The 72089-nt window shown below is 38.7% G+C and overlaps 3 protein-coding genes across 4 annotated transcripts in view; all 3 read left to right on the top strand.

Moving 5' to 3' along the window:
* The window catches only part of LOC100892870 (DNA damage-regulated autophagy modulator protein 1), an 81467-nt gene extending 67962 nt beyond the window's left edge, over positions 1-13505 (top strand). For both annotated transcript variants that reach the window (XM_011672191.2, XM_003725305.3), the window contains 2 exons: positions 8125-8452; positions 9936-13505. In XM_011672191.2, the coding sequence (XP_011670493.1) occupies positions 8125-8406 (282 nt within the window). In that variant the 3' untranslated portion in view covers positions 8407-8452; positions 9936-13505. The remainder of the gene's footprint in view (positions 1-8124; positions 8453-9935) is intronic.
* A 22492-nt stretch (positions 13506-35997) lies between these two features.
* Positions 35998-42158, top strand: LOC100892941 (insulin-like growth factor-binding protein complex acid labile subunit). The gene is made up of 4 exons (XM_030989516.1): positions 35998-36240; positions 36845-38718; positions 39551-39687; positions 40883-42158. The coding sequence occupies exons 2-4, from the start codon at positions 36859-36861 to the stop codon at positions 41664-41666; spliced, it is 2781 nt and encodes a 926-aa protein (XP_030845376.1). The 5' UTR covers positions 35998-36240; positions 36845-36858; the 3' UTR covers positions 41667-42158.
* Positions 42159-47118: 4960 nt separating this feature from the next.
* On the top strand, positions 47119-71767 carry LOC582648. The gene is made up of 10 exons (XM_030989515.1): positions 47119-47440; positions 50826-51058; positions 52421-52486; positions 56473-56631; positions 56968-57085; positions 63299-63573; positions 64047-64206; positions 64951-65086; positions 66026-66148; positions 68931-71767. The coding sequence occupies exons 1-10, from the start codon at positions 47281-47283 to the stop codon at positions 69415-69417; spliced, it is 1917 nt and encodes a 638-aa protein (XP_030845375.1). The 5' UTR covers positions 47119-47280; the 3' UTR covers positions 69418-71767.
* Positions 71768-72089: the final 322 nt, after the last annotated feature.

The following is a 72089-nucleotide window of genomic DNA, read 5'->3' as shown; positions in this document are numbered from 1 at the left end:
TGTATGTATATGGAATTGTATGTGGTCTAAATGGGGGCGATTGAAAATGAGAGAAGTAATAAACACCGGACGATCGTTTCCTGGATATCTCCGAGGGCTTTGAAATCGTGGAGTCAAGCAGCTGTTCCCCAGAGGATATGTATCATATCATTGATAATCGTTCGGGGTGGTCGCAGCCACTGGTTATCCCCCCTTAATTAATTCAATTTTCTCAAATTGTCCAGCTCGCTCACTGCGAGATCTCCGTGGTTGAAGGGATGGGTTTTAGGGGTGAACTTGGATTAAGACCTTTCTCCTTTCAGGGGGGGGGGGGGGGGGCAGACTTTTCATTTGGAAGATAGATATCATTTCTAGGGGGGGGGTGTTATTTTTACCCTTTTTTGGGGGGGGGGTGGGGGTTGTAGATCTAATTGGGTCTTTAGTTTTAAATATGCAGTCTCATGTATGCAAATTTGAGTTTTGCCTTTTCAAGGAATATGATTTTCAAGCAATTTGTGTTAGTTTGTCAATAGCTTTATTTTTCTTTAATCAGTCCTGCTGATGCTACCTCTTTCTCTATCATTATTTTAAGATTCTTATTTTCTGGTAATTTTGTCCATGTCTATTTCTTGTATCTCTCTCTCTCTCTCTCTCTCTCTCTTCTTCTTCTTCTTTTTCTCCCTCCCTCCCTCTTTCTCTCTCTCTCTCTTTATCTCTATCTCTCTCTTTCTCTCTCTCTTTTTTCTCTTTCTCTTACTCACCCATGCTACCTTCTCTCATCCTCACCTTCATACACTCTCTCCCCTTCTCTTTCTCTCCGCACTTTTCAGCCTCTTTCTACCTTTCTTCTATTTACAAAATCATTGTACCCTTTCTTATCTCTCATTTACTCTATTTTCTCTATTCTTTTAGATGACAGGATGTTTCTTCTATAAGTCTCTCTTTCTCTTTCATCTCTCCCTTCTCTATTTTCTATCTTTCATCTTTCTCCTCTTTCTCTCTCTCTTTCTCTCATATCTTATCTCTTCCCTCTCTCCCCCTGTCCACACACAACATTTTCCGTGATTAGCTATACCGTTTCGCGATAGTGATACCGTTTCGCGATAGTTTTACGATGAAATTGTATGTGTGGACGCTCACTAACGATACGTCATATAACGAAACTAGTCTAACGAAACGCAGGTTTGGGCATCGTTTCGAACTGAAACTCAATAAAGAATCACGCCTAATCACGAATGTGTTGTGTGTGGACAGGGGGAGTGTAACTAGTGTAACTAACTGGGCGGGGCTTAACATGACCTGGAGCGAAAGGAGACCAGACTGTAGAGTTTCAGGATTACTTTCTTCTGTTTATGGACATCCTTGAATTTATACGATGATTATTTATATGACGTTTCTTGTGTGTGGACACTTTGAAATGTATACTATGATTCTTTGTACGACGTTTCGTTATAGAGTTTCGGGATAAATTGTTTTGTGTGTGGACACGCTGTCTGTCATCTCTTTTATATCTCTTCTCTCTCCGTCTTGCTTTCTCTCTGTACTTATCTCTCTATGGCTCCTTGCACTCTCAGTTTCCCTTTCAGAGTTTGTTCTTTCTCTCCCCCACCCATCCAAAAAGTACCTCATCTTCCTAGCGCCATTTTTTAAGATCTAAGGATGTTCCTCAAGTGTTCCTTCCTCCTATTATCTCAAAAAGCTCATCATGTGTCCATGTGAATTTCATGTTCTCCTTATACCAGCTGTCACAGTGTTATTGCCAAATCATGTAAAAACAAAGCAAATTCAATTTTACACTTCAAAATTATCTAGGTACCAAATTGTTACATCCCAGAGATTTTTTGAGGATACTTCCCATACCTTGTATTCTCTGTCGGTGCTAAGTTGATATGCAGTGGCAGGAAATTCTTAAATTGACCTTTTTGAAAGAAAGGCGCTTATGATTTGGGAACAAAACCGATAATAGCTCGGCCGAGGAAATTGGGAACAAGTGGAGGAAGTTGAGAATGGAAATCTGTGTTGATATGCTGCGAAGTTCCAGGGCTTTTGGAAGGTAATTGATTTAGAAGTGGCTATCTTTAAATGAAGCCATAATTAGGGTAATGAAGTCATTGTTCAATTCACTTATGAGTGTTATGATTATCATGGTTATGTTGAGTTGGGGAGGGATAATTTTGTTTAGTTTGGCATCCGTTCTTAATCTGTATGCTTTTGTTCTGAGAGGGAAATTAATTTAGATTTGCCCGTAAAGTTATGATAACATTTTCTTGGCTCTGTTCATGATATGATTGTGACAATATGATTTATTCTTGACAGATAAAACTTATATCTTCTCGGAACATTATTATTCAATTAAGATTGATCAACGAAGTTTGATGGACCTTGTGGTAGATTAGCCTTGTGCTATTTTGTGATACAAGTTATCAAACAAAGACTACTGCTGATGTTGCTACTACTTCTAAGAAGATAAAAACTTCATTTATCAAGAATAAATCAAATTGTTACAATCATCTCTTGGAAAGAGTTCAGAAAAATTGATTACAACTTGCTGGGCAATAGTGCACATTGTATGAAGAAAGAGTGTTATTATAAAGGCATCAGTTTGAGGAAACATTAAAAACCATCCTTATGAATTACTGGTTTAAGATTAATGACTTTACATGTCAGTTTTGAAGGAGACAAGAGTTTCATGGTAAACTCGTTTGGTGTTCCTTCTAGATATATGTGCACTAAAACACATCCAAAATAATGGACTGAACATAAAATGTCTAGCATATGTTCTGAGACAAAAGCGAAACATTGTGAGATCATGTGGAATATTAAGTTTCATTTCAGTTTCCCTTTTTGCTTCCTGAACTAAAGCTTATCTGTAAGCAGTGAAACAGGGTTTTGTTGAAAAAAGTGTGTGTGTTTACAAGCCATTGTGAAAGTACGTACAGCAGGAAAACAAAGGATAGAACAACAGAAAGATGGCCTCTAAGGAATTTTGCTTCTCTACCAGTCCTTTCCATATTCCATACTGCATTTATATGTTTAAATGGTTATGATTAAATAATGAAATCTTGAATAACTTGAATTTTAACAGTTATCCCATGCATGCCAGATCATTAATTACACCCCCGCTTTCTGAAAAGGACTTTGTGGTCAGTGCCGCAATTAATAATTAGCCAGATTAGACCGACTCTGCGGCTCTGCCATAAAACAAGTATCTATGATAGGCCGCCATGCCCTTGGAATTCAATACCTTTAATTATTAAATCTACCTGTAGATCTAGCTAAAGACGAGGTACTTACGATAAGTGGACCAGCGTGTTGGGCGTAACTAAATACCATACACCTACCCAGATAGGCATTTATTATCTTTGTTGGTTATTGTAAAAATCTACTGAACCAAAAATGTAATTTTTAATTACTTGTGCCTGTCTTTACCCATTGTTTCAAGGGATCAATTATTCCAACTGAGTATAGCTAGCTCAAAATACAATAAGACCAATCTGAGCATAGTAACTAAAATATGTATGGGGGAGAGGGAGCACAAGTACATTGCCCTATACTTGTATATCTTTACCGGTAGTAATTAAATCTCAAAATTCTCATAGTTTTGTTCTCAATTTGCTATAGGGCATATACATGTTAATAAGTACCGGTATAGCTACATTATGGTAAGGAAATATACATGCACAGATCTCCCCCCCCCCCCCCCCCCCACCCCAGTCAAAATTTGTATCTGAATTTCCATTTTTTTAAAGGTTTTAAAAACACAAACAGAAGATTTTAGGCCAGTTTCCTTCCTTGAAAATTCAGCTAATGCATGATCTTCTGTTTGACGTTAGTCGGCGCCCTCTATGTCCCAAAAACTGAAAAGCTGCTGAGCTTGAATTGAGTCATGTAATTTTGTCACCTGTTATTCTTTGACAGAAGCATGAATATTAATTCAATCAATTGGATACAATAGACAGAAGGGATGGGATGCTGGACTGCAGTAGGACTCCGTCCCAGTTATATGATACACATCTTAGCCATGGTGTGTTTAGACTTCAGTAACATCGCGAAGTTTATGCTTCTTGAAGTTTCCTGTCAAGAAGTTTAAATAATTTTGTTTATATCTAAACCCGTTTACTCATATTACAGACATAGGCACTCAATTTATATGATATATCTTAGTCATGGTGTGTTTAGACTTCAGGAACATCCAGAAGTTTATGCTACTTGAAGTTTCCTGTCAAGAAGTTTAAATAATTTTGTTTATATCCTAAACCCGTTTACTCATATTACAGTCATTGGCACTCAATTTATACGATATATCTTAGCCCTGGTGTGTTAAGACTTTAGTAACATCGGGAGTTTATGCTTTGTGAAGTTTCCTTTTTTTAAGTTTCTTTTTGTTGAGTTTCTTTTTGTTGAGATGTTTCCCAACAAGAAGTTTAAAACATTCAAATAACCAGTCTGCTCAAATTATAGACATGTAGGCACTTCATTTGGAGTGGAATTTGGGTCATCTGGTTTATGTTTTTAACGATGATTTTTACACTGAAAATACTTTCTATGTTGTAATATGATTAAGCCTACATATTTAAAGATGGAAACTGGGTCATGTGACTAGTCTTCAAATAAAACAAATATATCATCTCTTACCAATGACTTTGATTAATTTTTTAAATAGTAGAGAATCCAATCAGAATTTTATTTAAAGATCTAATTAGACAAATATTTGTATAATGTATGAAATTTAAAATAAAATAAATGAAAGCTAGCATCATTATTGAGGTAAAACCTTGTAAATTTGCAACTTGATGAGTTGATTTTATTGCATGGTATTATTTATCACTTTTGCTTTTAAGAATCAAAAGCAAAATGGGCACAAGCTAGCGTGATGAGGGGTTCTTAAAATATATCAGGTCCAAAAGTAGATACAGTCTTCCTACATAGGTATATCAACTTCCAGTATGTTGGTACTTCAAAAAGTAGGGGGATAATAATGAAGTCTCAAAGAAACAAATTTGGAATTGCTTTCAGAAATGGCAAAAAATCTGGTCAATTTCATTCTTAAAAAGTTTGGCAGTAGGATGCCATCTTTAATACTGCATTCAGGAAAACTTGGCATGTGGAGACAATTGTTTGTTGGTTTTTTTTCTGATGTGGAAATGTGCCATATGTCTTCAAGGAAAAGGATGAGGGATGATGATTTGTGCTTAGTTCTGACACTTTTATGACGATTGATAAAGTCTGATCTTATCACTGTTGACATGTTGGTCTGTGTGTGGCTTCGTTTAACTTCCATTTTCTTCAAAATCATTGTTTTCAGTTGGCAATCTTTTTTTCCTCCCATTCACAAGAAACTATATTTTATTATTAGTTTCTTTTTCTTTTTAAATGGACGTTGTAATATTTTTCTCTGTCGATACTGGATGTATCTTTTTTGTCCTTGTTTTCCCTTCGTCTTTTTCCCCCTCATGATATTACTCATTGACCTCCTTTCCTTTCCTTGTTCCACTGACTTTTTCAATGTTTTAAAATACTCCCCCCCCCCCTCCCTTTTTTTTCTGTTGCGCACTGTCATTGTCTTCTTTTCTTATTCCTATTTTGTTTTTGTTTTTTCTTCTGTTTTTATAAATATTTGTCCTCTTCTTTTCTACAATTCCTCTGTCCTCTCCATTATATGCCTCTGCCTAACAAAGATGGTGCCAGAGGCATTATTCCTCTATATCTTTCTTTCATAATTTGTGTGAATCTTCATGTTCTTTTATTATTCTATCGATCCTCCTTGTTCCATCTTTTTCACCTTGTTTATTTCTCCTTTCAAACTTTTTCTTCTTTTTGTATACCTACATGCATCCAATGGATAACACATGAAACCATGTCACACTGCTAAATTGCCATCCTGGACCCCGTTTCACAAAACTTGTATAATCAGAGACAAATGACAGTTTTTGTTATAAGCTAGCGAAATCCTTGCTTTTGATTGGTTATCAGCACATTTGTCACTGCTTTTTGTCATTTGTCATTGAAAAAACGCTTTTTTGAAATGGGTCCCTGAACAATTCTTGCTAAGCAGGAGTAGCCAGTACAAGTTCATGTGAACTTGATGTTGTTTACTAGATCATGGACGCGTGAATTGCCTCGATAAACTAGGCGAAGGCCACATCCCATGTACAGTCAGGCAGGTGTCTGGCGTTTGTCCATAGTAACCTTGGATGAACACATTTTCTCTGACCTAGTGCCAAATAGAATGATCTAATAATACCTTAGTCACTCCATCAAACCGACATTAGACCGACCCCAAACCGACCAATTTTTGGCCATAGATGTACTCTCTAAAAACAATTGAGTGATCACGGACGTCACTCTTCTGGAGAGTGAAAATGTAGTGAAAATAGAGTGAACATTCACTCTTTTCTTCTTAGAGAGCACTCTAAAATCAATCGATATTCACTCCTGAACAAGTGATCACGGACGTACACTCCCAACACAATGAAAATAGAGTGAAATTCACTCTTTTTTTAGAGAGAGAGTAATGTAATCAGAGCCATCTATACACAGAGTTTGGCCAACTTGGTTTCATTGGGTCACAACATGGCGTATATTCTTTTGTTTTGTGCTTGCCCAACAAAGCAGTATTCACCATATTGTGTCCAACTCGAACCGGGTTGGCCAAACTCTCTGTATAGATGGCTCTGAATGTAATGATACAAGTACCCCCTCAATGGCCGGACCCATGGCTACGCCACTGGCATCATTGGTCTGTCACAAGTTATTCATTTGTTACATCCATGAGACCAAATAAAAAGCAGACGCTAGAGGCTGCCTTGTTATATTCAGCCTTTACAACCTCTTTCTGTGAGTTGTTAAAAAGGAAAGATTAAGAACAGAAGGATGAAGGTGAGAAAGAAAGGAGGACAGGGGAAGGAAACATAAAAGGAAGACGATACAACCCTCCCCCCCCCCCTTCCCTTATCCTCTTCTCACTAGATAACTTCGTTCTCGCATTTCATCCAATAAAAACAACTGCCCCCTCCCTTTCATAACCCCAGTGGCCCCTCGATAACTTGACCCATGGCTACGCCACTACTTAATCGGTCCGTCAAACGCTATCCCTTGATTATATCCACGAGACTTGGGTTGCATTTATCGACCAGATTTTTGGCTAGAATCAGGTTTCTCAAACGTCTTTCAGGCAAATTTAGAAGGTGATAAACGCAAAGCCTTTTGTAAAGGGCTTTAGATATGGGCATATCTAAAGACGCAAAAAGGTGTGTTTTGAATGTGACATACAGCCAGAATCACGTTTCTGAGAGATCGATAAACGCAAAGCTGTTTTGAACCTCACATACGAATAGGACCCCCCAGGTGTTGTGTACAAGCATGTGTGTGTGAAGTTGACCTCCGAGAAACTGTCTGCTTCCCGGGTCAAAACAGCTGGGCAGACACAAGGCCTTTATTTTGAATCGTGAAGGGACGATCAACGCGACATCCTGCAAATCACGATCGTATATAGTGGGGTATGATTGTGGGGTTTGATAGTGGGGTTCAATAGTGGGGTATGATATGTACATATCTAGTGGCAAGCACCGATAAACGCGCCCTAAATAGAACCTGACACTAGAGGCTGCCCTCTAACATTCAACTGTTCACCTTCAGACAAACCACCAGTCCAACAACACACAACAGATGCTTCTCTCTCTGCTCCAGCGTCAAAATTAATCTCATTTTCATATTTGTTCGACCGCCGACAGCTATCCAAATCAGGAGCTGTCGTGTGATGACATCTTAGATAATGCTGAATATTTTTTGCCAATTCATTGATTTTTGTTCACCTTTTGAGTCACAGAGGTGGCGCGATGGCTCAGTGGTAGAGCAGTGGTCTCGTAACCGGGAGGTCCCGAGTTCGAAACCAAGTCGATGCTCTATATAGTGCCCTTTGTTAAGGCATTCATCCTCATTACCAAGTCCCTGTGAGAGGACTTACAGCCGTTAGTCCCCTGGTTGCATATTAGTAAGCATATATATACACATGCTTTCTTAGAAACGTAGTATTAAGCACTGTACAAATGTGACTACTATTGTAATGTCATGAGCAATTTGTTTATTTCAATCTCTCTTTTTTTCCTCTTTCTCATTCTCTCTCTCTCCCTCTCCCACCCACAGGTATTACACTTTAGGCGGATCAGTGCAGCTTTTGAATGGATGCTCGTCGTCAAACTCAACGTGTACTTCATGACCTTCTCGCATGAGTTCCGTCACATCAAGCTCTTCACGCAGCTCCAGCACTGGCGAGGGAACCAGTGGGAGTCTATAGAGGGCAGCATAGGCACGGCCACGCCCGCCACGGAGTCGGTGAACGAGGACGACGTGGAGGTGAAGATCCAGTGCCTGGATAGAAAGAGCACGCAGCCCGGCACGAGATACGAAAAGCATACCTTGATTTGATGCATGTTGTAAAACGAATGCTGCATCGTGATTCAAATAGTATTATGTTAGTATTGGAAAATTTTCATCGTACAGTGTTGTAGTATTATAATGATTATCTTACTAGTTTGATCTGGTGATGATAAAAGCAGATTACAGCCTCGTTCACATATGCATCGGTAAACGATACTGTGTTCATATGATGAAGTAAAGCGTAGTACACTTCAAATGTCTGTATCTTGAATATAGCAAAGAGCTGAGTGAATAAGTGAAAAGCATAGGCCTTTTCTGCATGCAGTTGCCATCTTGTACACATAAAATAAACAGGCAGTTTTTCCGTATCATACGAAGCTCTAGGGTGGGCACATACAACCTGTGTTTCCTCTTTAAACCCCATTTAGAATACCTCAAATACACTAAAGAAACATGTTTCGTTTGATTGATATTTTTGCCCAAAATCTGAAGACACTTTTTAATTTATTTCATCATTTATTTTCTGCCGTTTGTTTGATTTTGTTTGTATTTTTGCTTGTCAGAATTATGGCAGTATTGAGCTCCCCGCCCCCCCCCCCCTCCCTCCCAAACCCCCGCCCCCACCCCCTGCTTTCAAAAATCCTGGACCCACCCTGGTCATGCTGATCTAATAATGATTATGTAATAATGGAATTATAACACGCTTTTTGTCTTGACCAAAATCTTTTAAACATATTTTTAATTTCACACTGCCTTCAAACAAAGAAATGCACAGTAGCCAACTTGTCATTCCCTTATCTGGGGTCAAGCTAACTCGAGCAGACAAGCACCAAAAATAGTAATTTTTACATCAATGCATGCCAGCTACAACTCTTTAGGTACTGTATGCGCAAGACTTCTGTTAGACTAGACAAAATTCTTTGCCCCCCCCCCCCCAAAAAAACAAAAAAACAAAATTAAAACAAAATATATATATATATGTATTTACAGTTCAGAGCCTGTGCAAGTATTAGTGTAAGCCCAGACCCTGCATTTTGAAAGAATAGTGTTTGTGCCCTCAAATTAAAGCATGAGGCATGAAAAACCAGCAATTTGTTTGTATTGTAGATGGTAGTTGATTGTATCGTGAGAAAAAACTGGTACTAGTAATTTTTTTTGTAAAATTATTTTGAAGAAGAAGACTTTAAAAATAGAACCGTTAAATAATTTGGTAAGCAAGAATTTACGATTCATTTCTTTAATAATAATGGTCTCATAACATTTGAGCAAAATGTGTTGAATCGGTGGGATTTTATCTGTAAAATTTTCCCTTTTTGTCCACAATAATGTCAATAAAAATGATGTTATGATTGAAAAAATAATTTTATTTAGAGTTGATTTTTTTCATCCCAATGACTGTAAGCAATGGGTTAAAAAAATTACCTTGCACATTTGTGATTTAGTGACCAAAGTTGTGTACTTTTCGCGCATACTTCTGTGTTTTTGGTATCATACAGATATTTACTCTTTTTTCCAGGAAAATGTAATTAAAACCCCCATTTTAATCAAAGTGTTTTTTCTTCTTCTCCATTCCTCAGGCAATACAGGTAAAAGGTAACATTATGATAAAAATCCCAGAGGACTGGGACAGAGGCTACTACTACACGGCCAGTAACAGAAACAGCTGGTCGTCGATGACCACCAAAGATCCCCCGTACATCATCGACAACCTCGACAATCTGGCCATGAAGAACGCCCTGTACAGCTCAATCATTTCATCGTCCTTCGCCAACATGGTGGTCGCCGATCTCTTCGAGCCGGGCTTGCCCGCGTCGCCGTACGACGAGGAATACAAGATATCCTTCTCCCACCCGGTCAGCTTCTCCGACTTCGAGGACAGCGGGTTTGTGGGTAATCGGCGGCACTCAGTACTGGATTCTACGCAGTTTCACAACGAGAAGAATGCGAGCGAGTTTACGCACTGGGCAACCTAGTGCACCAATCGATGTTGAATGGACCTTGTTCCTTTGCTCTGTTGAGAGCTACATGTAGTAGGCATTATTAAGCTCATATACAATGTAGTTTGACAGAGTTAAAGCTCTTCTGAAGCTCAGCCAAATTTCTCCTTGCTGTGTAGAGATACGACATGAATTTGATAGTGTGTTTTCTTTGATGTTTTAAACATGGTTAGGCTAAGATATATTCTGCAGTTGGGGAAAACCTCCCACCGGGCAGAAATACCATGAATTGTGTGTTTCCAGTACATGGTTAGGTTAAAAATTGCATGTGTAATCTGCAAAAAGAATTGCAAAAAAATCTTCAGTATAGACAAAAGTGCCATGAAGGAGATAACTGGCTCTCCGATGGGATTAAGGGAGTCCAAATTCACTTTGGGCTCTATACAGATGATATAATCATGAGCAAAGAGAGTAACAGATTTGATCTGTTCCTAGTATCAATGTTGGGTAGTCCCATTGCCAAGGTCTTGATGCTGAGACTTTAATTGTATTTTGTTTGCTTTTTAGGGTGTCGTTTTAAATGATATACAGGCAGATGTATAGTAGCACCAATATCCCTTTTTAAAGGCCAGTTTACTATTCCATATAAATTTGTGGATAATGTGAGTTATGAATTTCTTCCTAAAGCTCTCGGTGACCCCCAAACTTAACTCACTCTGGATACATTACTTGTTGCTATATCAGGCAAGCAATTTACAGCATTCAGGTCAAGAGCAACTTTGTATGTATTGGGTTCGCAACCTCTCAGGTCTTAAAGAGGAATAGCTGTTGCTATATCGGGCAAGTTTCCAGCAAGCTAACAGGTCATTGAGAGCAACTGCGATTTCAGAAGTATTCACAAATTCAAATACACAAGCAAACAGTTGTATTCTGAGTCATTATATTCCATGGCATTATACAAATATACACAGATTTACAAAACTCAATTAAGAGTGACAACAGTATTTTTATCGGTCAGTTCTTGACCCATTGTCTTTGTATGGGAACTGGAAGTGCCTTTGCCAAATAAACCTATGGCATGTGCTGCCCTCTATGGTCAATTACTGTAGTGGATGTAGCGAGAATTGAGTGTGACAACAAGATTTTGATGTTTTTAAGTTTTCCTCTACCTCATGCCCTAAAACAGTCTTCATTTTACAGAGAGTAGAGCATGATTTTTGCTTTGATTTTTATACAGTTCCCTTTTAAATCAGATCAGAAATGTATGATGTTCCGGGTACATTGTTTTTTTAATTCATAGGTATCGCAAGGATTATTTTATTACCACTGCCGTAGTTTAAGGTTAGAAGAACATTCAGTGTAAGGTAGCTTGGCCAAATGTGTCACAAAAAGAGACGTCTATAGATCCTCTAAGACAAGTGCATTATTGTAAAAAGTCGTAATTTTTGGCAAAGAGGGAGCATTGTATCATTGCGATATAGATCTGGTGAAGTTTATGAACCTCTATAACCTTCATTAGGCTAAATTATATTAAATTGTGTCCTTCACCACACGAATCATTTCTGTCTAACTTACCAGACTTTCTATTGGTCAACTAGCCTACTCAACGAGTTATTTTACTGTTTACTGAGAGATTAAACTTAAAAACTTAAAAATTTAAACTCCAATATCTCTTTGTAGAAGTAATATTTGGTGCTCATATTTTAGACATGGAACCCCTTACATCACAAGAAAAACATTTTTTAGTGATTGGTACACTTAAACTTATCCTTCAGATTTAGATTTATAAAAATTACAACTTTAGTTCACCGATTTTCACCAGCAGTTATGCCTTTTGCATTCCAGATGCATCTAATCACGCTGCATTTTGCTAAGCCATGTAACAAATTAACATCCCATGATCTAGGCCAGTTTAAGAAGTTGGCAATAATAAAAATGAAAATATTTCTTTTACATGGAAGTCATATACTCTGGGAACTAGAGGGATTTTAACATGAATGTTGCAATATGAATAATTAAGAATTTCTTAATTACCCAATTGAAATATATTGAGCTATTTACTTGAAATAATGAATTATGTCTGTGTCAAATTCTGAAATTTGGGATACTGGGGGTTAGTGAGACCAAAATATCTATTAGTTAAGTTGATGGGGTTTTATTTGGTGTGTTTATGCTTTCTTTGTTTTCCTTCTTTATCTTTCCTTGTTTCTCTTTAACTATTTTTTTGTCAGGTTAAATTTCTATTTGAGGTGAAGTTTTGAGGTGTTGCTGATTAGTTATCATTTTTTAACTCGATATGATACTTTGATTCAGCTGTACTAATGAAGCTCGACTAACTTCAGTCCCGTATACTTGCAGTTGTGTTTGCTGTTGTAAAAAAGTACAACAAACATTAAAACAAAATGTTGATTAATGTGTGAATGTACAAAATTGGTTCATGATCTGCTCCGAGCTAGAGGGCTATTAACTGCTCATTTACCACAAGGTTAAAGCTCTATTGGCTCTACACCAGATACATGATATTACGAATGATCTTAATTGCAGTACATCGACTGTTCTAAGTTTGTGGTACATTGATATGCAGGCAAAGGAAGTGAGGAATGTTTAATATTAGAAATACTATCACTTGGTGCCTTCTTACTCTAACTCAACTTTTATCTATGCCTGAAGTGTGATATACCACATGTGACTATCTCTCGCTCAAAGGGTCTTATCTCATTTGATGGTGATAAAGGTAACAAGGTGAAAAGCCTATACTATTTGTATGTATATATGTGCGTAGCTATAGAGATATATATTTATATCCACTATTTAATTGTATTTTAAACCAGAAATCAATGATCTATTTTCTTATATATCTTTTGTCTTCTTGTGGTATAACTCAATACCCTATAACACTATTCACTCTTGTATTTCTAGGAATATAGATGTTTTGCCTTATGTAATGTAAAATAGCAGATTATATGAATATATTGGAATCATGTTGAAAGAGGAATATATAGAGAGGGGTGAGTTTTATGGTGCAGATTTTTTTTCTGTATATAATGACGGTTAATGAAGGGAGAGAGCCCTGTTTGCATGGGGAAGGGAGGGGTGTCTTTTCAAACTAGGTGTACACCAATATATTTTTAAAGCCTCTCTGTACTAGTTTGGCCAGGAGGGATTAGACCTCCCACCATAGTCACTGACAGGTGGATATCTCATCAAATCAGCTCACAATCAACATAAGAAAAGGGGATCATGGGGGACCAATGGTCACCGATTAGGCATTGTTTGCTATATAGAGGGCGCAAGTAGCTATAAGGAGTGCAGTGGGGCTTTAAGTGATTGATTTTTTTTCCTTCCTATTCTAAAGGATCACTATTTCTTCTTCCTATTCTTCCCAATACACTTTTTTTAAATTAATCATCCTTTTTCATTGCAGCTTTTATTTTATTGATACGTATATAGTCGTTGCCAAAAGGAGGGAAAAAATGCTGTTTTTACATTTCTCAGATATTAATTGATGCTGTTTGCTTACTCGTAGACAAAATTAAATGTCTGAAGAAATTATATTGATGATCGCCCCCATGAGTGTCCTTATGCTTGTAAAATCTATGTGTGCTAGTTAATGAAGGCAAATGCCATTAATAGGATCATTTTGATGATTATGAATATTGATTATTCCATTATTGATCCTATCTGCAACTCTTCAATTGCAAGAGTGATTACCCATCTTTTGTTTTAACTCATTGTATCTATGTTTTATGATTGTTGAAGTGAAATGCTCATGTGCTGCAAAATCACACATATTGTTTTGCAAAATGGTTTTAGATGATTGAATGTAATTGCCACATTCTCTGTTTATTTGATGCTTTCGAAAATCATGTTAGATCAAGAGTTTTCTTCTTTAAAGGAAGTTTAAATGAGGTCCTTTGAATTTTTCACATTAAGCATGAAGCATGATGGCTCAGTGGTAGAGCAGTGTTCTTGTAACCGGGAGGTCCCGGGTAAGAAACCAAGTGGATGCACTAGTATTTATATGTAGCAGCAAGATGAGTCTGTGAAATTATGTGCACAATTTCAGATCAAAAGACTGGTTTTCTCTCTATAAGTGAAAATTAGAGCCCTCATTTTGTACACAACAAAAGGGATGAATGAAAAACTGCAAGTTGCAAAGTTCAAATTTGAAGACAAAAAAAATGAATGTGATTTTGCTAATAATTAGTATTTTGCCATCATACTTTTATGAAAGATTTCAATTACGATTTTTGACAACATCTTGGTCCTATTATAAGTTGTGAGATTTTCACTGTGCTAATCCCTGTGACGCCCTGGAAGTATATCAAGAAAATACTTACGAGAATCTAGCAATATCATTTTGAGTTCTCTAGGTGTCGTGCCCTCTTCCGTTTAGCCATTATCAGTTTTGTTCTGGTTTTATGTTGTGTTTGCTTTTTTTTAAAGGTGCATAAGATGGAAGAAATATTCATATGCATTATTTATCTTGTGCTAGACCAAAACTATATCATCTCATCGCATTATGTCTCCAGCTATACATTCCATGCCATATAAGCATTATTTTAACTATGTCTCTTATAATAGGACCATTTTTCTGTTTTGTGTAAAAGGTTTCTTTCGCTTGTTATCTTTGTTATCATACTTTTTATGATTATGTTCCTTGGTTTGTCTGCATTTATTTATAACCATGGCCATATTTGTATCATAATACATTTTCCCTAATATTTTCTTGTAAAAGGCATATATTCCAAGTTGCCTTATTTTGGATATATATATGCGCTCCTGTCATTTTACATTGTAGAACCATAATATCTTTCTAGTCTGTAGAGAAAATGTCTTGGAGGTGTGTCTTTAGGCTCTTTGAGTTTGGGAAGACTTATTTTACTGTATTTATCTTTACAGTAGGTTGTTGAATTGTTCTCTGTGGTTCTACAAAAAAAAACTATTAAAAAAAACAGAGAGCCAAGAAGAGCCAAAATTAGTTGAAAAGAGTGGAGAAATTGGAGAAGAAGCCCTTAATTGATCTACTAAAAGTTTATTTTTAAAGAGCTGCTTTTTATCCTGTCCTGTGTCTTTTTAGTTGAGCATAACATATGGCTCCTTGCTGTTTTACTACTTTTAGGTCCCTAAATAATTTCTCATTAAAAGAGCATTAAAAATATGAAAGGAGCCTCTTGAATTGTTTCTTGGCCCCCTTTTGTTTGTTGCATGACAGCTCTTGGCTTTTGGGAGTTTTTTTTTTTTTGGTTTCTGTTGTTTTTCTTTTTTTTAACTCTATTTTGAGGGGGAGGGGGGAGAGGCACTTTTGGCTCTTTTTGATTCTTTTTGGGGCTCTTTTCAAATGATATTGGCTCATGACTATTGTTAGGACTGTTCCTCTATAGTATTACATGTAGTTGGTGTTTCAGCTCTTATGGGTTCTTTCCATTTTCCACAACTCTAATTAGTAGGACTTGCCTTCTATTGATAGTTGATGTTTGAGCAGTAGAATTGATACTGATTACTCTGTTCTGTATAGTATAGTATAGGTTTATGAGTAAGCCTGATTCTGAAAGTGTCTAGTGTGTAATATATTGATGAGTATGTTCTCATGATGTGATTTGGTTGTAATTTTTTGAATAAATTGTAACCATATTTTTAGAACTTGGTCTTACATTATGTTCTTTTTCTATCGTTTGTGTGAAAATAATGGAATATGTTAAGAAACTATCATTGATGAAGAGAAGCAATGCTTGTGACAGATGAGATTAAGGGGAAAGAGTTTTGATTGCAATTTTGTTGGTAATGATGGTACTGCTACTACTGCAGAGGAGGAGGATGAAAAGGAAGAAGGTGGTAGTGATGATGTTGAAGATGAAGATGATGATGATGATGATGGTGATGCTGTTAATGATGATGGTCATGGTGATAATAATGATGGTAAAGATAATAATGATAATGCTGTTGATGATGGTGATGTTGATTATGATGATGATTATATTTATGGTGGTGATGTCGATGAAGTTGATTGTGATGATGAAAATGAAGTTAATGCTGCTGCTTATAATGATGATGCGACGGTGACGATGATGATCCCAGTGTGTTCGAGATTTTTATACGGAAAAAGAGCAATCAATGGATTCTGTCTAAAGTTGTCTAGCGCCACCTACTGCCTGGTTCAAACATAGTTTGCTAGTGATAATTCTCGATTGGATATTTTCAAGCGAACGTACATGTATGTAAATGTTTCAATTTTGCATAAAACAATGTAACACCAAAGTCTGAAAATCATGTTTCAGTTTCTTCCTAAGAGATTTCCTCTTCTACATTTTCTTCCTCTTCTTCTTCTTCTTCTTCTCCTTCTTCTGTTTTTTTCTTCTTCTTCTTTTCCCTGTCTTCCATTCTGTTGTTTCATATCAACTAAAGATCTTGCTCTACCTGGGCGTATGTCCCTCTTCAGAAGTAAAATGTGGGCAAATTTACGGTTAAACCAGACAGGATACAAAGTTACTCCAAACATTTTGGAGGCATGAACCCCCCCCCCCAAAAAAAAAAAAAAAAAATGGGGGCTATTTAGGGCCATTTTTTTTTGGTGTTTTTTTTTGTTTGGGGGGGGGGGTCATCGGATGACTTTGCCGCAGGGGAAGGTACCCCTTGCCACCCCTCCTCCCCCTTCCCCGATCCCCAGTCCACCACTCGCTCTCAAAATTCTCTTGTACCGCCACTGGCTCGAGTCAGTACAAGTAGCTCCATGCATGGTGTTAACAAGGGTTTATGCCCGAAGGAGCGGTATGAAAGACACTCTTGTTCTCTCGCCCGAACCCCCGGGTACAAACATGCGTGCTCCCCGCTCAACCAGCTCAAGCCATAAAACTCCTCTGGGTTCGTCACACCCTTTGGATTAGTCTTTGACTTTAGACCCGAAGTATTTTCATTTTTTGTTTAAAGACGACATGATTAGATATTAATGTCCTGAGATAAGTATAATCTCCGTGAAGTTAAAAACGGCTTTAAAGCATGATTATTTTGAATTCACCCCAACAGATATAAGACCTATATTTTGATATAGTTTTCATACTTTGTTTTTTTAACCCTCATCTTTTCATACATGCGTCTTTTTGGGAAGGATAATTTCCACTATGAGGTGAACTTACAAATTGGAATCTCCACCTAATAATTTAGGTTACCTAAGGCCTCTCCAATCTGAATTGGTTTACTAACCAGGGGTCGAACCGTTCAACTTTTTAATTTACCTGTCATGAACTTACCACATATACATAAGTATAAAGATTTACGAGTAGATTTTATAGACAAAAATAGTAATCTGGGAGAAAATTTTAGTAATTTGGATAGTCAAGAAAAATTCATATTTATAATGAGATTAGACAATGAAGTTGTAAAAGATAGTTTTTCTTTGTTCACCAAAAACATAATTGCAAGGAGGGGTAATTTTTAGATACTATGTAATAACAAAGTAGAAATGTACAATCTTATGCTTTGGGTTTGTGCAGTAGGTCGCAGTTATGTATAAGAACTATTACGTCATTTATTTTAGGCATTCCATGAACCTCATTTATCTACTTTGTATTGCATGAGTTATAATTTATTTAGAAAAGTGCTGTATTATATTTTATATATCTAAATCTTCGGGTGTTAATTATGGTACATTATATTACTATATGCATTATGTCATGTTCTTACTAAAAGAAATAAGAGTGTTTCTGCTGGATATAATTTTCCTTCTGTTTTGCTATAAACACTGCATTGTAAATTGATTTATACGGTATATAATATTATGTTTACAGAATATTGATATGTTACATTACATTGTAAATTGATTATATGTTTATAAACAGAATATTGATGTACATCAATGAAGTTTAATAAATACAATACAATACAATACAAGAATAAACTTTACATAATTATAATCAACGTTGCTATGCATGCTAGGCTTGTTTTTCGCAATATTTCGATTAACCTTCGTAAAAAAAGTATTCATTAATTTGATCACTTTTGTGGTGTGGTCGCTTAGTTACCTCACGGTCGTGTCGGTACTTTCATTTTAGTAGGGTTTTCTGAGAGAAATACTTGAGTGCAATGCTACGTTTGGCAAGTCTTGCGTGAAGCCTTTGAGGTTGCAAAGCGCACTAATTTGCATTTTGCAAATTGAAATACACTGATAAGGAGAAGACCTGATGTTGGAAGTAAATCATACGATAAAGGGTTTCGTCATTTAGACTAACCGAGATGTCTTTCCGCACTTCGGCTCCCAGTCGAATCGTCCAAGCTCGCACCACCCTCATCCTTATCCATCCCTCCCTCCACAGTCACTCCACGACTGACAGAGCACTGCACCATCATCTTCAAAATCACCCCAATGTTTGTAGAGATTTCGGCAAGCAATTTGCCAATCACAATATTTGCTCGGCAAGTTCGCAAGTATCTTTAAGTGATACCGTTGGCGGGGTCGTCACACACCTGAGCTGAGCTGAGTTGGATGTTATGATGTTGAAAGGATCCATTTTCATGAAACTCTTCGTTAGAAGCTATTCACTTGGCGGATTCCGCAGACATTTCGCTTTTCGCGCGCTTTGGACGGCATCAACGCTAACAAATTTACGTAATCGATAATCCCGATCAATTGATTGATCAGTTGCTTGTCCTCGTCTGCGCTGTGCCGTTTTTTTCGGATATTGAAAATTCCGGATGAAAATTGATTAGATCGGATGATTTCAACTTCGAACTTCTTTTTTCAGCAATATTTATTGCTTTACTGATTGGAGTGGAGACGATTTTCTTATGAATATCTTGAAGCTGGTCATTTCTAAATAGACTAAACGGAAGCTGGATCGCAAAGAAGAGATTATTTTCTGAAGTTCTCCGGAGAATCGTTCTTTTCTTAGAGGATATAGCACCAAAGGCAAGTCACAATTTAATTATTTCAGGCAATAGGCATGTTCATGGTTCTCTTTACCACTGCCACTACGTCAGTGTAAGATCATGGTGATACACTATCGCCATTCGTCAACACGATCTCTGCATCACTGCACATCTCCAAGCTGGAGGAAGTCAACGAAGAAGAAAAAGAAGAAGAAGAAGAAGAGGCAGTAGTAGTAATAATAATAGTAGTAGTAGTAGTAGTAGTAGTAGTAGTAGTAGTAGAAGTAGTAGTACTAGTAGTAGAAGTAAACAAATAATAGAAGTAGCAGTACTAGTACATGTAGTAGTAAAAGAAGAAGAACTGAAAAAGAAAAAAGAAGGGAAGAAAAAGAAGAAGAAGGAGAAGATGGCTTCTTTCATGACAAATTGTTTAGACGATCAAACTAAATTTACGACGACCCTGCTCTCTTTAACGACGTCCGCCATAACGGTACGTGACATTCGTTGTATGTTTGTACAATGTAACTCTGTGTTATTTTATGTATTCGGGGGGTGGGGGGTATGTGACCACACAATGCTGTTTTGCTTTTCTAATTCGCGTTTATTAACATTTTGTACTCTTCTGTTTGTATATCTTTGTCTTACCCAACTGCTTAAAGAAACCATTTCGTTGTACTTGCTGTATATCCATCAACAAAAGAACATATTTTGTATCAGATAACGCAATTATTACTTGAGTTTATAGAATCAACTTGAGCTTGATATTTTGCAAGACTTCGAAACATCAAAAGCGACGTTGAAGTGAACTTATTTTTAGAGTGCCAAAATATAAGTGATTGGAGATACGGAATACTTGATACTAATTAAATACCTCTCATTGCTCAGCGTAGCCATATTGTGTTGAACAGGCCTATACTATAGAAAAGAAGGCCGCTCCCTACCTCCCCGACAAAGCTGATGAACTTTCTAAATACTGAAGAAGGTTGCATCTAAATTTTAGCCCGCTCCCCCACCCCACCCCACACACAAACTCTCTCTCCCCCCCCCCCTCTCTCTCTCTCTCTCTCTCTCTCTCTCATTTGGGTACACTTTCCTCATATTCATTATTTCGTTCTCTTCCATCCAAGAGGTTTTTATCAAGAGGGAGGGGGGTAATTTGTCTTTATATTTCATAGATAAAAGAGGTCAACGATTATAATCATAAGCTTTTCTGGGACTGAGGCCATACCCCAACAATTTCAAAACAATCACGTATATAGAAGAACCAGGGATATGTGATATCCCTGGAAGAACATGCAATAAATGGTTTCACTGGTAGACTATTATGGTTAGACCAGTGATAAATTGCCGATTTCTAACCACTTTTCCCCGGAACAGTAAAAAAATGTGGCATTTGGGGGTCAGTGCCCCCCCCCCCCCCCCCCCCCCGGTGAAGGTCCGAAGAAGACGAAAGAGAAGGAGAAGAAGAAGAAATAATTACTATTTGCATTCCGTCTATACGCTATTCGGGGCTATACATATTTTAGGCCCCTTCCTTTGTCCAGGGAGGCCGCCCCCCCCCCTTGGTTTTTTGGCATTGTCTGGAAACGCCAATGGTAGGCCGACGACCGTCTATCCCGGCCGTCTATCATGATCTTTAATGTCGGAGAACAAAGATTTTAGTCATAAAATGATGATCCTTGCTAATCGATCACATATGTGACCTACATATACCAAGTGTCAGCAACCTAGAGAGGGAGAGAGAGAGTAACAGAGGGAAATAAAAAGACACCGGAGAAAGAGGGGAAGAGAGAGAGAAACAGAAAGACAGAGGGAGAGACGAAGAAAAAAAGAAAATGACACCGGAGAAAGAGGGGAGAGACAGAGACAGAAAGACAGACAGACGGAGAGAGGGGGAGGGGAGGGGAAGGGAGTAAAAGAGAAGGAAATAAAAACAGATAGAGAGCGAAAGAGAGGGAAAACAATAATAATGGAGAAAGCATTAAAACTATTTATGATGCTTATCCGAATCCCAAGTGCTCTCAAGTAATAATATCGATCATTCTCTTCAAGTTAGTGTTTTATTTAAGCCGCAGTTGAAATTCATCGCGAGTTTTCGAGCATATAGAATAAACATTGCCTATGGCTGAAATTCTCAGGATTTAGTCTAAATCGTTGAACTTTGAGAGCTGATTTGACGAAAGGCAGAAACGGTGCATTAGTCATATTCGGTAAAGTTCAGTAGTTAATGTATTTGATTCAGATTTTCATCTACTTCTTCATTTTGTTTTTACACTCTTTTTTTTTTGGGGGGGGGGGGGGGACTCCCATATCATGTTCATATTGAGGAAGGGGTCGTATCATTTCCTTTCCGTGATGCCTTTCCCTTTCCTATATCATTCCCTCTTCTCTCTTTCTCTCTCTCTCTCTCTCTATTTCTCTCTATTTTTCTCCGTCACGTTTTCCTTCTTTTTGATAACAAAAGTTTAAAAAACTATACACAACATGAAAAACATTCTTCTCGTCTACATCTCAAAATGTCGGGGGGAGGGGGGGGGGGGGGTCACAATTTCGACATTTTCTGAGAAAAGGGAAGTAATAATGATAAATAATACAAACTAAATGAAAAACATTTTTAAAAACAAATGGTTATCAGATTTTTTAAGTGCCATCTTGTGGTCGATTATTCGAAGGGACACCAGAACACAGTTATCTTTAATGTAAAAACGGTTGTCACGTTTTTTTTTTTACCGAGTTTACTTTGTTTTACCTTAAATGGGTTAGGGGTAGGCCCCCATTAAATCAGGCAGTCATCATTACAATCATCACCATGCCCATTCAATCCGCTCAACCGGTTAATTCATATAAACCGTTTAAGGATGGTCGCCCCTCCGGTCCTCATTAAGCGGTTCATTGCGGCATTCGTAACTTGTGATTATTTCAAATATCTCGAGGTAATCCAAATTATTGGCGATTGTAATTTAACCTCCCCAAGCGAGGAAGGAAATGAATTATTTATGAGGTGGACTCAAGGAGAATGGTGTGAAATTGGCCTCGAGAGTCAGAGCGCTGAAGTCAGAAGTTCAAAATTCGGAATCTTTTGAAATCGAGAGACTTGCGATAATCCAGCTTCATTTGCATTCCTTGTTGCAACGGAGAAACTTGTATACAGAAGTGCATTGTTATCTGCAATATGTATGATAGGCTAGTGTAAATAAAAATAAATCATAACTTGAAAAAATGACGAGTCTTTATTTTTATTGATGATCAGAACAATAGTTATAAGTTGATAGTTTATTTGTGTTTAGGACATACTCTTGGCAATTTGTATGTGCATCGCGTCATTGATCGCATACTTGGTGGATGGGATCACCATTTGAGATGTGTACAAATCTTGCACGCAGCGAAACTCGTGGCCCACCTGAAACTTGTTTCGAGAGTAGGCCTACTGTATGGAAAGCGTTCAGTCGGTGGTAAGTTCCACTCTCGGTGACTATGGTAACTGATTACACCCATTATTGCGATAGTAGCCGAATGAGAATCAAAGATTATATGTTTCTTTAACATTATCATTTCCTGGAGTTGTGTGAACACTGTATCTGGAAAGTACAACATTTAATTCATTAACCGTGATGATGGAAAATTGGTATGTTAATGTAACTATCATAATTAAAAGAAATTGTCAGAGCATTGGTGACACATAAGCACACATTCTACTAAAGTTTAAACCCGACTATGTCGACACTGGGCTTAAACTTTGTCCAAAATCAAGTTTGACAATGGAAGTTGGTCTAAGATTTCCTGTGTTAAATACGATCTTAGACCCAGGGTCGGGTTTAACTGAATTAGCAGAATACGAATCACGGTGCTTAAAGATTGATTTATTGAAGGAACAATAATTTATGATGACCATATTTAGTCTATTCGTAGTGGATCAGTGAGAAAGTGGGTCTATTACAAGATAAGCGATGCCAACTCGGTATTATGTTCAGGATTTCTCTTGTACTTCGTGAAATATCTTTGTTGCGATGTCCCATATCCCTCCATTTCTTTTTCTTTCTTTTGAGGAAGTGCGATAGCTCAGTGGTAGAGCAGTGGTCTTGTAACCGGGAGGTCCAGGGTTCCAAACCAAGTCAATGTGCTCGTGCTCATTACTAAGTCCCTCAGAGAGGATAAAGCCGTCGATCCCTTAGCTGCTTACTTACAAGCAGACACATACATTTGTTGTTGTTGTTGTGTGTTTTTTCTTTTCTTTTTTTTTTAAGTGGGAAGGTAATGCAAAGGAATCGAATAAGATTTAGAACAGAGATGCGCCTGTGTTCTATGGAACACCTACTTCCTCAGAAAAGGAAAGAAAATGATAATATTTACCTTTAATTGCGGTTGGTATGGAAAGAACGTTCGCTCTGTTATGATCCTGTAAGCTTTACTGTACAAACACACCTGCCATAGGTAGATCATCAGGCATTTCAGTGAGAAGATTCCTGAGACTGGTGAGTGACCACGGTCAGGGGCGTCGCTGTAGAGAGTGGGGGTGGGGTATGGGAGAGTGACCACTCCCCCCAAAACACACACCCACCGAAATACCCCCACAGACACATTACAAAAAGTTTCTGCTGCATTAACTTTTAGAGCTTTGTTGGCAATTGTATTTTTATGTTGTTATTGTTGTTGTTTACATGTCCTTGTTGGAATTTTCGAGATAACTTTTAAATACCCCACCCCCTCCCCACCCCTCCCTCGTTCAAACTGGTCAAGTGACGCCCCTTGACAGGTTTAATCTGACCATCTGCACACCACTGGTGGGATATCGTCCGTCATCGGATAAGTACAGGCGCCATTTTGGGCTTAGTGCATCCCCCTTTTCAGCCCTCGCTTCACAATCTTTGCCCCAACACCACCCCTTTTCTCGAATTCTCTTTCTTGTTCTTGTTCTCTCTATCTCCCTCTTTCATTTTTTTTTATCTCTCTCTCTCTATTTCTCTCTCTCTCTCTCTCTCTCTGTCTGTCTGTCTGTCTATATCTCTCTCTTTTTCTATATTCTCTCTGTCTATACGTCGCTGTTTTCACGAAGTGACGGTAGTGAAAAAAATTGCATTCACTTTGCGTGACGATTTTCCTCACTACCGTCACTTCGTGAAAACAAGGATTGTCTCTCTTTTCCGCTCTGTTTCTTTCTCTCTCTCTCTCTCTCTCTCTCTCACACACACACACGCACACACACTTCCTATTTTCTCTTCTATCTTTCTCTCTCTCTTATGCCTAGGTCACATATAAACCGGGCCCCGTACGATTTTCCCTACCCGGCGGCTTGCCGTGGATTTAGAGACCGTACGGGAACCGTCCGATTTTCATTTCTACGGCATGTGTAGTCACATATTCTGCGGCGCCCGGGAGGTGCCCGGAGAAAATTGGTCGAGTGAAATGCAAGGCGCCCGTAAGGGTGCCGGCAGGGTGCTGGCCGAGTGCCGGCCGGTAACCTTACGGGCTCCGTCCGATGAGCACGTGTACCGATGGCTCCCGGAAAGTGCCCTGCCGGGGCCCGGCCGGGGTCCTCAAGGCGCCCGGCCGGGTGCCGTGCGGTGCACTGAACTACAGAGTGAGTCAGAAAAAATGTCCCACTTTTTAAAAGTTGTCTTGTTTGAAGTATGAATATTTAATCATGGGTTTCATGATATATCTTGATAGAGTTATCCTCCCAGTACATTTAGGTACCATTTTCATTTGAATATCTGCATGCATCACTGAATATCAGTCAATCTTTACAAGACTGCCAGATCTCACTTGCGCCAAGTTACTGGGTGAGGAATAAAACAGTGCATTGAACATTGAACATTGAACATTCAAATTAAAATGGTACCTAAATGTACCCGGAGGATAACTCTATCAAGACATATCATGAAACTCATGATCAAATATTCATACTTCAAACAATACAACTTTTAAAAAGTGGGACATTTTTCTGACTCACTCTGTTTGTGTCCTCTGGTATCCGCACCTCCTGTATTAAAAACTGCGTTGTACATTTCAAGATGCCGCCGTGAGGGACCCGCACGGGCAATATTCATTTTAAATGGGCCCCGGACGGCAGACGACTGTTGTTGTGCAAATCACCCGGGGCTCTTGAGGGGCCCGTGAGGGCGCCGTAGGGTACACGTACGGAACCCTTGAGCACCGCAAGGCGCCCGTAAAGATTTTTCATGAGAATTGATCACCAAAATCGTGAGGGGCCCGGCCGGGCACCGTCCGGAGCCCGCATGGGACCCGTAAGGTGCCCTACGGGCCCTTTACGGGCTTTCTACGGCATTACGGTCAGATAAAAACGCCGGGAGAATTGGGAGCAGCCAACTCAGCACCACGGCGCCCGTACGGCTTAAAAAACTGTCCCGGCGCCCGTAGGAACTTTACGGCAACCGGCCGGACACCGGCCGAAAATTCCCAAAATGTCTGTTTTTACTCGCCGTACGGGCCCCGGAGTGTATATGTGAAAGCCCCATTACCGATTCTCCCTCCAATTTATTGTGTGGGTTGATCAATCTATTCCGCCATTTTGTTTCATTGTACGGATATTTAGCACCCCTCGCCGATTTATGTCAAAATGATGATGATATAAAACATAGATATAGAGATATCAAGAAAGAGCAAACGAGAGAGAAAGAGTGAGAGAGAGAGAGAGAGAGAGAGAGGGGGGAGCGGGGAGGTGGAGGAGAAAGGGAACAGGGAGGCAGGGAGTGGAGAGAAGGAAATATGGTTAGAGATAGAATTAAAGGTAGCTAAAGACAGATAAGAAATTAAAATGAGATAGCATGGGAAAGCAGGAGGGGGGGGGGGGGGGGGGGGGGGGGGGGGGGGGGGGGGGGGAGGGCGGAGAAATTTGAAAAAATAAGACGAAGGAAAGCGACGAGGTGCCGAAAACTCAAGGCATCAACTGTTTAAAATAATTTCTCCTTGAAGACAGATGCTAACATCCTATAGAACAAGAGACCCCTTCATCCTCACACCCATCAATATGATATTCCTGAACATCATTTGTCAGTTTATGAGGACATCATAACTGTTTATATAGCTAGACCCCACATCCATCACGGGGGTGTCGATGGAGGGGGAGCCTGGGCAGGGACTCCCTCCCTTTCAAAATCGCTTTTCTTTCAGCAACTTAAAACAAAATGTAGGCTAGCTACAGCGGTCGGTATAAACCACAAAACCTACTGACGCTTTTGTTTCTCTCTTCAAGTTTGTTTGCTGGAAATGTCCTCTCTTGTTGGAAAAATGTGTCTTATACCCCCCCCCCCCGCCTTAATGAAAATGGTCTTAGAATGCCACTGCATCCCGTGACATATATAGGTAGTCCTTTAATGTATAAAATGAGGTTGATGAATCTGATGTAAATAGCTTCGACATGTTTAAAGACTTTCGGATTTGTTAAGCATCTTCGTGTGTGTAAGGTCGAGGTGTAAGAATGAATGGGGGGGGCAGAGAAGGGGGTGGGGCAGAGAAGGGATGGGAGTGAACGTCTTGATGGCTCGAGAGTCATGAAATACATTGTAATAAGCGCTATAGAAATACAATGTATTATTTATTATATTTATGTAATTTTGTCCTAGTAATAACCATCAATCACAATTCATCCTTCTTTATGCATCATTTTAATTATCACTTACACCTCAATGAAACTGAATTTGGCGACAAATTGCTACATTGCGGCACAATGACTCACCGAATGATGTTAAATGGCATAATACATATATTCGAGAACTAGAAGTTTCCTTTGGCAATTCTGAATGGGGATGGGGCTGTCGGATAAAAAATGCTCTGGATTGTCTTTGGTCAATGTACCCAGAACGATAGAGAATAATTTGCGGACAGAAAAAAAGTACGAGGAGTGCCACCCCCATTTAGCGATGCCTCGGAACACCCATACGTTGTCTTGTCTTGTTCCTTAAACGTGCTTAAACTGCCCAAACTTTGTTTACTAGGTCATAAACACAGTTTATTCCTGGCTGTGTCCTCTGCTTGGATGTTTCCTGGGGCTCCAAAAGGGTGACTCATGCAAAATGTTTACTTCTCAAATGTTGACGGGTTCTCGCCATCACATTTTAAAGAGAACGCTGAAGAAAAAATTATCTTTTGAGCTTTTCCACTCTTTACATTCTCATTGAGGGCTTTAACAAAATATCATACTACCAGCCACTACTACTCTTGATTTTCCAGTGAATCATGGGCTGTAAGGGAGGCAGTCCCTACATTAGGCGCTTTACCTTTCAAAACTTCTAGTGACTTTTTCTCAATTAAATTTCATGAAAAGTACTACTAAACATTGCATTTAAAGGCATCTAGCATGTCTATCAGTCAGGCTACCACTTGCCTTTAACTAGCTGCCAAGTAGTACAGTACTTCTGCTGCCCTGCAGATGCGGCAACCCTTCGTGAACCTGATAAATTTTACAAGACACTGCGACAATAAACACGCGTTCAATGCCAATACACGGAACTGTTAGTAAACTCTCTAGGCATGAATCTTTGATGTTCCCATTCGAATGCCCCCTCGGCTGTTAATACGTATCCGTGCAGGTTTTTATTGGCGTAGGCAATGGGCACAAGGGGCCATACAGCCCCCCCCCCCCTTTTTTTCTTCATCCGCTGGCAGGGAAAGGTCTTCCAAGGAAGTTCTAGACCTTAAACTTATACCCCTACCCAGAGTTTTGAGGGTGTGTGGGTGTTGGTGTGAATGTATCTAGATATGTCACCCCCCCCCCCCGGCTTGTGCCCCGCCCCTTCGTTTGACATCTCTGGCTATGCCAGTATACATGCAGGTAGGTCTACTTCGCTACTCTGTCTCTTGAATATATTCAAGGGTGACTTGGGTTTCAGCAGGCATATTGGATAATGGATATCATCTAGTTTGACAATCAGAATGAGAATTTCCTGAAAAAATAAATGCAAAAGTTTCTTGTAAACAGATGTCCATATTCTAAAAAGTAATTTAAACCAGACCATAGGTCTAATAAGAATGAAAATAATTTACTTACCCAAGGAAGCACCATCAGCACCACTGTTCTCACTGAGGGCCCTGCAATTACTATTACCCCAGCAGTTGCCATGTACCCATTTACAGCTGAATGTAGCTTGGAAAACGTGAATTAATGTCTTTCCAAAGGACGTTAGTGCCGGGCTGGAATTCGAACCCTTAACCCTAGGATTGGGAGTCAAGTGAATAAACCACTATACCACGACACCTCCTCTAAAAGTACATTTATGTCTAACCTCAGACTGTTAAACCCAATTTTAACCAAGGCCTAAAACTGGCGTCAAAATCTAAATTTTAGTTGAGTATACGAACTCAAGGGTTCCAAGGTTAGTGCTTACTTTTCAGGAGAGATGTTTTTTCTCCATCACCAAGCAAAAACTAATGCAATTGATTATTAAAAAAAAAATTCAAGTATCTCTCAGACTCTTCGAAGAATTGGCCGACAGTGAAAATTACAGATTTGCCAAGACAATGAGAATATACCAAGACATTATGAATATACTGCATGGAGTACAGTAACAGTACAACCCCCACCCCCGGCGACGCCCCAGTAATCTTCACCCCTTCGCATATTCCCCATCACCTCTTCGCAGTGTAACGTCTCCAATTGCATTTTTCCATCATGTATGAGCTTAGCATGCTTCAGCAGCAGCGGCCATCGGCGAGGCAACCAGGTACTCAGCCGGGACCTCGGGGGACTAGACGTGTCAAGAGTCGCACGGGCCCACCTAGCCTCAATCTGCTAAGTACATTCGAGACTTGTTGTTAGCGGCACAGTTTCTGATTTTGATCGACATTTTTTTCGAGCTTGGACAGAAAAGGGGTAAAAAAAATATGGAAGCGATCATGAACCTGCCAGCAACAATATCCATCAGTACAGCAGTGTCTGTGTGTAGTTGTGTGCCCCCTTCACATTAATTTTGGAACTGCCTTATGAAAATATTGGTTGTCTAATTAGATAAGATTTGAGCAACGTACATTTCATAGAGAAAACTGGGGAGGTGGAGGGGGAAGGGGAGACCAGGAGAAAGCAGCGAAAAGAGAGAATTTGGCAGATAGGTAGATGGAAATATAGATAGATAGATAATAGATAGAGGGAGTGAGTAATGGAGTGAAGTGAATAGAGAGAGAAAGAGAGAGAGAGGGGTATATAAATTTGGGGCGATAGAGAGAGAAAGAGTGGGGGTGGCCAAGTCGGAAAGAGAGGAAGAAGATAGATAGATAGAAATGTGATGATTTTCGGACTACAAATAGGTGGATATTTCAATTTCGCGATCAAATTAGATAAGTCCTATCTATATGATATGAAATTAAATTAATAGATACCAACTATGATTGAAAACTTACCGTAGAGGGAAAGAGAGGAAAAAGAAAGTGTTTTTTCCCCTTTATTCTATTTTCTTTATTCTATTTTCGAAGTCATCCTGCCGCCCTTTCTTATACTTATAGGCCCATAAAAACGACGTGAGGGTGGATTTTTCCTGTACTGTCAATGCCATGTATTTCAGCCCTGAAATTATTCTCATTTTTCTCAGGGGGAGGGGGAGAGGGCAAATTGCCCTTTGTCAAGTCACCCATCCATGCAGTGACCATTCCTTCGCGATCTTAAAGGTATGTCCCATTTGCAGCCAACATAAAATTCTGTAGAACTTTGCAGGAAAGACTTGCCCTCTACTTTTGAAAATCGGGACAGCCAGGTTTTGAGTTATGGCCCTCATCAAGTTGTCGTCACCTAAAATCTATTAGTATTCTCAGCCTTGGCCATGGACCATGCATGGTATGCCATGTTTCTCGTGACCTCTGCTTTAAAGCTCTCAGTTAGGAGATCCAAATGCACTAGCTTCATTACATATACTCGTGACGTAGATATACAGGGGTATAGAGCACGAACCCCCTCCCCTCCCTGCACCACCGATTGACGAAAGGGGGGGGGGGTGAAAACACGGTCGGAAAGACTTTCAAAAATCAACTTACTTAAAGGTAATACAAAGTTTTGGTATATGGGGTCATGAATTTGGTTAAAATGAACATATTATTGGAAGCTTATGCGATCATACAATATTCAGTGATCGTTGTCGCAGTTGAAATCGAGTCTAAAGTTATGAAATTGTAAATAATAAACTCTTTATGTTGTATAGCTCCCTCTCAAGGTCAAGATATTAATTAACTTTAAAAACGATGTTTTTCAATAACCTTTATATGCGACATCTATCGAAATGTGCGAACATTCCAATAACATTTAAAAGACGATCGCAACGATTTTCGAAAAATCAAGGGTAATTTCAATACCCTATCGGACATCAGAAATATAAGGGCATACATATTTAAATACATATATATAGTCAGAGTTCCCATCATCTGGTAGTTGGTAGCAAGCATACTGATACTAATATACGTTTCATCATGATTTAATTGTGTTTATATATACCCCTGGATATTAAAGGAAATACGAATGAATATAATGAATATCGTGGCTAACCGCGCTCGCATTGCTCGAAGCTATTTCGAATAACCATGATCAAAATTATTTCATATAATTGAATAAATATTAATGCTTTCGTTGGTTACTGTCATTGAATACCAATTTGAAATGATTTGTGGTAATATCTTTCACCTCTCATGTAATAAGAACCTAATTGGACAATTTCTGGTCAAATTTTAAACTCCCGGTTCAACGAGATGCGCATTTCGCTGCACTTTTTGATTGAGAAAGTACATTGGGGTGAATACAGTATTATGTACAGTAGTATATTCAATATTTTAGGCCCCCCCTTTTTTTTTACTCGCGAGCATAATGCTCCCGCGGAGTGTAATGGGACTTTCCTTGTGTACCGTTCATTATCATTATAATGTAATTTGATGTATTATATTGTGCCTTCTAATGCTCATCTCCTTTCTAATGCGTATATCTCTTCATATTCTTCTTCTCAACCCCACATGCAGCTCATCATGTTGTATTATTTGCCGTACACCCGATCTCTCACTTATTTTTTGGCATTGTCTACTCTTTGTATTATGACCGTGTTCTCCTGGCTTGTCCCATTCTCGTCTCTGTTGGCATCCCCCTTTCCCCCCTACTTTCCTTATTTTGTAGTTCCTCTTGTAGTTACGGACTCATTATTCCTAAGTATCATTATTTTGAAGTGTCCCCACTTGTACAAGGATTGCCTTTTAGTAATTTAATGGACCCCTCTGTTTCCAATATGTATTCGTCATTATTGTTTTAAATGTTTATAATTGATCTGTAATGTTTTGTTGGAAAGATAAATAAATTGAAATTGAAATTGAATTGAATTTATTATTGGTTCTTCAATGTATGCACCAATGGAAGAAGAATTTCCGTTGAGGATATAATGATGGTACAATATTGAACTAGCCCTGTACTATGCTCCCAGTATCATGCTTTTGAGTAAATATCTAAAGAATGTTGACTAATTCAACGGATATGTAGCATTGGATTGCTAGGAAGGCATTTTTCAAGAAATATGTCGCCTCAGTGAAAATATCAGCCTAAGGGGCTAAACCGAAAGACTGTGACAGAAATGTATCGACTGATCGAAAAATGAGAAACTTGAGTGGCGCTGAAAGATTATATGACAGAAAATATGCATACCGTTGTATTTCAACCCCCCCTTTTTTGTTGTTGTAAAGAACGGCCTAGAGGAATATGTAGGCTAGTCCCAAGATGGCGTATCAAAGGGGCGGGGTGGGGTAGGGCGGAATCCTTTCCAGTCGAGGAAGCGGGGGGGGGGGGGGGGTGATGTATATTCCACGACACCTCTATGTGAGCTTTATTAGGTTGTACCCATCTTGGACAATTTGTAATCGACCTTCACTCATAATATAAGATGGAAATGGAAATGATCGAGCCATTACGGACCATGAATTATGACCCATTCCACCAGCTCGACCCTTGACTTTGAACTTTGACCTCGGCGCACAGGGGTCAAACGATGCCAAGAGAAAATGAGGTGGTGATGGGTCGATGAAGAGTGTTGAATTTCGGAAAAGAGAGCTCTTCAGATTCCTCTTGTTTTAAAATGGGGCTTCTCTCCGATAGATACTGTAAATCTTAATATAGCTAGGCCTCTCTATCGTGTGTTGATAATGCAATGGTTATTGTATAAGCCTAAGTTGATCATTGGCTGATCCGGAGGGGAAAGCGGACGGTATAGGGAGGGCCGAGGGGCACCTTCCCCCAGAAAAAGAACCCATTGTAGCAGTCCTTAATACAATCTGAGTATGCAAAAATGATATAGGCTTATCTATTAGCTGACTGCTCGGCTTTCTACCAAATTAGTTTCGTTGATGATCATAATATTTTAATCGTTTGAATAATGCGTAATTTGGGTTTGATTCAGTTATTTTTTCTGTTATTATTACTTGAAATAATCTTTTTTTTTAAGGTCTCTTCTTCTAAACAATAGTTTCCTAAATAACATATCTCATTATAAGGGCTCACGTCACCTTTAAAGATTATTCAAGCCGTAAAGCCTTCCATGTGGTGATTGCATTTGTAGGGGCGGGTTCAAGATTTTTGTGAAATAAAAAATAGGGGCGCAATCCCAAAAATTCTCACAATCACAGAATGATATTCAAATTTTTTCTTTCTTCTCTCTCACTCTCTCTTTCTTTTTTGGGTCGAAAATTGAAATGAGAGGGGCACAATTTGTATGTCGCAGGCCCACCCAAAGTATGCCGATGAAATTTTAAACGGAGGGGAGGGGGCACAGGCAGGAGGTGCCCCTTCTAAATCAACCGTTCAATGCTGATTCGTTAGAGAGGCATTTCTGAAACGTTTTGGATCGCGCTCTGACGACTAGCTCATCTCTCGTCAAAGAATGGCCTCGTTTGTATGTCTGTCCATCTCGAACATGTTGAAATCATCTATGGGGTATAGAGAACGATTTCCCTCGGGCACCTCTCCGCCATCAACCCCGTCACTCACCCATTAAAGGTAGCTGCCGGGTCCCATTAGGTATAAGATTTTGCGAACGAATATTTCCCTGGACAAGGGGGCAATTTACCCCTTCTGACAGATTGAAAAAAATGCAAATCATTTTTTGTACTAGTGCTTAGCAAGTTAGAAAATCCTTTGTAAGGTTGAGTACTGGGGAGAGGTGAAAAATAATTTGTGAGCATTACTCATTCTTATTATGCAAGTGTGGAAGAACATCAGTTAAGACATGTTCCTTGAAAAGCATGGCTCTTCAAATGCCTTCATATTCTAAATATGCATGTAACATCGTAAAAATCGGGGGCCGGCTTTTTACGCCACGTGTTCGTGTAGTCCCATATACATCTTTCTGTGCAAGTTTTTGTAACTTTACCAAGACTTGGCCAAATTTCTTATCATTTTGATGATTCCAGAACCTTCCAATACACACAAATTCTTATATGCTAGATGATCAACCTTTTCTGGTCGGTTCCACACCTTTTCTTTCACAATGCAATCGCATGATCAGAACTCAACTTCATCTTTAAATACGCATGTATTTTAGACATCATGACGATGCCCCTTCGGCCCCGCAAAACCAGGGCCTTCAAAGAATGTTTTCTTCACATGTGATCACAGTAAGATATTTTGCCCCCCCCCCCTCCTTCCTATGCGGCCAAGGTCTGGATACGCCACTGTACCTCTATATCCCTACGGCACGACTTGTACGTACCCCCCCCCCCCACTCTGAAACGAAAATGACATGCCTGTATATCGCTGTACATTGTTATAGTACATTAACAACCCAATTATGTCCCCCCCCCCCCTCCATTTTGCGGAAATTTCGAAATCTTGTGCCCTTTTACAAGTTCAAGTATTAATAGATGGCAAATGCTTTTCGAAAAAAGTCCACCTAAATTATTTTTTCTTTATACGCGTGGACATGATGCATTAGGTAATTCGAACGTGATTTCTACGGGATATGTGTGAAAGGTTATTGAAATTGCCCTCGAATAGATTTTTCAAAAGTCGATCTATGTAATCGTGTCATATCCGCCATTGTGTATCAGGGAAAATAATTTATCTTAAGATTAAAGCTATTTTGTAAAGGAATATTATATTTATTTTAGAAAATGGCTTCCATAATTTGCCTATTGTGTAAAATGCAGGAATTTGGTAATTTTGGTTCAGTCATTTTAACAAATCTAAATGTAAAACGCAATCATAATCGTGTATGTTTAGACTTAGAGTGAAAGGCTGTTTATGCAAAACGTATGTATTTTAAACCGCAATGAGGCGCAATGGTTCAGTAGAAGAGCAGTGGTCTTGTAACCATAACCGAGAAGTCCAGGGTTCGAAACCAAGTCGATGCGTTAGTGCCCTTTACCCTCATTACCAAGTCTCTCGCTGGCGGTCCCCTGGTTGTTGTCGGGTAAAAACCAACCAACCAACTAACCAACCAATCAATTTCACATAGTTCGGATCAAGAAAACTACAGAATAAAGAATAGGGAGAGAGCTACGCCCCTTGTCCACTGGCTACGCCATCAAGAAGTTACCCTCTTCTGTAAATCCAGTCATATTTCACTTCTCTGCCATTCACCCCTCACCCATCCATCAAGCACCCTCTCTAGCACACACTCAGACTACATAATGGCCGACTTGTCTTTCTTGCCCCAAGGGACTAAGGAACAAGAGCAAATCTCTCTCTGCCTCTCTCTCTCTCTCTCTCTCTCCCTCTGTCTCTCTCTGTCTCTTTATATTTCTATTCTTCTAGCTCTCCACCTTCTCCCTCTCTCTCTCTTTCTCTCTCTCTCTCTGTCTTTCCTGTCTCTCTCTCTCTCTCTCTCTCTCTCTCTTCCTCAGCCTCTGTGCCCCCCCTCTCTCTCTCTCTCTGTCTTTTATCTCTCTTTTTCGCTCTCTCTTTGTCTCTCTGTCTGTCTCTCTCTCTGTCTGTCTCTTTACATTCTATTTTTCTGTCTCTGTCTCTCTCCCTCTCCCCTCTGTCTCTGTCTCTGTCTCTCTCTCTGTCTTTCTCTTTACATTCTCTTTACATCCTATTTCTCTGTCTCTCTCCCTCTGTATCTCTCTCTGTCTCTTTATATTTCTATTCTTCTATCTCTCCACCTTCTCCCTATCTCTCTCTCTCTCTCTCTCCCTCACCTCTTTTCTCTCCATCGTTCGCGCCATAATATTTTTCCTTTGATCCTCGGGGAGAACCAACAAATTCCCTCAAAAGAGAAAAGAAAATCACAAGACAATGTCCGTTTTCATGCATCTCTGAATACGATGAAAGGATTTCTTTATAAGCCTTCTGAGCCGCTGCCGAATATATACAGCGGTTCATTTCCATACTCTTGGGGCATTTTGAAAGCCATAATCCGGCCTACATATTTTCTGTCACGCTTTCAACGTGAACAAGTCACTCCTGGTAAATTTCGTCATAAAATTTGTGGGATAATGAGGATGATTTTGATGCGAAACTTCTGTTCGCTGGAGATCCCGAAGTCATAAAATAAAAATGTCTCCCCCACGGTCTTTAGCAGGGCTGCATCAATAGTGGATCAAATTGTTATTTTACCGTGACCATGGGCGAGGGGCACAAAACCTTTTTTGTTGAACAAAATGTGACAATCTCGCTATCTGTGAAAACAGTTTTTAGAAAAAGACAAGAAAAAAATAGGGAAACAGGTAAGAAAGAAAGAAAAAGAAAACAAATAGGAAGAAGAATAGAAATCATTATCGGATTGCGCAGCCGAGAGGCTCTTTGTTATTCCGATATACAAATACGCCATTATACTTCTTGGTGTTTCTTGATTTTAAGAAGTTGATATTCATTATCTAAGAAGCTGCAAATTTTAACAAAATGTGTTTCATTTATCATTTTCAGCTATCGAAATGGACAACAAAGTCATCATATTCGCGTGTCTTTTCGCTGCTCTCATCTTCGCCCCCTTAACTACATCCACCGTGTCGACGTTAGACTCATGCCCAGACCACTGCTACTGTTTTGTCGTGTCTCGCAACGCACCTCCGCCGACCGCACTCCTGTCAAGTTATATTCAAGCAAACGACTGGGAAGAAGGAAGCAAGGCTATAGCTTGCTGGGGGCGGAAGGACATTCCCCAACCGATTTCACGAGGTTAAAACAGACTTCAGTTAGAACGACATGATCACAAAGAATTTCGAAAAATGACCCCACAGCAATTTCGAAAACATTGCCCTTCACAGTCATATTTAAATGTGCGAACATAATAATTGCACTGAAATATTACGCTATCTAAACATGATTTCTTAGGGCATTGAAATTGCCCTCGGATTGCCCGCTCAAAAGTCTTTGAAATCGTGATCAACGTTATATAATGCTTTTTTCCAAGGAATTCAACTTCTTCGAACTGTTAAACTGATAAGGGTGTTATGAAGAGTTATTTTTCAAACTCTCAAATTAAACTTCGAGTTGGTAAAAGATCAAACGGTAGTGGGAATGAGTGGAAATTGCTCACACTTGATAGTGCCCTATATAGGCATTAGTCAAACAGACAAAATAATGGGCAAATACGGAAAAAATATAGGCAAAATGATTGTTAAATTTCGTTGAAAATAGAGGAGGAAAAACAGGTTCAGATTAAATAAGATGAAACGAGTTGGATATTTTACAAACAGGGCCTTCGATGTGAATCAGATAGATTTCAAAGAGTGATTTTTTTCTCTCTCTCTTTCTCGATCTCTTTCTCTCTCTTTCAAAGATATCAAGTACTTGATGCTGATAGGGAGTCAGAAGCCGAAGCGGCGAAGACAGAAAGATGTGCGGCTCGGTCATCGGCCACGGAGCCTGAGAGGCAGTCTGAGCATGCGACGGCCCCGGACCTACATCATTCCAGACCCGACACCTGTCCGTCGACGGAACATCCGTTCAGTCCCACAGGGCGCCCTCAGTGGTCTTCGAGAGATCATCCAGATTGACCTTCACGGAAACAAAATCATGGAGCTTAGTCCCACCACGTTCCAGGGTTTGTCTAACCTCGTGGTTCTCAACTTGAACGAGAATCGCATTAAGTCTCTGCATACGGACCTCTTGCATGATGCACATGCGTTGAGGACTTTCCTAGTGTCTGGGAACTTTCTGCGCTCTTTGCCAGAGTCCATTTTCCGCAATAACCGTCAAATTGAGAGACTGGACCTTAGCGATAACATCCTGTGGAGTATTGCTGAGGACTGTTTTCAGCCACTGGATGCGCTGAAGTTTTTGAATCTCTCGTACAATCGCGTGAATGAAAAGAATCAGATGATCTTCACTGGATTGTCTCAATTGACGGAGTTGTACTTGCAAAGGAATAAGTTCACCCGAATAGACCCGACCCTGTTCTTAAGCAACACGCAACTGAAGAAAATTGATCTGAGTTTCAACCGGATCAAGACGATTGCGCCGAATGCGTTTCAGAACCAACGCCTTTTGGAGTTTCTAGATTTATCCGGGAACTCATTGACGTCTCTGAACAGTTTGGCATTCCAAGGAGCCAATGCTCTGAGGACGCTCGACCTGTCTTCCAACAGCGTGAACGAAATCATGGACGACGTGTTTACCAACTTGGCCAATCTCACAAAATTAAACCTGAAGGGCAATATGTTGCCAAACATCACAGCTGACACATTCGGCGATATCCCGAGTTTATCTTATCTCACACTAACCGACAATAATATTTCCCGAATCTCGTCAAACTCTTTGGCTGGTCTTGTGGGTTTAGAGTTCCTTGATCTGTCCGGGAACAGTCTCAGGCATCTTCAGGCTGGGGCATTGCAAGGCCTTGCGGCATTAATGGAGCTCAACCTTGCAGACAACAAGCTCTATATCGTTGAACCCGAGGCGCTGAAAACGACACAATTCTCCTTTATGTCTCAGCTGACATGGCTAAACTTACAGGGAAACCAACTTATAGAGCTGCAGAGGGGTGTCTTCCGTGGTGCCCCAAGCTTAAGAGTTCTGACCCTTTCTAGAAACAAGATCTTGCGCATCGTACCTGATGCCTTCAGCGGATTCAACCGACTCCACCGCCTGATGATGAGTGACAACAACCTCAGAAGATTACCCGATGGTATCTTCCGGCTTCTGAGGACCCTCGAAATGCTTGATCTGCGGAACAACAGCCTCACCGAGATCTCGGACAAAGCCTTCCAAGGACTCACTGCCCTAAGCAACCTCAACCTTGCGGAGAACAAACTAACCAATGACAAGATGAAATGGTTGAAAAATATTCGGCCGGTCCAAACCCTGAACCTTAACAATAACCAGTTCAGCCAGATGTCTTCAGGGGACTTCGAGGTTGCAGGGAATCTGCGCTATCTGTATCTATCCAACAATAACCTGACCAAAGTCTCTGTCAGGAATGATTCTCGTCTCTACCTCTACAACCTCACTCTGTCCAATAACCGTCTGACGGAGCTCATGGACTTCTCACCGCATATTTTGCCAGGGAGGGTGTTGGACTTGGCTGGCAATCCCTGGAACTGCAATTGCCGATTCGTCCGTTTCTTTACCGACATGACCCGGAGGAACGGTATCAGATTGGACAAGGAGTACCAGACCAGGTGCAAGACGCCACGGCCGCTGGACGGTGTAAAGGTCAGTCATATATTTTTAATTACCTCCTTCGGGGTTTTCCTTTCTGTCGAGACATCCCACCAGCTTAAGAGACCAATGATGGTATAATTATGTTAAACCCTCAGAAAAGTTTTTTTGGAAGGCCTGCGAGACCAACATGTTGGTATTGTGGGCCGTCGGTCTCGTGAGTCCTCTGATAAAGTTTCAGAAAGTCCCTGAGAACGACATTTTCGGTCTCAGGGGAGATCGGTCTCGTAGGCTATAGCCCTCTCCTTGATATAAAATTTCTTTATTTCGTAAGAACAGATTTGATCTATAGGTTTAAGTTAGGATGCTGTGATTCTTAAACGGTTACAAAAGATTTTTTTCGCAGTGCAGTATCTAAGATTGGCGATGAAATGAATGTTTATCATCCGGCCGTCATTTCAAAAAATATTTCTTTGGGACTTCATGTATAAGTTCTTGTTCATTTTATGACCTCGTTAGTCTTCTTTTCCTTCTTCTTCCTATTCTTCTTCTTCTTCTTCTTTCCTTCTCTGCCTCCTTCCCTTTGCGTTGTTGTTGTTGTTGTTGGTTCTTCTTCTTCTTCTTCTTCTTCTTTCCTTCTCTGCCTCCTTCCCTTTGCGTTGTTGTTGTTGTTGTTGGTTCTTCTTCTTCTTCTTTTCTTCTTCTTTTCTTCTTCTTCTTCTTCTTCTTCTTCTTCTTCTTCTTCTTCTCCTCCTCCTTCTTCTCTTCTTCTTCTTCTTCTTCTTTCCTTCTCTTCCTCCTTCCCTTTGCGTTGTTCTTTCCATGTCGTTATTGTTATCCTGAATCCCATAATTACCCTTACTTAATTTTCCTCTACCATTTACAGATAATGGATCTTATTCGATCTGATGTTCCATGCAGAGGGGATGATCTTGTCGACGTACCAGCGATTGCCGATGCTACCTCTCCAAGTCCGACTTCAGTCCACGCCCCTTCAATTCCTAACTACATGGCATTAGATAGGTAAATTGCCACCTAGAATGCAAAAGTGAAATTGAACTCTGGCATAAAGTTTGGCACAATCACCCCCCCCCCTTCACTTAAAGCCCAACTCTCATCCCTTAAGAATGAAAACTTTCCACTTGAGTCGTGTAATTCTGTCGTAACGTGTTATATCTTCAATTCAATATAAAATGATTTTTCTTTTATCAACAACAAGAAGAAACACAAAAAAAAAGAAAGAAAGAACGAAAAAAGAACGGGTAAAGAAGAAGGAGAAGAAGAAAATCCCCTGGATGGCGGAAATCATTCACTCCAAAGTTAGGGGTAATAAAACAATACTGTCATGTATAGATCGCAAGGGGGCGCTAAACCAGAATGGGACGCATGAAAGATAAGCCACTATGGATCCAATCCAACGTCAGGTTTCGTATCACTTGGGTTTGAAAATCGGGAGCGGTACTCGAAAGGTGTGTGTTTATGGGTGTGTGTTGTGGGGGGGGGGGGGGGGGGGTAGTAAGCTGGTGGCAAGGAAAACAAATGTGATAGTTGAAGCTTTTGCGAGGGAGTAGCTCCAGCTTTGGATTGGGAAGAGGGTCTGGCCCTAAAGCCTTTGCGCTCGTGTGGGTCATTATCTAGCCTGTTTGAAGTTGAACTTTGAACGTTGCATTTTCGATGTGACTACATGGGCTTGTGTATGAATTAACTTGGCTCCTGGTGGGAGTATGCAGGATGAGGGGTACGTTTTCTCTCTGGTTCTTAATGAATTCCTGGGATATAATGTCAGACTGGAACCAGCAACCTTGACAACTTGGCCAGTATGTATTCACACTTTTGTACTCTATTCTATACCAAGCAGAGCATAGGGGCGTTCCGGCGGCCAGCTTCGAACTTTTTTCATGGCGTCTTGGGAATTGAAATTATGAAGACCCTCTCGACCATAATTATTTTTGTCTAAAACAAGATGGCAAACACTCTCAATTAGTTAATGCTAATACAATTTCGATAGTTTTGAAGCTATGCATCACCTTTTGATTAATTTTGTGTGAACATGTCCACATTAAATATTGTTAAATCTGAACATGATTATATTCTGTAGGCAATAGAAAACGGCATTAAAATTGAAATTGAGTTGATTTTATGATGAAGTCTTTATGATCATGTTCTAAATTAGGAGAAAATAGTTTTGATATACCTTTTGCTTTTGTTTTTTCACCAGATTGCGCTGGTCATGGGTAGTTCTTATCTGGGATTCGGCCACGGACACCCCGATTTGCAACGGTGCCTTGGTGTCACCAAGCTTTGTCCTCACTTCATACCAATGCCTCGCGCGAATCACCAAGATCGAGTCCTATCTGCACCTCGTATCAAGATGCTCACGACCGCTTGATGGTGACTGTCCGGACAAGGTTTGGACAGCGCCCTCTAATCTGGAGATAAAGGTTTCTGCTGGACAAGGCACACTGCCGAAGTTCAACGTGGTTGCAGAAACTTACCGCGTTCTGCGAATCCACAGGGTGTTGCCGGATGCAACCCCTGACGGCCCCGCTCCGGTTCTCCTGCAAATATCACCTTCGGTTGATCTGCAAGGACCTGCGTCGGTCATCGATATCCTGGAGGAGACACCAACGTTTGGAAACCTAGATGGCAAGCGTGTCCTAGCATCAGGGTGGTGGATTGATCGCTCAAAGGCACCGGATGTGGTAGGACGGCAGAAGCGACGTCACTACCGGTTGACGTCATTACAGTGCGGGTCGCCCAATGAGGTCCACCAGCCCTATCTCTGCGGACATCTAGAGCAAGATCTCGAAGACTACAAGGGCTGGGACAGTCTGGGGGCACCAGTGACGATAAGGGAACGCAACCAATGGAAAATCGTTGGCATCCTGGTGAAAAATGAGGATGGTGTGGGCTTTATCAAAGACGTTAGACAGGACAGGGATAAGATTAATCAGATTATTGCCGAAAGGTCTCCTTTGGAACACGTGACACACCCTTACTAGTTCTGCCAAAGACTTTATACATACAGTCCTGAACATTTGATTTTTTTACTTGTCAACGAAATTCATGTAAATATTGTTGCGTATTTAAATCCAAAATGTATGTGAAGCATGGAAAGACGTAGCTGGTAGGTTTGTTTAGTCCTCCCCCACCTTTAGACGTCATCATCTAAAAAAAAATCAAAAAAAATCTACTTTTTCATCTATATAATCATGGTGTATATAGAAATAGAATAAAATTACCGTTGATATGGTATGTTATGTATTTTAACTTTGTTTAATTTCGTCGGTATTTGTTACCTATAAATTGTAAAAGACCTTTAATGAAAACAGTTTTGATACTGAGAGAGTTACCCTGTTTATAAATAAAACGAATACATAAATAAATGAATAAATACAAAGTTTATATCACTCTCTCTCTCTCTCTCTCTCTGTATCCAACCCTTTTCTCTTAATCATGGCTATTATGCCTATCTCCAGGCACGTGCCCCCCAATTTTTTTTTCCAGGATCGGCTGAACTATGTTAGACCCCCCTTTTTTTTTTTTTACCTCGATCGATTACCCCCCCCCCCCCAAACATCAAACCCTGGCTATACGTGCCTGCCTATCTCAATCTATCTATCTATCTATCTATCTATCTATCAATCTACCTATCTTTATCTATATATCTATCTATCTAATACAATGTATCTATTTACATTCATATATTCAACTCTTTTTTTCTCTCATTCTACACTATTTTCTTCCCAGAGAAAGGCAAGTATTTGTATTAGTGCGTATGACAAACGAACGTAGAAAATAATCATACAGGTGTATTAATTTTCTGTTATTGAATTGAACGATAATAATTTCTTAATTATTTAGAATACGATTTGTATTTTTAATGTTACCTCTTAAAATATATTGATGCACAGCTCAACAAGTAATTATGAAACTTCACTCTCGTCGTTTTTCATTTAGTTGTTTGTGTGTTTGTTTATTTGTTTTGTTTGTTCTTGATTAAATGGTGTTTCTTGTCATTGTTTGCTGCATCTCGAAGAATTTACTGTACAGTAAAAGACCTGTTTGCTATAGCATACTCAATTTTAGGGATGTTTCTTTCCTGGGGACCTAGTTACAAGTTATTCCATTAACCTGTTATTAATGAATGAACTATATTAAATTTGGACTCCAGTCTGCATAGGTTACTTGTTGCTATGTCGGACAAGCCTCGGTCAAGTTCCTTCTCTAAGGTTACCGATAAGAAACATTGTTTAAAAAGTATGCATTAAATTTGAATACGTTAGTTAACAGGTCTATTGGTCATGATTTTCATACTACCATGCTAAATGATAGTCATGATGAACAACCAAACTAGAAATTTTGCCAACAATTTATTTTCCACTCAAATACATCAAACGCCTTAGGCCTACTCACTGTTTGTATTATTTCGTTAATATGGGTTCGATGTACAACAAGCCACAAAACTCTCGGATGCATCGGTATTCAAATTCAAATAGATAGGGGGGGGGGGGAATTGGGTTAAAATATGTCATTTCAATGTCATTTATAAAGGTAGGAATTTGTTATGATTTGGATGCTAAGATTTCCAGTAGAGCTTTTTAAAAGTCATCAAATGTGTATACCCGCTGAAAAATAATAATAAAAATAAAAAAACGTTAATGATAAATAGATTACATACAAAACGTTTTGATTTCGAGGGGTGACACCCGTACGTCATTCTCCAAAGGCGATGTCTATGAAGACAGTTTGCGAGTGATTGTAATCTTTTGCCTGTCTTGGTTACGTAATAAATGTCATATCAATCTGCAGTTTAATTAGTTAAAGAATTAGTAGATTTGCTTAAGTTCTTAATAAGGTGGTGTCACACAGAGGCCACAAATCCGGATTTTAGTTATCCGGATTTTAGTTATCCTCTTAATTGCTGTCTGTTATCAATAATTATCCCATTAAAAATCCTCTAACGAAGCAAGAAAATTCTCCCTTGAAAGGATTTTTCAAGGAATTTTTCAAGAGATTTGTCTGTGTGACACCGCCTATATAGTGTGAAAATACACAGATAGAAAACGAAACCACGACTCTTCCCCCGTCGTTCTGGTTGTTGGAACATACTCAAATAAAGGTACTATAATTAAACATCTATTAAAACACAAAGATACCCCAGAAATATTAACCAAAAACTATCAGCGCTATTTAATATTAAATACAACATTTTACGTTGTACCCCCTCCCTCCTCTCCCAGCCCCTCTGTCGATTTCTCTCATGGTCCCTCTATTCATCACCATACATGACTTGTAATGCAATTAATTATCTCTATCTAATATTATCATTTTGCTCATCTCTTATTTTTCCCTTTCGTTACCATGCCACATTTCCACCGTATACGCAGGAGGGGGGAGGGGGTGGTTATCAACCCCCTCCATCGTCCTGTGTCCTCTCCCTCCCCTCTCTCTCTCTCTCCCTCTTCCCCTCTCGTTCTCTCCCCACCCTCTGATTTTCTTTTCCTTGTTGAATCGGGGGGGGGGGGGGGTAAACCGCTAGACGCATTATTATTTTTTTTTAAATTATTGACATGTACATATTCGCTTCAAATTAGAGTCAAACTTTTGAACAACTACTTGGTCAGTAGAAATTTGGAAGTGTAAAATAATGTGTCATGAGTGTGTCTTGTACTAATCATGGAAACTAAGTGTAAAATGAAAGGACAAAAATACAAAAGAACAAGTAAATATTGCATGTTATTGCGTTTAATTTCGTGTAGGCCCAAGGCCCTATATAGGCTAATTCAAATAAATAAATATATAAACAAACAAAATTAATCAATTAATGAATAGATATACAATGAACGAAGGACAGAAAGAAAGAAAGAGAGAAATATTGTGAGAAAAAAATGAAAAGAGCAAGAAAGACAGAAGGAAAAGAAAGAACGAGAGATCAGAGAGAGTGGGAGAGAGAGAGCGAGAGAGAGAAAAGTGAAAGAGGATGAGAGAAGAAGAAGACAACAATATGAGTATGGATTAAGTTTCAACTTTAAATCATGTAGAACATTGTTCTCCAGCCAGGAATATCAATGAAGTGCAGGCGCGCCGGAAGCAGTTTGGGATTGGGGGGGGGGGGGGGGGGGGGGGCAAACATTCCAGGGGGCTCACATTCCAGGGGCAGTGACGTAATGAGAAAAAAAAGTTCGGAAGGGGGGGGGGCAGACGAAAAATCTGCATCACCACCAGTCTTACACGTTACATGCAGGTCCCGCGGAACGTTTTTCAAAGTGGAGTATTATCGATCAGGTAGAGCGTAAATTGGCGTGGGGTCCAGGGCATGAGCCTCGGCAGGGGGTTAAGGGGCTGAGCCCCCGGAAGCTCAGGGGTTTTAGGTATTTAATTACGGTTAGATGAGCATCCAGGGGCCCTCTGTAAGGCAATTGACATGTTCCAATGGGGGGGGGGGGGGGAGAGCCCCCAGAAGCTCAGAGGTTTTAGGTATTTAATTACGGTCAGATGAGCATCCAGGGGCCCGCCTTAGGGCCCTTGGTGGGGTCCAGGGGGCAGAGCCCCCGGAAGCTCAGGGGTTTTAGGTATTTAATTAAGGTCAGATGAGCATCCAGGGGGCCGCCTTAGGGCCCTTGGTGGGGTCCAGGGGGCAGAGCCCCCGGAAGCTCAGGGGATTTAGGTATTTAATTAAGGTCAGATGAGCATCCAGGGGGCCGCCTTAGGGCCCTTGGTGGGGTCCAGGGGCAAAGCCCCGGAAGCTCAGGGGTTTTAGGTATTTAATTACGGTCAGATGAGCATCCAGGGGCCCGCCTTAGAGCCCTTGTTGGGGTCCAGGGGGCAGAGCCCCTGGAAGCTCGGGGGTTTTAGGTATTTAAATACGGTCAGATGAGCATCCAGGGGCCCGCCTTAGGTCCCTTAGTGGGGTCCAGGGGCAAAGCCCCGGAAGCTCAGGGGTTTTAGGTATTTAATTACGGTCAGATGAGCATCCAGGGGCCCGCCTTAGAGCCCTTGTTGGGGTCCAGGGGGCAGAGCCCCTGGAAGCTCGGGGGTTTTAGGTATTTAAATACGGTCAGATGAGCATCCAGGGGCCCGCCTTAGGTCCCTTAGTGGGGTCCGGGGGCAGAGCCCCCGTAAGCTCTGGGGTTTTAAGCATTTAATTACGGTCAGATGAGCATTTTTTATACCTTATTTGTGACATTGGCAGGTCACTTATTTTTTCTCCGTCTTTCTTTCTTTTTCTCTTTAACATACTTTTTCAAAAAAGGAGGGGGGGGGGGAGGGGGGGGGGGGGGGCTCGAGCCCAGCCACTTTGCAGACCATGACATAAAGGCTTCTAAATAAGCGTATTTCGCCCGACTGTAATTTGGGAATTTCTTATTTTCCAACAAACGCATAAGAAGGTATGACTTACAAAAAAAATGGAGAAAAAATGCCGGAAAATCATGTCACAACATCAACATTTGTATATCACTTGTTTCGAATAAGAAATACATCACCCCCCCCCCCCCCCCCCCCCCCATCAGTACGCCAACGTTCAGGGGCTCATGTCTTCTCACCCCTATAACAAAAAAACGGACACGCTTTCCCATTCTCGCACAATATGTCCACGATATGCGCGTATCGCTATTATAGAGACCTCCATTGATAAATACCGTATAGGTGGCATGCGCAATGTTTATGAAATTTAATTCCTGTGAACTTTCCTTTTTCTTTGAATGGAATTGTATATGTGATTTAATTCAGGTTTTTATTATTGTTACGTTCTTTTGGATTAAAAATACAAACCATGTTTACTCCTTTACTGTTTTTTTTGTTTTTTTTGGAGGGGGGGGGGGCGTTTTTGGGGGGCAAAAATGCGTTTTGCCCCCCCACTTTTTTGACTGGGGGGGCAACTGCCCCCCCTGCCCCCCCACTTCCGGCGCCTATGATGAAGTGTATGGTTCTAAACTTCTACTACATAATGAACAAAAGTTTCCACCAATCACTATATATGTACCGTTCTAAAAAAAAGAAAGTTCGTTGACTCGACTAGATGGCCAATAAAATTGGTAGTTAACGATGACGCAGAACACGCCTTCAAAACGGGGGAAACACTACTATGTTACTTGGATGATTTTTCCTTCATATTAAATGTATACTATTTTCAATGTTATTATTAAGTGTCTATGAAATGATATATTTTCTATTTTTAGATATTTTATTAAGATAATTGAGCTATTTTAAAAGCATTGTACAATCCTGAAAGTGTCGTTTTGGCATTGAAATTGAATTAATTTATATGCACCTTAGGAAGAGTGTGGTTTCCCCTTTTACATCGCACGATTCGACACGTGACTAAACAAACCGTAGTAAGATCACGTCATCATGTGTGAAGCCGATGTCTAGTCAGATTACTGCGCATGCGCTGTAGATGATCTTCACTGCATGCTGCAAAAGCACTGTACTGTACTGGCGATCAGGCAGTTCTCGAAAATAATTCAGTTGCGTAATGTTGACATTATCGCGAGAGACATTCCGATTTCTTGCCTTCGAGTTTAGAAGACTATAGACTACTAGACCCGTTTTAGCAATTTCTTATTCAAGCCGTGAGTCATTTACATCTCCATTTTACATCTGTCGGTAAAAATGAATATTTCGTTCGCAGGATGTGGATTTTTGGGCATTTATCACATCGGAGTCGCGAGTTGTTTTCGTGAACATGCCCCGCACATCATCGATAAAATAGCCGGAGCATCAGCCGGGGCACTCCTTGGAACTGTGTTGGTTTGTGAAGAGCTAGACCTCGGTAAGTTTATTAAAATAACTCCCCTTGATTCTAAGAAAATTCCTTATTTATTTTACCCCACAATTCCTTGAAGAGGTTTTTGACAGCAGTCCTTGTGTTTATTTCCCTCGTTTCATCACTGCACTGTTGCAGTTCAGCGTTGGGCGATGCGATGAATACGGTTTTTAAAAAGACAGGAATTGCTTGCCTTAGAAGGTCTAACTTAGATCTAGACCCTAGATCTTATCTAATGATTTCGGTTGTTAGGAAATAAATTTCTCACAAATAATATCTGAGCATCATATTTATAAGTTTAATTGGTAATTAATAATGTTTATGGTTGTGTTTAGTGTGTTTTGTACGACTGTGTTTTTCTGTTTGTATTCATTCACTCATTTGGGTGCGTCACTTTTACCGGTAGTACGATGTATGCTCAACTTGGCGCGGGATGTGTCAGGCGTTTTCATTGGTGTATTTAAAGGGCAGGTTGGGGGTGTGTATTCGAATAACCAATCAGAAACCGTGTTACATCTATCGTACCCGGCATATCCTATTTTGAGTCAACGTCAATGAAATGTGAATAGAAATAGACTCACTGGCACTTTCACCATCACCAAACTTGCAAAGAATTATTTCAAAAGCCCTTGCACATTAAGATTTAAGACTCTCCTGACTCAAGTTTTGCCACTTAACTTGGAGTTGGATCATGATAACTTAAAGATAGACCCAAAATAAAAAGTAAGAGTAAGATTAAGAAATGACAATCGAACCTTAATTGAAATCCAACATTCCAAGCAATTGGAAATGAGTCCTGTCCTTGGTCATATTTATCGCCAGGCCAAGGCACATTGAACCAAATCACATGGATACCTACAGGCTACATTGGATGACAAAATAATTACTTATTACTATGATAAATGTTCTTTTTTGTTGGGGTGTGACTTTATTTGAATTTGAACATCGAGATTGTGGAATGGTCTTCCCCAAATCCTTTGCTCTTGTCACCAGTTATCCATTTTCAGAACTCAACTAAAGACATACCTACATGTATTTCAGATTGCTTACAATTAGTCACTGCTTTTTTGTCTTTCCCAGTTAGAATCATAAAAAGACGTTTTTGGTAGTTTTTCTTTTTCAGTCTCATCAGTGCCTTTGATTATAGGCAACTAGATATTGGCGCTTTATAAATTTGTGGATTGGATTGGAACATGACGATCAATTTTTTAGAATCTTGCCATTGATGCAATGCTCGGCGTGCCCATGAATGTAAATGCTTAACCTGATTGTTAAACAGGTACATGTACATAAAGTGGGTCACACTATCACATTTTAGATTCCAATTGAACCTTAATTTTCCTCATATCATTGTTCTGATAAAAATGTTTAGAAATAACTCTAGAGCTCCATGTTATCTTTTCTACATTTGGTAGTAGAATATACTGAAGTATATTATTGACAGATGTCATTGTTCTATCTACCCATTCTACTGTAAGGTAATCAGTATTTGTTCTGGCAGAGATAATTACGTCAGTAAACATTCGCAGAAGAGTAAATGACAAACTCATTGTACATGTTTATGACTCTCATGCAATCATTGTAATGCCAGGACATGTGTGTAGAAAACGTGACATGAAAAGCGATCAACAGACCCTATTTTATCAGTGCGAGAAGATGAATGGCACATGTGTACTGTACGCTAATAACGGCTGCGGGAGCTAAAGCTAGGTCAAACCTTTTCAAAGCTCTTTGGAAGCGCGTAAGGACGTCATATCATAAAGTGTTAAGAGCTATACAAGAAAGGAATATTATTATTCCATGGATCTTGTGGCAATAGTTCTGCTTCAAGATGTTTTATATAATTGCATTTGTTCAGGTTCACAATTTGAAAAAGGAAACAAAAAGTCCCCATTGTCAGAGTACTGTATACCAATTAGCGTAAATTTGTAAAAGGAGGATCAGGTTTATCAATTTTCAGACTTGTTCATGTACATGTATATTTTATATGATGACTTCTGTTTTGAATGTTCAGTGAAAAAGTCAAAGATAATTATGTACCATGTTGGGCTTGTAAGTCTATTTCTTCATGTATATGTACATGTAGAGTAGTAACACAAAAATTCCAAATCTTAATCTAGGGTTAAACTTCACTAAAAAAAGAGCAACTTTGATATGTCCGAAATACTTGAAAGATTATTTATTATCGGGCGGCCTCCAACAAATAGATTCGATGCCGATAAATCGTCAGAAAAGGCAGGTCAAGTTGAAGAAAAAAAAAAGATCTGTCGTCCAATGTCCACATATTCGTTTCCTGGTTTAGTCAGTTTACATTCCACATGACCCTGACATCTTGATACGATAATATAAAGACTTAATGGCTTTACTCTATTTATTTATTTATTCATTTATTTATTCATTAAATTTGTTGGCAAGTAGCAGCAGGAGATGTTTGCAATATGTATTGTATTGTACAGTATATTATAAATTTAATTATTTATATCACTAACTAACTAAATGAATAAATAAGTACAACAAAAGATGGACAAGACGAACTATACAGTACGTCATACATGTACATGTACACTGTCACTGTACTTGTAGATTGTAGATCTACATGTACATGTTGTAAAGAATGTTTTGTACAGTACATGAAATTTCATGCAGCATTAAGGAAAACTCTTAATATTGGAGCTCACCTTTTTTTAAAGTTCAGAATCTCAGATTTCACCTACAGATTTGATATTAGTTTTGAACTTTTTAAACGTACAGACAGTACATGTAGTTTTTACCCCATTAATACTATTTCTAATGCACTACATTTTTTACTAGAAAATTCAGCTGTACAAGGATTTAGTGAAAACGTTGCCAATTTACATGGAGACCCCCAAAATGATCATCTTAGCCTTTGCAAATGGAATGAGAAAAAATAATAATAATAATAATGTATCTAGAAGATGATTCCAATCCCCAATGCTTACTGATCTCTAGATCATTGAATATGTATTGTTAAGGCCTTTGGGCATTAATGTTTGTGTGTAGTACATGTACCTTAGCTGTGTAAGGCCATTTGGTTATGTATTCACCATGCACAATGCCGCAAGGAGTTCCTGGAATTGTGCATACCCTAGTAAATACATGATCAGTTAGCCCTTGCCAGCTGCAGAATGTCCTTACGTACGTTAGGAAACAATTACTCAGGAATGATTCCTTGAGAAGGTCATACAGGCCTGATAATTATCTGATTTAAATTAGTTTTCCAGATTTTTTCCGTTTTTTTTTTCTCCGTTTTTTTTTTTCTCTTCCTGATTTTTTCCCCTTTTTGTTCTTCCTTATTTTCCCTATTTTTCCATATTTTTTCCATATTTTCTTACTCATTTAAGTGTTTCTTCATAATTTTCTCTGATTCTAGTTAAAATCACTGAGGATGTTCTGAAGACAGCCGCCAAGGCCCGGGCCAGGTCCCTAGGGCCGTTCCATCCCGGGTTTAACCTGCATCAGATCCTGGTGGACGGGATGGAGCGGATCCTCCCCATGGACATCCACAAGAGGGCCAGCGGAAGACTGCACATCTCGCTGACCAGGATGTCTGACCGTCAGAACGTGATGGTCAGCGAGTATGAAACGAGAAAGGACCTCATGGATGTAAGCTATTCTTGATTGTGGACAATTAAAGGGAGATGCATGCACAGTCAAACCTGTCTATAAGGACCTTTAAAAGACTGACAACAGAATTAGTAGGGTGATGAAATCTTGGTCAGCTGTGTTTGAAAATTATGTGATTTTCCTCAATGTTCCCCTCCAAAAGGAATGTATAAAGGGGGGGGGGGGGGGGGGCTGCATGTATGCCTACTTTAAAGGTATAGACCAGTAGTGGTAAAATTGCGGTTCAAGGGTTTTGGGTGCAAAATATCCATTCAATATTGTTTAAATATTGCCTTCAGAGGTTTAGATGGCAATACTTCAACCTAAATTCACAAAAAAAAGCAAAAATATATGCCCCAATGTTCAATGTTGAAGTGCATTCGCGATATCTATCCATGCTAGATCGGTAATTTACCAAATATATCAATTAGTAGGCGGTTTCCCGGCAAAATTTGTATCATCATGTATTAGTCAAAACATATTCTTTCACATGATTGGTAATAAGAGCTTCCATTTCATTTTTGAGAGGGGGGCGTTTCCAAAACTCGTCTTTACCTTCATAAGCACAATCACACCACTTTCTAGAATTCAAAACAAAACAAAATGTCATCCACAGTCATGAATGAACAATGACATTCTCCAAAATAACAAATGGACAATGGAAAGGAAATAGCTATGTCATATGACTTTCTGGGTGCTGCTGGTTCAAGGTCATTCACTGTACATGCAGGCAACCATTACAAATGTCAACAAACTTTCAGAGTGCTCAACGACGTGATGCTCTTGAATGCATAGTCCCTGTAGTATACCCAGGGACAGTGGTTTTCCTGTTAATTATAAAAAAAGATTGCGACAACTCATCATCTTTTTGTGGGTTTTTAACATTCATAATTATGCACATGTAGGCATTGTTAGTTTGGCTACATTTGAATGATAACATACAAAAAAAAAATATTTGACAGATGTACTGTAGTTAACATTTTTCTGTGTGATTCGTAGCATATGACACTGTCCATGTATTATTAAATTTACAGTACACATATATATTTGATAGACGGATTTATATCTACATTAATTATACAGTCTATGTACAGTGTTAATTTGTGCCGTGAGGTGGCCATGCAGTTGCGCATAAGTGGAATAAATCTACTGGTATTTGTTTCCCTGTATAACACATGAACAAAGCCTTCTTTAATTGTTTTGGAATTCAAGAATCAATAGAATAGTCCATTCACTCAAACTTGTGTAAAATACCAGTCACAATATTTCATTTGATGTGGGTGGAAGTTTTGGGTATTTCAGAATATTATGTTTTTTGTATCTTGTTTTAATAAATATCTCTGTGTCCTTCCATATTTACAGGCTATCCTATGCAGTGCTTTCATTCCATTTTATTCTGGTTTCTTGCCACCGACATATCGAGGAACGGTGAGTACAAGCTTCTTTCAGCATTTACGTACAGTGAAACCTGTCTATAAAGACCACTCAAGGGAGACAAGAAAAGTGGTCTTTATAGGGAGGTGGTCTTTATGTATAGGTTCCTTTAATGTTTCTATGGGAAACCATTTTCAAGAGAAAAAAATGCGGTCTTTGTAGACAGGTGGTCTTTCTATACAGGTGGTTACTAAAGCAGGTTTGACTTTAGTAAATATATTCTGATTGTGCTTTGCTATAAAATGCAGACATGTCGTGAATGATTGTAACCCTCTTCAGACAGAGGAAATAAAGGGGAAAAAACAGACATACATACACTATGAATATGACTGACAAAGAAAGCGGACAAAGTATACAGTTCCTCAGGTAGACAAAGGAACATCCCTTCACTGCTATTATGTAAAAACGTGTAGAACAGGTGTCAAATGCATGTTCAATTTTTTACATAATAGCAATGAAGGGATGTTCCTTTGTCTCCCTGAGGAACTGTATATTTTGTCTGTTTTCTTTGTCTGTCATGTTCATAGTGATACATCCCGTTGAATCACTGTATGAACATACAACAATAAACTCCGGCATGGGGAATTCCAATAAATCTCAATGATCAGTGTAGGGGAATTCCAGAATAAATCTGACATTTGTCAATGTTCAGTATAGACAGATACATGTATCTCAGTAGAGCAACGAACAGTAAAATGGACTCAAGCTCTTGGTCTGTAAAGTGTAATGATATACAACTACACATTTCCTTCTTGTAATAATAATGATAATGATAATACATGTACATGTACATGTATCTTGGATAAGTACTGTTTTCACACTGGCAATATTTTGCTTAACCCCATACTTTAGGTGGGGTTAAGGGGGGGTCTTAGCCCCACCTATAGTACGGGGTTAAGCCTATTCCACTTTCTGTTCAGACTAGCTTTTACCAAAGTGGGCTTAAGTTGGCTAACCCCACCTATAGTACGGGGTTAACTAACCCTGCAAAATAGCAGGGCTAACTCCGCAATTGTGGTGCTAACTCCTGCTAACCCCGCAATTGCGGTGCCAAGCAAATGAATGAGAACAGAAACGAAAAATAGTCCGGTACTACGCAATGGAGCGTATCGCAGCTGGCCAGATGCGAAGTATGTCCAATCATAACATTCACGATATCCGGGGTTAACGAATTGCAGTGAGAACAGCGTGAATTTTCTTATTCCAGAATAGGCGCTAGTACGGGACTAAAAACAGCGTGTGTGAAAAGCAAAAAAAAAATAGTCCGGGGTTAAGGATAGTACGGGGCTAGGCAAAGTATGGGGTTAAGCAAAACCAGTGTGAAAAGAGCACAAGATGCTGTTCTCCCTGAGAGCCCTGTGATCATATCATTACTTCACAAAAATATTTCTGCTTTCTACATGTTCATGCAATGTGTATGCATGTATTACATTTTTATGACAATTTTGTTTCATACATGTACATGGAGAATTAATTAGCCTTACTTACATGTATATAGACTCTCTTTTTTGGGTTCAAATTCATTCACCATATTGCCTCTAATTTGGGTAGTGCTACATGTTCGTACTGTGTACAATGAGTCATTTGCCATGTGAGAGATTGGAGGATAAGATTTCAGTTCAAAAGTGCAGCTTCTTTGCTCATGTTTCATTCATATACATGTACTGTACAAACATGTATATGTAGAATGCTTTATACAACGTACTCATGAAATGAAAGTATGATCCCTGTATTTGAATGTTGAATACAGTTAATTTACTATAAAAAGAGTTCTACTATACATACATGTAGATGTAGAGTGTGATATAGTCTTGATTGAGATGAATATGATGATACATACATGTACATGTACACATATAGCTCCAATAGAAAATGCTTTATTTTTATGATATGATACAAACTCAGTCTAAAGTTCGGTGAAATGCGAAAAAACTGTTTTGCAGGTACAATGTAGTTGTCATTAATCTCATGTAAAAAACAACGGCAACTTTTTTGCGGCGGTATTTTGCACAAAACCCGAAAAGGCCTAAAGAAAACAAATGCATGGTCTTAAATGTCAGTTGTTTCCCCCCCCCCCCTGAAAATAAATGACATTTTAACGATTTCAGGAGTCAGATAATACATTGTGTTTTTCCATGAATTGGCCCACTGCCAAATCTTACGCAATAGATGATACCTGCATTGTATATATCCAAAATAAGCTTATGCAAAGATTATGAGTGCAAATAGAATAAATAAATGGTTCCAATTGAATGTCCTTGCATTGTCGAGTTAACATGAGATTAACAAAGACAATCAATTGTTTATTTGACTTCTATCATATATGACTTGTATACAGTTAACCAAAATATATGAAACCCGGTGCAAAAACACCATGTACATGTACATGTATTATGTGAAGATATAGATTATAAACTTTAGGTGACCTTGCATTATTGCGTAATACATTAGAATAACAAAGATACTATTAACTGATAATGAAAATCAAACGACCTTGCATTATTGCGTTTTACATTAGAATCACAAAGATATTACCAACAGTTCTATTTTAGCTCTAGATGTCAAATGTTTATTTGGACTATTTCTGTATTCTATACTTATTACAATTGGATGTCCTTGCATTGTCCAGATAACATGAGATTAACAAAGACAATCAATTGTTTATTTGACTTCTATAATATATGACTTGTATACAGTTAACCAAAATACATGAAACCCGGTGCAAATACACCATGTATTATGTGAAGATATAGACTAAACTGATTGTGAAAATCAAATGACCTTGCATGTACATAACATTAGAATGACAAAGATAACCAACAGTTGTATTTTAGCTCTAGTTATCACTTGTTTATTTGTACAATTTCTGTATTCTGTACACTGTACTTATCTATAATTGGTCAGTATATTTCTGCTCAAATATTACTTCGAAAATTTTTTTTTATTTCATGCACATGAGGATCAGGACTAACATAACGATACAGATGTCTCGTCTTAATTGTCATGATGTGATTTATTGACTTTATTTGCTTCAAATCAAAATTTTAAAATTCTCATTTGTTACCTGTGGTGTAGCTGCAGAGGGCATGTTGCCCCCTTTTCTTTTCCAATTGAAGATTGGGGGGGGGGAGAAATTCAAAAGTGAGGGAGCAAGATGCCCCCCCCCCAAAAAAAAAAAAAAAAAAAAAAAAAAAAAATCAAATCAAAAATCGGGAGCCTTGTAATTTCATAATGCATCCAATTACATTTAATTGTAGTACTCTAAATTCTTGCCCCTTCCCTGGATGCCACTGCCCCTCTCAATTCATTGGCACATGCTAAACATTGGTCCTTTCCAATTATTGATCTATTCTAGCTTTCTTTTTTCTTTGACAGAGGCATGTGGATGGAAGTATATCTGATAATATACCCATCATTGACAAAAACTTCATACCGGTACTGTAAATAATGAGAGCTACGTTGTAAAAGCATTGCCCCCTCCCCCTTCCCTGGATTCCAGTACTCCTGCAATGTCTCACACTCATTGACTCAACCACTGATCATTTCAAATCTTTAAAGATAAAGACCAGTTATCGTCATGCGATTGCATTGTGAAAGAAATGTTGTGAAATCGATCAGAAAAGGTTGATCATCTAGCATAGATGTATGCAAGTTCTGGAATCATCAAAATGATAAGAAATCTGGCCCAGTCTTCATTAAGTTACAAGCGCTGTACACAGAAAGATGTATATGGGACTACGCACACGTGCACGACACATGTGTTTTATCTCTCACACACCAATAGATAAACTAATTTACCAAATATATCAATTAGTGAGCGGTTTCCCGGCAATTTTTTTATCATCATGTACGTATTATTCAAAACATATTCTTTCACATGATTGGTAATAAGAGCTTCCATTTCGTTTTTTGAAATTGGGGCGTTTCCAATACTGGTCTTTACCTTTAATCTATTCTTGCTTACTGTTTTGTTTTTACAGAGATACGTAGATGGAGGTATATCTGATAATCTACCCATCATTGATAAGACGTGTAAGACCATCACTGTTTCTCCCCTCTCGGGTGAGGCTGATATATGTCCCAGATCAGATGAATTCAGCGACTACCTCAATGTTACCATCTCAAATACAAATGTTCAAGTAAGTCATGATTATTTTCTGATTCTTCTTCTTCTTCTCTTTTCCTCCTGTGTTTTCATTCTCTGTCTTCCATTTGATCATCTTCTTCCCATTCTTCTTCTCCCCTCTTCCCCTCTTCTCCTGCTGCTCTTTCTTTCTCTCTCCATCTTATTGCCTTGTTGCTGATGTCATTATTCTTAACTCTTGTTACATACTAGTTTAAATCCATTGACTGGAGGAAAAGTCCTCAAACTAGTTTGTTTAATGTAAAAAAGCAGATCTATATGAGTAGCGTATTTATATTTTGAAATTTGAAGTGTCTTTAATTTGTTTTAATATTTTTTCCTATTTTTGTAGATCACTGCTAGTAACTTGTACAGAATGTGTAGAGCTCTTTACCCACCGGAACCAGCCGTGCTGAGCAGAATGTGCAAGCAAGGCTTCGAAGATGCACTGCTCTACCTCAAAACACATAGTGAGTTTATTTTCTTTCTCTCTCCTCTGCTATGCCCACTTTCTCTTGCCCTCTCTCTCCTCATCCTCTTTTTCCTCCCTCCCCCACTCTCTATCATCCCCTCTCTTTCTCTGTTTGTAATCCTACAGTGTATACCTCCATGTACTAAGGCTGTGCATAACAGTGTAATGAGGTACCCGAGTACACTCGCAGGCTTACAAGCAAATACTCGAATATTCGGACGCCATGTTTTTTTATTGAATTTTTTTGAATTTTTTGATTGTTTGATTTTTTGATTTTTGTTTTTTGTTTGCCATCACCATACCACTGGAGCATTATCCCAGGTCCGTCACCTAAACGCTTGCAATTTTACTTCGAGTTGCAGTTGAAGGCGCCGATTTAATAATAATAATAACAGTAACAATGCTGTTTTAAAAACCAAAGATGGCAGAATAATCCATTTTCCTCCTAGTCTAAACAGAAATTTGGACATTTGGTCCCAGTTTCTGAGTGGTGAGTTTGACAGTGCGCTCCCTGGCACGGGTAAGCGTCGGCCTGGACAGTGCCAGGTGACCGGGATTTTTTTTTTTTTTTTTTGCGGCTGAATATTCGAGTACGAGAAATCGACTTGAGTAGTTGTCAACAGTGCGGGTACTCGAGCATTCGACTACTCGTCGTAGCCCTACCATGTACAGTAAAGTATCATGCTTATTCGACTTAAAATTTGAATAGTGCAGCTATAGGAATGTAGGTCGTTATAAAACTCTCCTTATTTTCAAAAATTATTTTGCAATATTTTGCTACATTTAGGCTGTCTCCAGTCTCTAAGTATCCAGAAACATGTACTTGCTATTTACATGTACTGCCTATCTCAATAGAGTAGAAATGTAATCACACTATGTAACTACATGTGTCACGCTCATTAATATTTCATTCAGTTGGTCAGTCATTGACAGGCTGAAGTTTTGGCGCTTTTCCAAGTAAAACAATCAATTGCACTTGGCAGCAGTCCCAATGTCATTGGAAACAAAAGCAATTAGGACTAATCGACATACAGTATGTGATGGACTTGGGTTGGAAGGTGATGTTAAAACAGATGAATGTACAAATAGTGTACATGTACATGTAGATGTTTGACTCTACTGCAAGGGAAAAGGGGGGGGGGGAGAAGAGAAGATTCATATAGGCTGATTAACTGAAAGGCAAATACAGAGAGAGAAGGAAAGTGTACATGTATGTGTGTGTGGGAGAGAAAGAGAGAGAGAAAAAGAGAGAGAGAGAGAGAGATGGGGAAAAAGGGGGGGGGGGGGTAGGGTGGGAGTAGAGATGATGAGAAAGACAGACATACACCCATATATTATACAGACAGAGAGATACTTGTAGAAAATATACTGGGGCCCATATTTAGGAATACAATGGATGAGAGAACAACAGTAATATTGATATCTTTCAAGTTTTAAGTCATATGGCTAATACCAAGCAGGGAATAATTTTCCTCAAATTTTTTGATTAGCAATTTCAGCTGATGGATAAATATTTCAAGTGAAATTCTGTACATTTCTATGGAAGAAAACTGCTACACAAAAGATATTATGTATAGCAGTCATGCAAAAATGCATAGCAAATTGCGATGCGATACCAGGAAAATTATTCCCTGCCAAGCAAGGTATACAGTCTATCAGAAAAAGAAACATACATGTAGACTCATGTAAAGGGACAAAATGTATGTAGGTCAGGGATTGTAATTTACAAAGAAGATGAAGCGTAAATATTATTGCTCTAAAATGATAATACATGGGTACAAAGATCAATATTATGGTTCAACGGAGGGAGATGCACGGGGAAAGAAACATAGGTCACGTTTGTTTACATTTAAACATAATGTACACAATGTCAATGTGAAAAGAACAGATATACCTGCCCTACATACTTGCTTGCCATCCAGACTCAAGGGCCGAGAAGAAGAAACAGATTCACGTAGGGAAAATATATATATGCAGAGCAGAGAACATACAAATGAGGTACCTGTAATGTGTAAATATTATTGCTCTAAATAGGGTATTGAATACATGCACATTGGCACAAAGATCAAGATATGTTTCAATGGCAGGAGATTCGCGGGAAACATCGGTCACGTATGTTTACATTTTAACATTAAGTACACAATGTCAATGTGAAAAGAACAGATATACCTGACCTACCTATTTACATGTTCTTGCTTGCAGCCATCCAAACTCAAGGGCCGATAATTGACTTGGCTAACATCCAATGTTGCAGTCAAATGCCGTCTTGTGCCCTACTTATCAAACAACAAAGAAATACATGTTGGCGTACTGACATACAGTGTACACGTACATGCACATGTATGTTGCGAATCTATTACATAATTGTTTCTAAAATACTGTTTACAAGTACGCGTATGTGCAATAGACTATTTTTGTAATGTAATACAATTTTTATGCATTAAATCTTTGTTAAGTGCCATGTTACAAATTATTCCTGTCACCTGTTACAAATAAAAAACAAAAAAAGTATTCAACAAAGGCCGTAATTCAACCAGTACGCCTTTCATTCTTGAGTTGTGAAAACACAAAATTGACAAGTGGTATGAATGATTTAGTTGTGTATGTAGAATTAATGTGAAGTTTGTAGGGTTAGTATTCTTAAAGTGACTCAATAACATTGCCTCAGATTCTGAAACAAAATCCTAGATTTAGCTCATGCTGCAATGATATTAATTATAAACCTTAAGAATCCCATTACTTTTACAAGCAGATCGCCTGTCTGATTATCAAGATATTTATGATTAGAATTTTAATTTTTTTTTTTTTTTTCCTAACAGTTTTTAAAACAATACAGTCTATTGGGGAAAATGAACATCGTAAAACCGGTCACTCAAAGATAGTTATTTTTTTGAGGCTCTTCACGCACCTTTTGAAGCGCAATTTTTTTAGGGCTTCAATATTACACCATATCACAGACACTGATAACACGTACATGTAGGGCCATGCATCTCAGATTTAACATTTCAAACAGTGCCTTAAATTTTTGGTTTGCAGCTTGCCATGGTCAAGAAGGACAAGTACATATTATACATATAGGTCATAGGTCAAATTTCAGTACCAGTAGGGGCTGAATTGAAGAAAGAAAAAAGGCATTTTTAACTTTTTAAGAACAAAAAGATATTTCCGTTCCTCTTGCTATCTCGGTCTTTTTGCCGGCCGCTGTTCAAATATTTGTCCGCTTTTATCATCACTGGGTGCCCTTTATTCTGATATTCTGGCAGACAGCTAGCTGCCAAGATATATTGTTCTGAGATGTAAACAGTAACCCAAGAATAGAACGAAAGCTGTCCCAATAATCCTTGATGATTAGTCAGGCTCCTAACCACACAGAAATGTGTGTCGAGCAAAACAGGTTCAAATCATCATCCACGTGCTTATTGCAACTGTTAAAGATAAGGGGCCTTTATGTTGCAAGATTGGTCTGTTTTTATACATCTTTTTCATTATTTCATTTTTATTTGAATTTATTGATAAACTGATCCACAGATTGATACACACAGTTCACATTTTTTTTAAAATATACATGTATGTGGATAATGATTACATTAAAAAAACAAAATAAATAGTAAACTTGACAAAGAATCACTTTGACAATAGCCGTGGTTCAAATAAAAAAGAATTTTACTTCAGAGTTATAATAAATATGAATAATTCTAATAGAGATTATTTAAAAAGTAAGGATGAGAGAAAAGATAAGCTTTGAAAGGTAAAAGAGGAGAGAAGAGAGAAATTGAAAGGTTTGGGGAGGGGGGTTGAGAACTCGCTGCTTCATTATATTTATAGGTGACCGTCATTTCACAGGACTTTTTAGATATTTGTAAATATGGGAAGAAAAAGAAATTAATGACAATTAATAATCAAGGAAACAGTGACCATTGTGACCAAAAACCAAGAACATGAATACCACAAATGTAAACAAAGAGTGAATACGGTATACAGTCAAACCTGCTTTAGTGACCACCTGTACAGAAAGACCACCTGTCTGCAAAGGCTACATTTTTGTTTCCCTTGAAAATGGTTTCTCATTGAAACATGTACTAAAGGAACCTGTACAGTACGTAAAGACCACCTGCTGATAAAGACCACTTTTCTTGTCTCCCTTGGGTGGTCTTTACAGACAGGTGCACTGTACTTCTATGAAAAACTCTAGCATGGGATAATATGTTCTATAAAAGAGTACCGGTAAATGACTTTGCACAAATGAAAGGGTTTTTAAGGATGATATTTAAATACAGAGTTGAGTGCTTGTCATTTAATTGCACTGTGAAAGAATATGGGGGAAGCTATTGAGAAAGGATGATCATGTAGCAAGTAAGTATTGGTGTAAACTGGGAGGTTTTTGAATCATCAAAATATAAAATTATTGAAAGGGACAGTGTTTCCTTTTAAAAGATCTTGCAAATTTTCTCTACCGAGTATTTTTTTTCTTCAAAAGTTGAGAAGAAAAACTCATTTCAGGACTATTGGCCCAGCTTCACTAAAATGGACAGCATATCACCAAAAGAACCTTGCTAATTTTCTCTACCTGGGATTTTTCTTCTTCAAAGGGTGAAAAGAAAACTAATTTGAGGCCTGCTTGAGGTATCAGTTGACTTGTTATGAATAGTGAAACACTGGTGCAAATCTGGTGCAAAGTTCACTCAACTTTTCGGTTCCAAAGTGAGGTGGAGTGTACAAAGGTTTACCCTAGATTGATAACAATTCAATTGTTCAGTTTCAAGATAATGCACAGCCATTTTTAAAACAAAGTCAAAATCTATGTTCGCCCACAAATGCTGGCTACCAACAGTATGTTTTGTTTTTTTAATGTGGGGATTAATACATGTTTTGCATGTACATGTAGATGGTTGAGGATGGTTGTGGCATTGAGCTTGAGCTATTCTGCTTTGACCCAAGCAGTATCTGCTAGCCAATCTTGAAATATTGGAACCTTTTTTCAATTTTAATTTTATCTCTGGCCCAAATTTCTAGCAAGGCCCTGTTCATTGGGAAACTTCCCCCCCCCTCTCTTGCTTGTCAGTGACTTTTGAGACCTTAGACAACTCCCCCCCTCTGCCCCAAAGGAAAATATGATCTACAATTATACTCCTAGCTTAGCCACCAGTTGATATTAAGTACTGGCATCTAAAATATCCATCTTTTGATGGTGTTAAGATGGGAGAAAGAGTTATTTCTAAGAGGCTCATACATAATGGACATTTGTAATTAATTGATTTTAAAATCCAATAGTGGCCAAAAGGCAAAATTTACAGAATCCTGCAAGTCATTCATGTATATGTATAAAGAGATTTGCACATTGATTATGATGTAAGAAAGTCTCAGTCACTCAGAATTTCTGTTTCTGTTTGTCTTTAACGAAGGAAAACACGTGTCTAAAGTTTGCTTATGCTTCTAATCAAAGAAGGGCAGGGGTCAAATGATTATCAGTCGGTGACCTACATAGATATAAAGATAAATTTGTGTTATTTTGGGTTTTTTGTTTTGACATATTAGTGTTTACTTTTCTGGGTCTAAACTATTATACCTGTAGCTGATAAGGGTTTACAGAGTTGCATCGCATGCATTGTTAAAATATTTTGAACAAAATAAACGTGCATGTACATGCATGTACAGTTGATGCAGTTAACTTTAACTTCATAGGGAAAAAAACTTGATGTATTTGAATATTAAACTATCAAGTATTACTGTATATCTACCAAGTTATTATGTTGGGCTTGAAGGAAAAATTGATTTTGTAATCTGCTGTTAAGCTTTGTCTTTGTATAGTCATACCATGTATAGTATATAATGCATACATGTAAGTATGTATCCTGAATATGTACATGTATACTGTCAATGCATATACAAGGATGTCCTCCGGTATCCGCACTATTGATACATTTTATCCTTTCACTTTATTAATCCTTTACATTCTGCACTTATTCCATGCAAGAGGCACATACTGAAGTGACAGTCCCATTCGATATGTCTAGTCAACACAAGGATGTCCTCAAGGCCTTCAAAGACACTTCCCCTGAACAGGCACAGATTTACTGTCTTTCTCCAAATTCTGTCCTTTCCTGGAAGGGCTTCTTATTTTGTTTGTCAAGGCAATACAAGGATATACTCTGTTAGACCTACTATTAATAATCTTTTATACTATTTATTTCATTATCCTTTTCCCTTACAGCACTTATTCCATGCGAGAGGCACGTATTTAAACGCCGATCCCACTCGGTATGTCTAGGCAACACAAGAATGTCCTCCAGGCCTTCAAAGACAATACCCTCGAACAGGCGCAGATCTACAACCCTGCTCCGACACACACAGTCCAATCCCATCATGGATTCCACATTCCCCAGTACGTCATCGTCTCCTCCCATGAGGGCTTCAGATGGGAGATGGCGTCTCCAAGAGGAGTCGGATGGGGAGGAAGAGGAGGAAGAAGATGCACCGGACTGTATGGTGAGCATGAAGCACAAATAAGAAATACAAATAGATAAAAGAAGCACATCCATTCACACAATTTATTTCCAACATAAAAACCCACATTAAAAAAAAAATCACTAATCATTGTGAAATTATGATTTATGATGGCGCAAAAATAAAAATGGCAAAAGGCATGTTGAAAATGATCCCTGAAGTGATAAGGATGCTTTGAAAATAGGATCCTACCCTTTGACCCTTTTAATGATTTTCTGGGTAAAGGAAGGAGATTGCATCCTCAATTCCTAAAAATTTTGCTCTTAAAACTCAGATTGAGTTCCGGTCATGTGATTATATTGTGAAAGAAACTAAATAATTTATACTTTGAAGTTTTGGAATGATTAAAAGGAAAAGAAGATCATATAGATATATCTATATATATATATATATTATGTACATGTTTTGTCAAAATTAGACTTTGAATGCTTTTTCTCTTTGTTTATCTTGAACAGGGGATGTTACATGAAGAAGAAGAAGAGGTTGACGAAGAAGGCAAGATGTGGGTCGATTGGGATGACAACGATTTCTTTGAGAATCGTCCCTGCGAGAGGTGTGAACACCACTCCAACAAACTCAAACTAGTCAAGAGTTTACCACCAGAAGTAATACAAGGTATGTAGCACAGTTCACATTTTTATTACGTTTTAGAAGCGTAATATTCATACAATATGGACACAACTCTGATCAATTTAATTTGTTGAGTGTTTACCACCAAATGTAATTCAAGGTAAAGAGCACAGTTCACACTATCATGTTTTAGAAGCATAATATTTATACAATATGGACACAACTCTGATCAAATTAAATTTGTCAAGAGTTTACCACTGAATGTAATTCAAGGTATAGAGCACAGTTCACACTATCATGTTTTTAGAAGCGTAATATTCATACAATATGGACACAACTCTGATCAAATTAAACTTGTCGAGGGTTTACCACCAAATGTAATTCAAGGTGAAGAGCACAGTTCATGTTATATCATTTAGAAGTATACTACTGATATTATGCGAACACCACTCTAGACATGTGAACACCAATTCAACAAACTTAAACTAGTGAAAAGTTTACCACCAGAAGTAATACACGTTATGTAGCACAAGTTGTATTAACAAACATGGACAACAATGAACGAATCTACTCCAAAATGTCATTCAAAGTACGTGTATAGCACAGAGCTGTGTAAAAGCACAGAGAACAGATCAAAGTGGAACTAATGTAAATATAATAGATCATGTGTTTAACTATAAATTTACATGTAAGCATTGACATGCATTCATTGTATTGTATTGCGTGCATAGAGACACATCGTTGTGCCATAAAAACGTTATTTATCATTCATATTTATCTTTTCAACAGTGCTGCACTCCGCATGTCATTCCCTAAACCCTAGCATCTGGAACTACATCACAAAGAGCCGATTAGGTTCTGTGGTCTCCTTCGCATCTCTGCCGTGTGTCTTGCCTCTAGAAACAGCTTACTGTTTAGCCATCAGGTGAGTTTGTGCAGTCTGTCCACTTAAAGCTAGACCAGAGTTAGTACACTTTTATGGATACTGGATATTGTCACTAAGGTCTCGTCCAGATATGAAAAACTTTTTTTAATGATGACATAAACTGCATCTTGTAACACAGAGCTCAGTTAATATGTGTAGGACCTATGTTGCATGCAGTTGCCATTTATTTGCATGTAAAAAAACATCAGCGTTTTTATTACGCCGTCATATTTTAATGAGCCTTCAGCACCTAGGCACATCAAATGGTGGCACATCTTGTATGCCCCCTCTGAATCCCCTAAAAAATCTTGTGTTTAAAGATATATGTGGATAAGGTGGATATGCATGAATGATTTCAGATGCTTATCCATGTACAGTATGCAAAAATGTCCTTTAGCAAGACATCAATCTGCCTTTGCTGCTCTCAATCCAGATGTAGTAAATGGGCAACTGGTAGGAATAGGCCATTTTCGTAATGTAACCAAATTTAATGCATAGGTCTTTGTGATGTGCCTCAATACAAATTATTTCATTCACCTGATAGGAATAATAGTATTTCAATAGTCAGAATGCAACTGCATATATTAAGTATTGCTAGGTAGGTCAAGCCATAATGTTTGTCCAACCTGGCAACAACTAATGTATGCAGTTAGGATTCTGTCTATTGAAATACTATTATTCTTTTCAGGTGAATGAAATAGTTTGTATTGAGGCACTTCACAAAGACCTATGCATTAAATTTGGTTACATTACGAAAATGGCCTATTAGTTCTCCTTGAATGCTTTCAGCGCCTTAGGGCAGATGGTCTAAAACCAGGGTAATAATAGTACTTTGTAGGTGCCTTCAACATCCCCTGGGATGGATAAGTGCAATATAGATGGACAATGTAAAAAATGTTATAGTGACCTCTTGACCTTTGACCTTTGACCTTTGAACAGGTTAACAAGATGGCTGCCTCATCTTCCGTCTGATCTGAGGTGGTTCCTGAGTGGTCTTACAAACATCCTGCATCTGATTGCCTCCAACATGGGAGACATTGATATCAAGAAGTTTGAAGCACAGTAAGTAAAATAAACACCACTTAAAGAGAAGGTTGAGTTCTGAGAAGAGGTGAACAATAATGTGTGAGCATTATCATTGTTATTATGCAAGTGTGGAAGAACATCAGATCAAAAATGTTTCCTGAAAAGCATGGCTCTTCAAATGCCTTAATATTCTAAATATGGCACATATTTTGTGTAGTCCCATGTACATATTTCTGTGTACAGTGCTTGTAACTTTACTAAGACTCAGCCAAATTTCCTATCATTATCATTATCTGCATTTGCATCTGTCTGTGACGTACAATCACCAGCATCTGGTTGTCGCGTACGTTTGGGATCATCATTATGATGATTCCAGAACATTGCAGTACACACCGATACTTATATGCTAGATGATCAATCTTTTTTAGTCAATGACTAGAACTCAACTTTATCTTTAATCTACTATAATTGCAACTGCTGCCGTTACTACCGTTGCTAACACTATTCCCACTGCTACTACTACTGCTACTATTGCCATCATCATGTGTGAAAGTAAACCCACTGATCCTTTCCAAAAATATAATAAATCCCTAACATGAAAAACATTTCCCTAGAAATCTGAAGGTAGGATCACATTTGTTTAAAGCCTATCAGCATTAGTTTGGCCAGGAGGGATTAGACCTCCCTGCATGGTCACTGACAGGTGGTTATCTCATCAAATCAGCTCTAAGTTAACATAAAAAGAAGGGGACCATGGGGGACCAACGGTCACCGCTTAGGCATTGTTTGCTATATAGAGGGCGTGAGTAGCTATAAATAGTAAAGTGAGGCTTTAAAGGGGGAGGGGAAGAGGAAGGAGTAGCTTTGTGAAATAATCACGATCACAGGTGATGTCATTGTTTCTATCACAATCACTTTTGATCATGTAACCAAATAATTTGTTCTTGTTGTTGACATTATTCCAGATCAATCTTTTTTATTGGTAAGTCTTCTTATATTTGAAGTGCAATTTAGATTAAAGATGAAGTTGAGTTCTGGTCATGCGATTACATTGTGAAAGAAACGGTGTGAAATCGACCAGATAAGGTTGATCATCTAGCATATAAGAATTTGTGTGTATTGCAAGGTTCTGGAATCATCAAAATGATAAGAAATTTGGCCAAGTCTTGGTAAAGTTACAAACACTGTACACAGAAAGATGTATATGGGACTACACGAACACGTGGCGTAAAAAACCTACCCCCCGAGTTTTACGAGTTACATGACATATTTAGAATATAAAGGCATTTGAAGAGCCATGCTTTTCAGGGAGCATGTCTTATCTGAATTCTTCCACACTTGCATAATAAGAATGATAACGCTCACAAATTATTTTTCACCTCTTCCCAGAACTCAACCTTCTCTTTAAAGTGGTTGGTGTTAGACATTGTCAGGGTTTTGAGTGATTATCCAGACAAGCATTACGAGACTTGACTGGGTATATAAGGCCTAAAAAACAGAAGATGTTGTATTGCCCTTTAGTTGCCAGAACCTGGGTCGGTTGGTCTGTTTTCTTTGTTTTTTTCTTGTGTTTTGGGGGTCCCCTTTTCCCCTCAAAACAGCAACCGTCGCCCCAAAAAACTCTAAACCGCAAACGTCGCTTAAATCTTGCTGGTTTCTAGCTGGTACAGTGCATGGTATATACACATGTCACTGTGTTTGCTAGTTTCTGAATCAAATCTATGGTGTGATGGTCTTATTCACGTTTTTTTATATTTCTTTTACTGTAATTGGAGGTTGCTTTCCCTGTTCCAAATCATGATCGATTTACATGTATGTACATGTAAATCAAGATCTTTGTTTGAATTATTTTTCAAGTAACTTTATGAGACTCTGCTCACATTAGTTAGTGGGGAGTTTTTGGTTCGATCGTGTTAGGATTTAAAACAAGTTTGATTGTTTTGCTGGGATATCTTCGGTGTCTTACTTTCCCAGTACTACATATGATTTTCATAAAAACAAACCATAGGCTGTACATCCACTGCTCTGCATCAACCAATCAGGGCCCTGTTTCATAAACATTGTTTTCAATAACAAATGCTAAATTTCTATGACAAATTTGCTCTCAGCCAATCAAATGCGACGATTTCAGTAGCTTATAACAGTTATTGTAACTTGTTATTGATAACAAGTTTTATGAAACATGCCCCAGTTGAGCTCACAGGGAAAGGGTCACCACATTATTTGTTTAAATCTTAACTGTTTCCATTAGGAAGTGAAATGGCTAAATGCAAGAGTTCCTGAAAAAAATCTACAAATTATTTCTATCTTTATTTAGACAGTTTTTATTTTGATTTTTTACTTAGCAGATCAAGGATTTTTTAAAAAGTTTGCTTATTTGGGGTTTCTCACTCACCTTTTCCCTTGGGGTCTGGAGCTGAATTGGATAACTGTGTTCACCAGGGGGGTGTTTCACAAAGACTAAGATCGACTTCAAGTTGGACTTAACTATGGCAGGCTGTTCATACCACTGTTTTCTCTCACCATTTACTGGCATTGGTCTCTCAAGGGACGTACAAATCATGGTCACAAATCTACAGAATTTACATTTTTGTGATAGTTCATTATTGAAGGCAAAAAATATCATCTAAAGATCATAATTGAGAGACCAATGGTGAGATCAGCTAGTGGCATGACAGGCCTGCCATAGTTAAGTCCAACATGAAGTCAATCCTAGTCTTTGTGAAACACTTCCAAGGTGCTTGTTTCCATTTAAACACTGTGATTTTTGAAGCCCGGCTTGTCTAATCATCTCCTGCTATCTTTCTCCCTTTTCTAGATTTTCATGCAATTTTGGCCTGCAGCTTGAACCGGAGCACATGTCAGCTCTCGCAGGCTACCCAGTCACTCCCGACCGCGCCTCCGACCACGCCCACGAACTCCAGGCTCTTGACATCGCCACAGCGACACCACGACGTCACAAGCTCAACTTCCAATTCAAAATGGACGTCCAAGCGGAGGGGCTGCCGGACTGCGTCATGGACACCTTCGACTTCTCCGAAGATCTCAACGAGCTTTCCATCCCGCGACGGCGGCGAGTCACAATGAACCAACACCACGCTCCAGCTCACCCCCTGGGAGTCCGCTCGGTGATTATGACAGCTTCGACTACACGCTCAAAGTCAAGCAGGAAATGGACGACGTCCTCACGTATCATTATCTCAAAGTTACGCAACAAGTCGATCCGGCAAATGGACACGGTTCTGTCGAAATTGTGGAAGTCTGATGCCTTCCTTCAAATAGTTTGTTCTCATGAATTCTACTGAAGTGCAATGTTTATAGGTGTATACGGATGCACTTTGACGATGTGATGGACTGCATTTTCTCCAACAATGCAATTATATCATAACTTTAATGTGGCTAATAGAGATTAGGTTATATGTCATAACATGAGTTATGACATGGATAATGCATTTCTAGAGGAGAGGAACTTTTACGAGATAAAAGTCTATAACCTTAACAAATTTTTCAACTCTTTGGGGATATTATGTTTTGTACATGTACGTGGCATTGTCATTGCAGTACTAGTTGTATAAATGTAGAGCAAGCCATATTTTAATAAAACTATTTATCTTCCCATTGTCCAGTATTTATTTGAAAGTGATAACTTTCTTTTAGTACTTTGGTCAAAATGTGTGTGCCTACCTTTCATACTTTGCTGCTAAAAGTTCGTTTGAAGGTCAATGTGAAGGTGACTGTGAAGGTCAAATTCAAGGTGATTCCGACCTTCAAACTCTGAAGGTCAACATGCCAGTGAGTTTTACCTCACAATTTTTGTAGTCAATACTATGATGGCTGACCGTGATATTCTTGTGACGGTCATTGTCGAGGTGAATTTGACCTCCAAACTCTGGACAAGGTCCGTGGGGATATGATTTTGACCCTCATATTCTTATGAAGGTCAAATTCAAATTCAAGGTGAAATCAACCCTCAACAAAGGCTTGTTCAGATATGGCGTGGTAAATTGCTGCCTAAAAAAAAGGTGCTTTTAAAACGTGTAAAATGAAAGGCACCCATGCAGCTCTGTGTTATAAGATTAAGAAGTGTGAGTTGTATTACAGTTTAATTCATCTTTAAAAACCTGCCATATCTGAACGAGCCTTAATGGACTTCCAAATTAGATGTTGTACATCAATGGGGTTCGAACCCAATTGGAAAGTATGCTATCATGAAATTCACTTCAACATGCTAAACATGGCCATCATGAAATGGGTGGTTCTTCAATCAAGCTTTATTTACGAGAGAATACAGTTTGAGGGTCGATGAATGATGTGTCCTTTCTGTCATTCTACGTTTATGGTGCTAAAAAGATCATGATGTACATGTATCAGCCTGTATCCTAGATACCACATACACACTGCACAAAGAAAAATGTAATATTTGAAACACATTGATGTCATTTATGTCATTGTAGTATTATTGTAGTAATGATACTATGACATGTCAATGTACATCAGAGATACAACATACACACTACGTAGAGCAAAATGTAAAATCGAAACGCACTCATGTTATCATGCCGTTGTTGTTGTATTAATGGTGCTATGAGGTGTCAATATGCACCTGAGATACCACATATCGGTACATACTAGTTTAAGAAAAATGTATTACCAAAACACTTGTTTCAATGGAATTTCTACAGCTTTATATAAAGACTTGTGACAGCTTTGGCAGATGTGCTACAACCATGGGCATTATATTCAATTACAGTGAAACCCGCATATAAGACCGCTGAAGGGAAAACATAAAAAGTGCTCTTTATAGGCTGGCGGTCTTTATATACAGGTTCCTTCAATGAGAAACACTATTCTACGGAAATGAAAAATGTGATCTTTATAGACAGGTGGTCTTTCTATACAGGTGGTCGCTAAAGCATGTTTGACTGTAAAGGTACATGCACAAAGAGGCATTACATGAAATTTCCACAAAGGCAGCTCTGCTTTTTGTGCCTACATGTATGTAAGCTTTATTGTGTCTTATTTCCATCTGTGTAAAGTGTGTGTTTATATACTGTATATTGGATAAATCTTATGTATAGTCAACTCATGTAACTCTGTGCCAATGCAACATCATATTTGTCAGTGAACTTTGACCTTGGTCTGAAATTCTGTTTTTAGTCAGAATTTCAAGGAATCTGTAGGGGTTCATATTGAACGTTCAAAACAAAACGAAAAACATACATGAATCTGCAAACTAATTTTGTTAGGATATGAATGAATAGAAAGTAATGAGCTAAGAGATATATAGAGAAAATTGGGTCATTCACAGATTTGTCGATCAATAGTTCATGAAGTCCCATATGCGTTTAGACTTGTCTTTGGTGTATATGGACTTGTCTTCGGTGTATACTCTGTATGTGATTTTCAGCAAAATTTTATAAGTTGTTACTACACACTGCTGGTCTAAATAGATGATTTAGGGCAATTCAAACAATGCAAGGTGAGCTTTAGCTATAACTTATTCTTGCATTGTAGTTCTGGAATCAAAAATCCAGATACATGAACCGTTAAAAAGCTTAGTTTTACAGTTGCAATCAAATACCAAAGAAATAGAACTAGAACAAAGTAATTGTCTGTGTTTGGTATGACCATTAAGATACTGTTTCAGATACCAAAGAAAAAGAAATTTGTGTGGAACAAAACAATTTTCTTTTTTTTTCTTTTCTTTTTTTTTTTTTTTTTTGGGGGGGGGGGGGGTCTGATTTCATTTATCTTGTTTTAATATCAGACAATGACTGTGTCAAGTACCCGTAATGCTGTGTACATAAGATATATTATTGTGCTACGGGTATAGAAAGACATTACCAACAGTTATTCTGAGAAGTTATTGAAAATATTATGCAATATATCTGTCATGATAAATGTTATGATTTGTCAAGAATTCATTTTGTGTGTGCAGGGACATCTATTCTTATCATATACATGAACTTCTCATAGA

The sequence above is a fragment of the Strongylocentrotus purpuratus genome, unplaced genomic scaffold, assembly GCF_000002235.5.
Source record: "Strongylocentrotus purpuratus isolate Spur 01 unplaced genomic scaffold, Spur_5.0 spur5_scaffold_18, whole genome shotgun sequence".
Lineage (NCBI taxonomy): Eukaryota > Metazoa > Echinodermata > Echinoidea > Camarodonta > Strongylocentrotidae > Strongylocentrotus > Strongylocentrotus purpuratus.
Note: the sequence above shows the minus strand (reverse complement) of the source record. Positions and strands in the feature narration are given on the sequence as shown.

What these genes read in the sequence shown, in the direction of transcription:
- LOC100892941 (XM_030989516.1), top strand. Translation starts at nt 36,859, where the DNA reads ATGCTGATAGGGAGTCAGAAGCCGAAGCGGCGAAGACAGAAAGATGTG. An exon ending in GGCCGCTGGACGGTGTAAAG is followed by an intron (nt 38,719 to 39,550) that starts GTCAGTCATATA and finishes TACCATTTACAG; the next exon opens with ATAATGGATCTTATTCGATC. An exon ending in AACTACATGGCATTAGATAG is followed by an intron (nt 39,688 to 40,882) that starts GTAAATTGCCAC and finishes TTTTTTCACCAG; the next exon opens with ATTGCGCTGGTCATGGGTAG.
- LOC582648 (XM_030989515.1), top strand. Translation starts at nt 47,281, where the DNA reads ATGAATATTTCGTTCGCAGGATGTGGATTTTTGGGCATTTATCACATC. An exon ending in TTGTGAAGAGCTAGACCTCG is followed by an intron (nt 47,441 to 50,825) that starts GTAAGTTTATTA and finishes CTCTGATTCTAG; the next exon opens with TTAAAATCACTGAGGATGTT. An exon ending in ATCAAGAAGTTTGAAGCACA is followed by an intron (nt 66,149 to 68,930) that starts GTAAGTAAAATA and finishes TCCCTTTTCTAG; the next exon opens with ATTTTCATGCAATTTTGGCC.